Below are 72089 nucleotides of genomic sequence, written 5' to 3'. Positions count from 1 at the left end.
TTACTCTCTACCTCCCCCTACAGGCTGGTATTATAATATGTTACTCTCTACCTCCCCCTACAGGCTGGTATTATGATATGTTACTCTCTACCTCTCCCTACAGGCTGGTATTATAATATATTACTCTCTACCTCCCCCTACAGGGTGGTAATATAATATGTTACTCTCTACCTCCCCCTACAGGCTGGTATTATAATAGGTTACTCTCTACCTCCCCCTACAGACTGGTATTATAATATGTTACTCTCTACCTCCCCCTACAGGCTGCTATTATAATATGTTACTCTCTACCTCCCCCTACAGGCTGGTATTATGATATGTTACTCTCTACCTCTCCCTACAGGCTGGTATTATAATATATTACTCTCTACCTCCCCCTACAGGCTGGTAATATAATATGTTACTCTCTACCTCCCCCTACAGGCTGGTATTATAATAGGTTACTCTCTACCTCCCCCTACAGGCTGGTATTATAATGTGACTCTTTACCTCCCCCTACAGGCTGGTATTATAATGTGACTCTCTACCTCCCCCTACACGCTGGTATTATAATGTGACTCTCTACCTACCCCTACAGGCTGGTATCATAATATGTTACTCTCTACCTCCCCCTACAGGCTGGTAGGGCCTGTAAAAGGCCAATCAAAAAGAAGGCCATAAAGAAAACGATGATTTTTAAGTCCACGGAAATAATGAATTAACCTGAAGGTTAAGGATGATTTAATTTTAATATAGTACAAGAATAGTGTAACTATCTGTAAAATATAACCAATTTATTTAATAAAATTATGTATTGGGTTATAGCCTATTTGTCTCAATATTTGTCACATTCAGCCCTGGACTTCACTGACTGTAGGGGTCACATTAATCACATTAGAATCACAGATTAGAGATTTTATGTATTTCCCCTATTTTCTGTATTTTTCACTATTTAAAATATAGTATTTCTTAATTTTTAATAATTATAGCTTGTAGATTGGCTTTTTTCACCATTTGAAATTGTTTTAAAATAAAAGGAACAGTTTTCCCAACCGACAGAGAGTCAGAGACAATATTTAGCCTATATGGTTCTGTATTAGTGTATGAGTCAGTTTTAGCAGATTTCATTCTAATTGGCTACTGTAGACTGCCTATCAATGTCATGGGCCTGGGTAGGGCCACCTGGCCTGGTGGAGATCTGCCCTGTTGCGCAGCAGCACAGCAAGTGAAGGCTCAAACTGTGTGTGTGTCTGTGTGTGTGTGTGTGTGTGTGTGTGTGTGTGTGTGTGTGTGTGTGTGTGTGTGTGTGTGTGTGTGTGTGTGTGTGTGTGTGCCCATATCTAGGCCATAAATTCAATGTTGCAGGGGACTGGGAAGAGCAGGTCAGAGAGCTGACTACCGACTATTCTGTCAGACTCGACCTCATTGATACATCTCCTCTACCCATCCTAATGAAATTACAGGCCATCACAGAACTGGCACTCGTCAAGATTCAACATCTGTTTGCAAATGTCCATATACCACAGAACACTCTGGCGGAGATGAACAACAAAACGGTGAGCCTGGTGAGGAAGTGGCTGTGTTTAAATACCCACTCAACTCGCGACATCATCTTCCAGCCCCGCGGGGAAGGTGGACTGGGTGTCCCGAATATCGAGTGGATCTACACTGCCACCAGAACCCAACATCTCCTCAACATGCTCAACAGCGATGACACAACTGTAAGAGAGATGGCCCGACAGTCTCTCCTCACGCACCTGAAGCGACGCAAAATACCACCCGCGGAGGAGAATGACGCGCAATTTCTCGGCTTCAAAATAAAGGAGAATGGAAAATTGGACATCAGAACCCCGGGGTTCGGTGTGCGTTCTGACTGGATGGACCTAAATGACTTGTGCCAGCGCTCTGGACTACAGCTGAAGTGGGCGGCGCACGACGGCTCCGCTGTTGCGCTCAATAACATCACAGACCCGCTCATCAATGCGCGCGCGACCTACGCGTTGGACGACGGCGCGCAACAGGAGCTGTCCGTCAAAACTGCGAGGGCCTCAATATTGACAATGAAGAGAACTCAGAGTGCCCAGCATTGGACTAGTTTAAGCCTGCAAGGAAAACTGGCTCATCTACCCTCTGCAAATCACTCTCTGTCACACTCCATCCTCTCAAACACCACCATTGGAGAGGACATTCTCATATTTACCATCAAGGCCCGCCTACAAGTTCTGCCTACAAAATACAACTTGGCAACCTGGTATCCATCCCAACATGAACCACACTGCATTCACCATCCACATCCTACCCCAAGCAATAAAGAGACAATGGCCCACATCCTCAATGGCTGCAGCTTTTACAAAGGACTGTATATTGCCAGGCACGACCGGCTGGTGGATCTAATTTCCAGAGAAATCAGAGAAGTACAGGACATAACATCTAAAATGTATTTGCACAGCACTGCTCACACAGACTGGTTTGAACATAATTCCACTGATGATAATATTTTCTGCAATATTCCAAATGCTCCAGATATTATTTTCATTAATGAAACAAGTAAATCAGTTGTCATCTTTGAAATAGGCTGTTCTTTTGATCTGTATATGGACATTTGCTTCACATCCAAACTCATGAAATATCAGCCTTTGGTAGAGTGCATCAAGTCACTTGGATATAACTGCCAGTTCATTGTGCTTGTGTTCGGAAGTCGGGGGCATGTCCACAGACTCGCGCTACGTGGACTGCAACTTGGAGGACTGCAGAAGGTCGCTGCAAAAAGACTGGCCAAGTACTGCTCAGTCTCTGCAGTGATCGGCAGCCTCTCTATCTGGAAGAGGTGGTGCTTTGTCTATCCTTGAGTGGACTAACATTTTTTAATATATATTGTTGCCTGGTGTTAAATTATAATCACTGCTCTGCATGCATATTATCCCACTGTGTTTTAAATATATTGCATACAGTGTCTGGTCATGCCTTCGTTTGAAACCCTCTTCAAAAAATGTTTGGATCTTGTATGCTACTGTATTTATGTAGATCCAAATAAAAGTATTCAAATGTGTGTGTGTGTGTGTGTGTGTGTAGCACAATATTTACTTCTGATCAGTCAAACATTCACTTGAAACTGTTGCCTGATGACAGCTGAGGGGGAAGCGTCCGTCGTTTCTATTCCACATTGTAACCAGTGACATCCGTTATATAGCATACATTTGTTGTTAGCACTTAGCATTCATTATGCTCTGTAGCAACAACAAGTACTGCCAAACAGTGCTCAACTACAACTACTGCTATCTTTATCAACCAAAACGGTCACGGGGGCTCTGATTTTGCCCAATGTCCACTTAAATGAGCTTCTGAGCTTACACAGACACCTGGAGCAAATTAATTAACGAGCGACACTGCAGCGCTGACGCTGACGGCCGGGCAACGAGACAAGCTCGTCAACTCCAGCTGTGTGTGCGTCTCTCACCCGCTCTCAACACAATGGGAGAGATGGAGGAGCGTACTGATAATATATCTTTATGGAAAATTCAACACTAGAATACGCACAAATGTTTATGGCTTTCATTTTCCCATGAGCCTTAAAAACATAACCTTAAAATGTAATACCTACGGTCAAATTTAAGACAAATTAAGACCTTAAATTCCCGATATTTTTTTTAAGACAATTTAAGACTTTTTAATGACCCGCGGGAACCCTGTCATCAGTATATGCACACGTTGCACCGCCATCCCACCGATATGCCCATATATGGTGCTCTCTAGTGATGGTAGTCTGACACTGAAGCTCAAACCCAGAACTACATTTACATAGAACCACTGCTCCGTAGCTTTTGAGCGGACAAAATCATGTGACATACTGTATGACGTCTAAAGCAGCAACTGCTTCATTCCCTGGACTAATAACCTGAAAGTATCAATACTAGGCTACAACACTGATGATATATCCCAGGTGCATCCATGTGAGTGTTCTTTATAGTTAGTGACTCTATTTATAGTGGCTCATAGGAATTAGACTACGTGACAACCAGGAATAGTTTGGTGACCACCGGAGACAGCCGGAATGTAGACGTTATACCGGGAGCAGTTTGGGTTAGCACCCCAGGCTGTGTCTTCCGTGAGGAAGAAGCCCAACAAACCCACGGTGAGGCCTTTAGGAGGGCCATTCCAGCAAACCGCAAGTGGAGCTAATACCATTAGACGGCCCAATCCAGTGGTATCGGCCCAAGGAACCATCACGCCAGAAGGAAATGTTTGGATCCGGGCGGTGCAGCGGATCTGGTGCAGCGGATCTGGTGCAGCGCTCAGGTCATGGACCGGTTGAGACGAAGGAGGAGCCCGGCCAGGAGGCCACCCACAGAGCCTAGTCCCTCCACGTGCCAGAGCCTCCCCGTGTTCAGGCAGAGTAGTTCCGGAGAAGCGGACTGAGTGGCCCTGTCTTTCCCTATAGGACTGACCGTGGGTAGCTACCTGGGATGTAAGTTGAGGCTTGATCAACCCCGGCTGGGTCACCTGGGTGAGGGTGTATGTTGCGAGACCCGAAACACCCTATGACCCCAGGCTATAACACTGATGATACATCCCAGGTGCATCCATGTGATGTATTCTTTATATATATCAATACTGCAATATAGAAATACTCTGTTAGTCCAGAATTCTAAATTTACTTGATTAAAAGAATAAAAGTGTTGGCATCAAAATGTACTTAAAGTAACAAAAGTAAAGGCACTAAAATGTTTGATAATAGCCGATCTACAAGCTCACAACGCGTTGTGAGCTTGTAGATCGGCTATTTTCAAATAGCCTACGTATAAAATAGGGCTAAAGTAGTTAATGTATGTTTCATAATATCATAATTTATATCTGAAAAGTAACTAGTATATAACTAGTAATAAGTTTTCAAATAATTGTAGTGGAGAAAAAGTACAGTATTTGCCTCTGAGATGTAGTGAAGTATAAGTAAAAGTATTGGGAATTGGAAATACTCAAGTAAAGTACAAATACCTCAATTTTACTTAAGTACAGTACTTAAGTAAATGTACTTAGTTACTTTCCACCACTGCATGTCTCGCTGCTTCATTCCATGAATGAATCACGATTCAGTAAATAGATATTTGATATACATTTTATCAGACAAGCCCCCTTTCTATAAAAACCATGTTAGATTAATCTGAAACACCCGTCCTTGGTTCTGGTGACTGATATTGTCCTTCTATTACGTGAGGAGACCGTGTTTTTTTCAATTACTTTTTTCATTCATTTTAAATATTTTTTTGAGGTTAAAAAAAACCCTAACGTCCAGTCTATCCCAAATTTGTATATATATATATATATATTGATTTATTGGATCGGATCAGTACGTAGTTTGACATTTTGAAGGTTGAAAACGCATGAAGTGCTCCTTTAAGCAGTTTGACCAGAGCCCTGTTAGTCAGCATGACCTGCTTCCACCTTTCACAGCGAGGACGTATAGGGTTGGATTTTGAGAGGCATACAGTACCCAATCTGGGAACCCAGAACCAAATAAGAATGAAAAACAGCGCCCTCTGCTGTTTGTACTATCTTACTTGGCTCTGGGACAATGGCGACGTAGCACCCGTGCGCAAAGGAAACCGGGGTTTTGGTCTGCCTTCAGCTTTCACTTCCGGTGGTGCCACTATGTTTTCATTCCCACTAACAATATTTCTACACGGAACACTAACACCACTTCTCCCAGAGAACATGGATCGTTTTGGTTATAAGTCCACTTGTTTCTATGATGAAAGAGTAAGTTAAAATGTGAATATCTTTCCGTGGTTTTGTCTGCTCCGCGGACGCTATTGTTAAATTAGTTTGGGTTTGTTTCGAGGGGGAAAGATCGACGGACACGTGAATCCCGCCCACTACATTTGATTGGGTAAAGCGCGGCCTGCTTCCTGATCTGAAGGCACGCCCACTTGTAGCCCAGTGCGTACATGTTATGACGAGCCTTCACGACAGATTCCAACGCAGATTATACAGTACCTGACCCATTGGAGTCAGCTTCTTTTTTTTCACAGTACCTTTACCAGGCACAGTACATATATTACTTTTTTTTGGCACAATTAATATTTTTTTGACAACCTCCACTACTGTATGGCCTGGAAAATGGGTCTCTTTGCCCAGTAGACGGCTGGTTTATTTAGTTGTCTTTTTTCTAATTAATCAAACTTACTTCCATAGATTATTTTTTTACATCCTCCCAATTTAGTAGGAGACTAGAGGTGAGAAAAAATAGTAAGATGTAGGGCATGTTCACGTTCAACAAAACAAAACAAAAATAAGGGCAACAACTCTTAATAATCAATTATTGAGTGAGTGTATACAAGCATTCTGTTTTTGTTTTTTAAACCTTGAAAACCGTAAAGTCCATGATGACTTCATTTTAGGCTCATTTTAGTCAACCTCCTCAATGGTTGGTCCTTGGGCGCTCTCTTGTGCCTCGTCTCTGCAGCCACCTGCTGGCATTCCATCAGCTGGCATTCCTGAAGGCATTCCTCCTGCGTATGTCTTGCTGATAACAGGCTCACACACTTTCTCCAGCTCTCTGAGCCGATGCTCGTACTCCTCTTTATCAGCTAACTGGTTGTTCTCCATCCAGGCGATGGCCTGATCACACTGCTCAACCACCTGTTTCTGCTCCTCTTCACTGATCTTTCCCTTCATGTCGTCACCCTGCACGCTGCTCTTCATTTTGTAGGCGTACGATTCCAGCGAGTTCTTGGCGGTGACCTTGTCCCTCTGAAGGTCGTCTTCATCTTTGTATTTGTCGGCGTCCTGCACCATCCTCTCGATCTCTTCTTTGCTGAGCCGGCCCTTATCGTTGGTGATGGTGATCTTGTTCTCTTTGCCGGAGCTTTTATCCGCCGCAGACACGTTCAAGATGCCGTTAGCATCGATGTCAAAGGTGACCTCGATCTGAGGAACCCCTCTGGGAGCGGGTGGGATTCCTGCCAGATCAAACTTGCCCAACATATTGTTGTCCTTGGTCATGGCTCTCTCTCCTTCATACACCTGGATGAGGACCCCAGGCTGGTTGTCACAGTTAGTGCTGAAGGTCTGGGTTTGTTTAGTGGGGATGGTGGTGTTCCGTTTAATGAGAGCTGTCATAACTCCTCCAACTGTCTCAATGCCCAGGGACAGAGGTGCCACATCCAGCAGCAACAGATCCTTAACGTTTTCTGATGTATCGCCTGACAGAATAGCAGCTTGTACCGCAGCTCCATAGGCCACCGCCTCATCCGGGTTGATGCTCTTGTTCAGCTCCCTGCCGTTGAAGAAATCCTGCAGGAGTTTCTGTATTCTGGGGATTCTGGTGGAGCCTCCAACCAGGACAATGTCATGAATGTGTCCCTTGTCCATTTTGGCATCTCTAAGGGATTTTTCCACAGGGTCTAATGTGCCCCTGAAGAGGTCAGCGCACAGCTCTTCAAAGCGAGCTCTGGTGATGGAAGTGTAGAAGTCAATGCCCTCAGAAAGAGAGTCAATCTCAATGCTAGCCTGAGAGCTGGAGGACAGAGTTCTCTTAGCCCTCTCACAAGCTGTGCGCAGCCTCCTCAAAGCCCTCTTGTTTTGGCTGATGTCCTTCTTGTGTTTCCTCTTGAACTCCTCCATAAAGTGGTTGACCACACGGTTGTCAAAGTCCTCTCCGCCCAGGTGAGTGTCCCCAGCTGTAGACTTGACTTCAAAGATGCCGTCCTCGATCGTCAGAATGGATACATCGAAGGTGCCCCCGCCCAGGTCAAAGATTAGGACGTTGCGTTCTCCTGACTTGACTTTGTCAAGTCCGTATGCGATGGCAGCTGCAGTCGGCTCATTGATTATTCTCAGTATATTCAGGCCTGCAATGATGCCAGCATCCTTTGTAGCCTGCCTCTGTGAGTCGTTGAAGTATGCTGGGACTGTGACGACGGCATTGTTTACCTTGTGGCCCAGGTAAGCCTCTGCGATCTCTTTCATCTTCACCAGGACCATGGAGGAGATCTCCTCTGGGTTGAAGGATTTGTTCTCCCCCTTGTATTCCACCTGGATTTTGGGCTTTCCTCCGTCACTCGTCACCTTAAAGGGCCAGTGCTTCATGTCTGATTGCACCACTGCATCGTCAAACTTTCTGCCAATCAGTCGTTTGGCATCAAACACAGTATTGATCGGGTTCATAGCCACCTGGTTCTTGGCTGCGTCTCCAACGAGTCTCTCTGTGTCGGTGAAAGCCACATAGCTGGGGGTGGTCCTGTTTCCCTGGTCGTTGGCAATGATTTCTACTTTGCCATGCTGGAAAACACCCACACAGGAGTAGGTGGTTCCCAGGTCAATGCCAATAGCCACACCTTTTGTTGCAGACATCTTGGTCAATTTTACTTGCAAAAATACTTGCTTACTCTGTGAACCTTGAAATAAATTAAAACTCAAAGAATAGAATAAGCTATGACTTCTACTTCTTATCTCCTCTTGTTAAATCAACCAAACAAGCTCTGTGCGAATGTTAACGCCTTGAAGCTGAACAAGACTTTTATATTGGCAGTGTGACATCAGTTCTGACCTGTCATTGTGGCTGGGAAAGTTTGTCAATGTTTCCAAATGTAGAAATATTGGAGCGGGACCCACGATCAGTGCAGTTGGAGGCCTTTCTGTGACGTCAGTCATCTATGACATCAGTATTATGACCTCAGTACTCCATATTTGGGCAAAACAAATCCATATTTGGGTGCGGGGGCACCCTAGTGCCGAGGGGCCTACTGGGAATGAACGCCTCTCAATACAAATGATACAGAAGACTGATTGTAAAAGCTGTCAGTGTCACTCACCTTTGGCCACAAGGGTTGAGTGTGGTAAGTGCTGGGAGCTGATGGTAGGTGTTTCACTCTACCTTAGCAATCCATCTCCACAAGGAAATTAGATTAGGTTGTTATTATTTGGGGTATTTTCTGACAGACAAGTTTGTAAGTTTTTGTTCAATAACATTAATCATGCTGTAATGCATTTCATGATATGTATTTTTATATATTTTTTGGCTGGACCCCAGGAAGAATAGTCTCCACTACGGTGTAGACTAATGGGGATCCTTAATAAACAATAAACAATCTCCAAGGAGTCTAGCGCATTGAAACATAGGTCACAAATGCTACAAATGTCTGTTCGTTGCAGAAACATGATTTCTTTACCAAATATGCTCTTATTTGTGCAAATTCTCTTCCGTGTCATGTGACAATAACCGTACAAAGAGGGTTTTCATACTCCATACCGTTTTCCTGTAATTAGATTCACCAAATTGTGGGCGGCCAGTGTAGGACCCATTATATTATTCATAGCTGATTAGGGGGCCTTTAAAAGATGGACTACAGCCTTTAATATTACATGTATTAAAACAAAACATTGCTGTACGTATGTCTACCAGCTTTCACAAGCAGTGCTTAACTTCTTAATTTGTCATCGACCTCGCAGAAATCAAATGTGATAGGCTCTGAGGCCAAACAACACTGCTGAAAATCATACATATTTACACCGGTTGATTTTTGGGGACGGATGTGGAACAGGTGTACATTTTTACCTGTACTGGGCTTCACCCGCACGCATGTAATGGGCATGTGCCCGATTCCTATTTCCCCTCTATCCTCTCATCTATTGCTGCTATTTGTTATCATCACAGCCACAGGCTGCTATTTTAAAGCACTGGATGAATAATACAGGTCTCATTAGCATGCAGAGTGTTAATAGATCTCATCATAGCAGCTAGCCTAGAGTCATTGTCATCTGGTTAACAACCATGACCCAGTCCACTTACACCACCCCTGATTCTCCCTCTGCCTGTTTGTCGTGAGTGGGTTGACACTGGAGAGGGAGAAGTGTGCAGGTTGCTCATTAAGGTCTTGTTAGTGGGCTGAGTGTGTGAGAAACTGATGGTAGACTACAGTACTAGGACCCATCCAGGTACTCTACCAGCAGCAGTTTGCCTAATCAGGGTGTAGCACACAAGTAATCTAATTTGATGTAACAAACATAAAAATAGTCACGAAGCAACCTGGTGTTAAAACAGATATAACTGTCAACAAGGTTTGCTGTCTATCCCAATAATTAGCCTAGCTCTTGCCAATACTGAGATTCGGATGCTTGTGTTTTATGAAGCTGTTTTTTGTTCACATAAGTGAATAAATGCACTTTTTGACAACTAACAGTGATGAATGTGTTAATCACTCAGTTACAACAGTTACCATTTATTTCATAATCAGCTTGGTAATCATAGTCATTGTGCATTGTCTGAGCCTTGGTTAGACACCATCCTCTCCAAAGAACTGGCCATTTGTGCCACTGCTAAAAACACCCAATATACTTAATTTTGCACACTTTTGCACAGCTACTATATGTCATGTAGACACGTAAATATGATTGGTTATCCAGATGGAAGTAGCCTGTGAAACAAATGTGACACAAGTTTCTTCCATCTGGCGGAGTCAGGTTATCTTTTATGCCCATGTATGGAGAACCCTGTCATCAGTATATGCACATATATGGGCATGCCCCCTTTTGTGACCATATATGGAGCTGACTGATTTGTTTGCTGATGACGACACATTGAGGTTAGACAACACACTCCATATTTGGACATACTGGCATTGGGAAGCCGCACCTCCGCCCAAGTGCAGCTTACTATGAAACCCTGCTCGGCTTGTGTGTGTGTGTCTCTGTCCGTGTGTGTGTCTGTGTGCAGCCGCGCCCCCATGTGACTCACGCTCTCATTGGCTCGCGCCCCCATGTGACTCGAAACTCCGTGCTGAAATGCCAGCAGCTGCACTGCCTGTGTGCTGTGGTTAGATTAGGTTAAATATAGCAGCCACAGTCAATCTGCGTTCGCTTCCAGCGTTCGCGCGTCTTACTTGTATGGTTATGGCTTAGTCATGGTGACATGAGCGTGACATCAGAGGTCCGTCCGCAGGCCGGCCGGCCAGTCCTCCCTTAAGACAATTTTATACAGGAGAGAGAGAGAGAGAGAGAGAGAGAGAGAGAGAGAGAGAAAGAAACGTATAACTAAATCATTAATTTATCAATGTAGGCATTTAATGTCAAGAATAGCCATAAAATGTGTGATAGACCATTTTACTCCACAACTTCCACCCCTCCAACCTGACACACACACACACACACACACACACACACACACACACACACACACACACACACACACACACACACACACACACACACACACACACACACACACACACACACACACACACACACACACACAGTGTGTGCACTTGGCTAGTTACTTTTTTGACCGAGCTGGACATTGTATAGAACAGGCTGGTTACTTTTTTGACCCAGCTGGACATTGTATATGTCACAGGGAAAATGGCATTCCAGGGAAATTGACAGGGGAGCGCTTGTTTTATAGGCACGGGGCGGTGCTGCGAGGCGGGGCTTTGATGCGAGGACGACGACCACAACAACAACATACTAACCAGGAAGCTACGCTAGGGGAACGCTGAAAATAAAATGGATAATATGAGAGAAATACTCAAGTAAAGTACGAATACCTCAAAATTGTACTTGAGTAAATCTACTTGGTTACTTTGCACCACTAGTACAAGCCTCAGTGGCGCACTTCGATAATCATTGGACTCCCCACCCACTACCACTGGGAGCCGGGGTTTGACTCCAGCTTGGGACATTACTTTTTCAAACAACCGCGGACTACTTTTTTTTCGCTGATAAAGTATAGTTTTGGACCATGACGGAAGGCGCTCCGACTTAGCAGACCTTGAGGCCGAGGAGTCGCGCCCGAGCGCCTCCAGGCGCGAGTGCCCGCGACGACCGGGCGATGGTCTGCTAGTCGACTTAAGCGCCGTCCGAGTTATGTACCGATAGGCACAGAATCGTAAATGATGTTGTGTGGGGACTGCGTTTGCCCCAAGTGCCACTCACTGCACTAACATAGCCCGCCAGGCCCGCCCCCTAGAGTGTGTGTGTGTGTGTGTGTGTGTGTGTGTGTGTGTGTGTGTGTATGTGTGTGTGTACACGCGCGCGTGTGCGCATGCGTGTGTGCGTGCTGGTTTGTGCATGCGTGCGTGTGTGGTGTGGGGCTCATGTCTGGCTTGCATTGCCCTCTAGCGTTGATTCTACAGAATTGCATGAGGGGCATGAAAACAAGCGTACCCCTTTCAATTTCCCTGGAATGCCATTTTCCCTGTAACATATATACTAATAGAACAGGCAGATATTATTCTATTGTTGGCCATTGGGTGTTGAGAGATGGCACTAGATATAGTTATTTGGCTGAGGGGAACCTCTTTAGTCTTTCGGTGTGTGTGTAAAGCGATGAACTCCTACCCAAGTGGATCGACCTACTGTAGGTTTATGGGTTATCAAGCTCCAGTGCTGTTTTTTTTGGTCTTTTTTTTGTGCCAAAATATAAGAGCAAAAAAAGGAAGAGAAAAAAATAATTTTGAGGGAAGGGTAGAATTATGGTTGAAGCTCGGATGGGGATGGCAGGGCTCACGGATAGAATGGAGCATCTCTTGTGCCGCCTTATTGTAGGGATGTTGCTAAAGACTTGAGTCTGCTTGGAGGCACCGCTGTCGTTGTGGTGTCATTCAGGAGGTGCATTGTGCGCCAGTCATATTTCTGGGTTTTCCTTGGCAGGGTGAGGGTAGCAGCCTCCATCGGAGGCTCCAAATCAAACTGTGACCTTCTGATTGCCAGATGCCCTCTCTACCCACTCAGCTCTATCTACCCATATGAGGCTGGCGCAACAAAATGTGCAAAGCAATAATGCAGATGATTTTGCCTGTCAAGTCCACTATAAAAGCCAGTGATAGTACCTGTACGGATAGCCTACCAAATCTACCATTACTGCCAGCAGCAATCTAGCTACTACGTCCACCACCGCTGCCATTACTGACCCTGAGTCGATTGAAGTGTGTGTGTGTTTAATTTAATTTAGAAAGTGTGACCCTTTTTGCCGATCAGGTGCACTGGATTATACCAAGAAAGTGGGGGATAGGTGGGCATGTCTAGATGGTCATGTCATGGAGTAAGGGAAATTCAAGTTAAGGGTTAGGGTTAGGGTTAGGGGAAGTTTGAATGAAACCCAAGAGAATCTATCCTAAAAGAGTTGTAAGTTGTAATTGTTACTCACACATTGCTCATAAATTCCTTCTTTTTTTTTTAAGGGATCGTGCACATTAATAAACATGAGAACTTAGATGCATCATGTAAATGTGGCAGATTTAGCCATACAGGCTCATTTTCTTCTGTAGTCCCTCATCAGGTTGATGGTTTAAGAGGCATAAAAGAGCATACAGACACAGCACCTAACATACATACGTATACTGTACATACAGACAAATGAGTAAAACTATGCAAAAATTAACTAGACGCATTACCGCATTACGAGCAATCCAATATTCCAAGTATAGGGAAGATCACACAGCACGAAACATAAATAGCGGAGTTAACTGACAGTTCTATGAAACATAACACATCACAACGAACACTATCATAATAATAATGACATTACAATTTTCTCAGTGAAGTAAATAAACACCTCTCATGTTATTGAGATACATCTGAAGAGGATAGTCCCTTCGTTTCATGAGTGATCATGCTTTTTTCATTAACATTTTTAAATGATCTCTTTGAGCTGGTTTGCATTTCACTGTCTTCATCAAGCTGTGATTGAAGTTCATCCATGAAATAATTACCGTTATCATCCATACTGTTGAAACATTCTAATTCATTCATTCCAATAAATATTTTAATTGCATTTTTGAGATTGGTTAATTGACTTTTGGGAATTGTATACTGTTTTCTCTTTCTGATCTAGTAGTGTGTTACACTTCCATTTTGTTTGTATGACGGGAAAGGTGACACATTTATTTGTTTGATTGTTCTAATATGAATATTTAACTTAATATGTTATGTATTCTTGATGGATTAATTTTATTTCAGTTTGCTGTTCTGTTGGGCATGCACCCATGGACTCATTCCCTGTGTTTGTTTAATGTGCAGCCAGTGAGGTAATTATTTAATTTGAAGTGTATCGTGCGTACACACACACACACGCGCGAACACACACACACGCGAACCCACACACACACACACACACACACACACACACACACACACACAAATACACACGCACACATCTGAGTCTTCCCCTCATGTGTGTGAGCATTCCTTTTTACTATCAGACTTAAAACAAACCGAAGCATTTGAATACTGGTTTTGGCCTTGATTACCATGGCAACGATCAATGTTTTAATTGGGTCAGCCGCCCTACAACGCCAAAGTCTTTTCCCTGGTTAAGTGCTGCAGGGTTTGAAAACATCATAACATAATAAGAGGCAAATATAGGCTCACTTACTAACTTCTGTCAAGTATTTTCCATACCAGTTTAACTGTCCATTTTATTTTTTGTGTCACTTTTGTGCTGTCTCGATAGATGTTTGAGCTCTACTGAGTGCTTTCTATTTAGGGACGTATCTCTCTGCTAGCACTGAGATCCAACAAAAAGATCAGTACAATTACCTAGTGAAAGGAAGTGTAGAAATGTGTCTTCTCTACTCTAGCATGTGTAATTTTTGCAAACACGCATTTTATATCTTCTGTCATTCCTGCAATCACCAGATGTGAGGCCTCCCCAGGGCTGCATACTATATTTCAGTGGCCTATATGCATGTATAATCAACTAACGACTCAATGTGCATATCATCTGCCACACTGTTTTACTTTTATAAGATTCTTGAGGCAGCATCTCTGAACGTTGATGTTTATTGCAGCTAACATGACTGATTGTTCCTGAAACACCATAGAAGCATGCTTAGAAAGTCTAAGCATTCTAACTAAAACCAAATGCCTTTAATCAGCAGCGCCATTACTGAATACTTAGGCAATATACTGCTCTCCAAACCTCCCTAATTTGTCATCCATTATAGTACAATCCTCAAACCCCAAATAAAATCAGTAAGTAGTTATCCATTACATGATCAATCTGGAAAGTGCAAGGATCTGACAGCATGCCCGTGTGGACCAGGTGGTGTACAGTTGCAAACGCCTAGCAAGCCAGTGTCACTGACAGAAAGCATCAGCGCTACAATGAGGATATGTGAGAGAAGGTGGATATGAGCTAAAGAAGATGAATGGGAGGAGCGGAGTAGAGATAAAAACATTGGACCTGCTGTGGCTAATGGAGTGTAATGCTCATGACTGAATCCAGTTGACATATTTGGCAGACTCTAAGGATCAAATGGACTGCATCTCCCAGTAGGAAGCACTTGCCATAGACATGACTATATATATTTATATATATAATATCTATTCAGAAGGTTTAAGTACAGTATATCATTTCTATAAAAAAAAAAAATCACACCCAGTGTGAAATGAGCGGTGTTATTTAAAAACAACAGTGGTCATCACAGTGATGGAAGCTCACTTTAAAAAAAAAGTATTTTTTTTTAAGTGCATGGTGCTATTTATAGGTTATTAATTTCATCATGCGTCTCGCTAGCCAATCACAGTACTGAGCAAAGGGTGTGAATAGAGTCAGCCAATCACAGTACAGCGAAAGACACATTTCACGACGGTCCCAAACCCACTTATAGGAGCGGCTACACCGCTCAAATATTAATACATGGTAGACATGCTTCTTCACTATGGAAACTTTACTGCTTCATTCACATTCACAGCACATGTGTGAAATCTCATTTGCCTAAGGATCACTAACATGTTTATTTTAAGTATCCACTGTCTAACCATTCCTGAACATGTACACAAACATATTGTGTTAAAGGAGTAGTTCACCCAAAACAATTACTTATTTTCTATCAATTACACACCCCATGAAGCATTGAATTCATGGATATTTTTTTGTTTTTGTCGCATTCCTAAGCCAATAATTTGATGACAGACGGAGTAGTCTCTGGTATAGGAGATTCAAATGCATGTCAATTGATACATAATGTAGTTAGTATATCTATTAAATAATGAAGACATTTTGATTTTTCAATTACCAAAAAACGTATTTTCTTTTTGAGGTCTCATTGAGTGCTTAGTAATCACTCTCAAAATGTCAAGTTCCAAAATAATTCATCACTCTGGCCGGTAGATCCATATGCACACAGACTTCTATTTTCTTGACTTCTGGTGCACTCTATTGGCCGTAAAAAAAATAGCACTAGGTGGAAAAAAGGATTAATGACCGTATGGCCATTGACATCTAATTTGGCAGAAGTACACAGCTGAAATCATATAAGATAGAGCTGTTGTTTACTGTGCTTATTCATAGAGCCATAAGAGAAATGGGCTAACAGATGTGGCTATCAGTTATAGGGTAGTGAATGTGCATTTTCTCCTGTTTTTAGGCCAATTTTCTATAACGTTTAATTAGTCTGTTAAATCATAATAGAACGCACAGATGGATTTGTCATCACATTCCTACCGCATGCAGGAGAGAGAACCTCTCACCAAGCAATGGAGAGCTGCTGGACAAGGTAATTAATCAAAAAGCATCATATGTAAAAAAAAAAGGGGGGGGAAAGGGAGGGGGGGGAATTAACACAGTGGTATAGCCACTATAGTATCTGTAAAGATTTAGAAAAAAGGGTAGCTGAATAAATTGCCAATTAACAAATATTATAGCCACATTATTCAAAAAGCTACATTACTTGTCTTGAAGATTGCATTTGTTTAAAATGTTCAGCACCTTGTATTATTACTTAATTATTATTTAGTTCCATTTTTCCAAAAAGGAAAAAAAAAGGAAAGACTCTCAAACATTCCCCTCCTGTGCAAATACAGGTTAACGATTGATTGTACTTTCAGAGCTAAAACAGTAGCAAGTTATTAGAAAAGACAAATGACACTAATAATTTAAGACATTATACAGACGTAATACATTTTATTTGTATTTTTTTCCAGGTCGTAGACATAGACAAAGATTATTATTAATAATAATCTTTTTTGCAACCCTGGTTGATTTAACTCCTTATATAATGTCAGATGTAATGCAACCAGACTGAAGATTGATTTCAGGAGAAGAGATAATAGATAATAGCTATAAAATTGTGTCATATTACAGGATGTAGCCTATGGTGTCAAGAGTTTAATCTCAACAGAATAATGTGCTCCTCAAGTGACAGGTTATCTCTGTCCTAGGCACAGCGTCTCTGTCATCACAGGGCTTACAAATGAACCATCGATGTATCTACCTGGGGGAGGGGGGTATGGTTACAGCAAAGCGATACTAACGCTTGGTTGTACAGAATGTCAGTGTCACACAAACCATGACTGCTCAGGGCTATCTGTTCCAAAGTCTGTGTTTTAAAGCAGCTTTCCCTATCTTAACCACATGAACCCTAGCGTCCCTATTCTGGACATGTCATAGTAGGCAAACAATCAGCAAAAGTAGGCAAACATTCTGTCAAAATAATCAATGTGCTATCTTCGCTGAAGAGATTTGGTGTAGAGGGAGGGGCCTTGTATAGACAATGACAGATTAATGCAAGGGCAAAGTGGACACATGCCAAGGGCCCTGGAGGAAACGGGGGCCCTTGTCCTTAACTCTTTCAGTGCCAAGAGTATTTTCATAAAGTACTCCCCCAGTGCCAGCAATTTGCGTTTTTTTTTATTTTTTAATTTTGTAATTTTTCATTCAAATAAATGATCTGATTGGGTTTTTAAACCCATAATACAGTTCTACCAGTAGAGAGCAACAAATCGACACATTGATGACCTCGCTGGCTCACTCGCCCCCTCCCAAACAGGCTCACGTCATATCCGGTCATAACCGGATGTTGACATTTTTGACAATCGTTGATCGGGCTAAATTACGATGTGATACACGACTACGATGACTGATCGTCACCCAGACCAAAGAGAGTAGACGTGGACCTCTCCGTTTGTTTTATATACCGTGTGAAAAACCGTGACTTTCCCTATTCTGGCCAAAAATGATCGCGGGAAAAAAATTAGAACCGGAAACGGAATCTGCGTCATGAAACCGGAACCCAATGAGTCTGAAGGAGTCAGGAAGCGAAAGTGATCATGAAAAATAAACAGTATAGCGCGACCACAGTCAAAAGTAAAAACTCGGGATTTCTCGTGCTGGCACGGAGGGTACTCGGGAAAAACTCGGGATATCTCGGGGCGTGGCACTGAGAGAGTTAAGATATATTGTTGTAATATATTGTTGAGTAAAAGAAATACATTGTAATAATTATCACAATAAATGTAATTTTGAAAATGTAGTATGATTCTGAAATTGTTTCAATGTTTTGTAAATGAACTCATTAAATCACATAATGAAATACGACATACCTGGGCGTAGGCAGGTGACATCAATTTCCCCACCGTTAACATGGAGAAACGTACGCTAAGCGGGTCGGCAAACTGTAAACTGATTAATTGATTCACATACTGTAAGATTCATTAGACCTGATGGAATGAACATACTCAATTGTGGAGCACACTCAACATTACAATGCTTTGGGACGGTATCTGACGCTTCTGTCATTAACTGAGGAGAATGGTCCTTTTCACAAAATGTTTGGGATAAATAAATTAAGAGAATGACACAGAGACACTTGAACATGCTGTGTTACTCATGGCCATTGAATCCAAACTTGTTTGGGAGTTGGACTTTGATGACTTATACCTGCCCTACTGTAGGACTGTCTATTTGATATGAAAACCTTTGGATTCTCACTGCAGCATTACTTAAATTAAGATGCTTGTTTGATTTCTAAATATGTAATTTAGAGAACGAATTAGACTATATTTATTTAGTTTCCCATGCAGGCCAGTATGTGGGTTTATGCTCCTCAAAGGACATATTATGTTTTAGGTGTTTTAGGTGTTACAGTCAGCAAATTGGGTGTCCATGGCAAGTGCCATGCAGGGCCCGTGGTCATGTTAAACCGTCCATGAGTATAAACCCCTGCAGGGACTCCAGTCAATGAAGTACTCTATATAGGGTTTAAGTGGTGAATGCAGCTTTTCTTATCTAAACTGAAGGAAACATTGCAAAACAGACAGCTCTGATGGTTGAAACTGTTCTGTCAACAGTTTAACAGCCAGTTGTTCTTTTGGACTTTGTTTCGCAATGGTTATCATTATGAAGTGTGTCCTCTATCATCAACGTCAATCAATTTAAGCAAGAATTTACAGTATTATGTGCTGGTGTGACTTTTGTGGCCAAGCCAAGACTGCAGCAGAGTGCATATTCCTTCTACATTCAAAGTTGTACTGATGGCATCAACAAATATGTCTGCATATGTATTTGCAAAACAAATGGTGGGTGGGGGGGGGTTGAAGCCACGGTAATGGGAATAAAACAAAAAACAACTCTGAATTTTTGTTTTTATCTCAAGTGGATAAGTGATGACAGTGGCTAAAGCTCTTGCCACAAAATGAAAGGAGAGTGTAAACCCAGCAACCACATCCAGAGAGGTTATTTACATGAATGTCAGGACAGTTGTCGTCGTCTTGCTGTGAAGGGATCTAAGACAGAAAGGGAGAGTTAGTATCTGCTGTATAGCTCATCAGAGGTACAAGTCTCTCTCTCTCCCTCTCTCTCTCTCTCTCTCTCTCTCTCTCCTTCTCTCTCTCTCTCGATTCCTCTATCAGCCAAACTCTTTGGCTTTCAGTGAATGAAGAGGACCCACTGGTGCTGTTTTATAGGGTAGTGTGTTACCATGGCATCAAATGCCTGCCACATGCTGGAGGCTGCCTTGGAGCAAATGGATGACATTATTGCTGGTAAGAGTTTCTGTTTCATTATCAAAACCTCAATGGAGCGCCCGGTTTGTAATTGTTGGCCTCCATCAAAGCAGCAGTGCTCACAGGATTTGGGTCAGGAGAGCTTGGATTTATAGTAGACTGTCCAAGAATGCAGTTCAGGTGATTTAGCCTGTAACAGACAGATTGATCACCTTGGATAACTGCCTTAGATGTCCATCTAGAACTACAGTACACAGTGCAGTTTGTGTTTCAGTTTTCTTTCTGTCAGAGAAGAGACTGGACTTTTATTTGAACTGAATGAGTGAAACTATGAGAGCGGATTGACAGGCGCTTTGAACTTCTATGTTGTTTGTCTCTTCCACGCATGGCTTTCTACTTTTGCACTTTGTTTGCTGTTTTTCTCTCTAATTGTCCTGCTGTGTATACGTTCTCCTTTTCTCTACAGTCCCCCCCCCCCCTCCCTGTTTTCTAGCAGAGGTGATACATTTGAGACAGTGCTGTTTGTTGCAACCACAGCAGTCATGCTGAGGTTTGTGTATGGGGTCAAAAAACAAGGTTATATTAATAGAGTTAACATTACAGTCAGCACACTGCTTTCTAGGGACTAGACTAAACAACATCACATAATGCCTGTGAACATATTATAGATAAGTCTAACAAGATAACAGCACACGTTTCGATGCCGAAAGTAAAGCAGAATAATGTTGTTATAGTTGTTGTTGTTGTTGTTGTTGAACCTTTGATGGCTCTTCAATGAGCATATTTGTACAAAAGCACTGTACAACCAGCACACTTATAGTAACCGAGCAATTTCAACTCTGACTTGTGTTTATAGGCACAATAGTACGTTATATACAGTACACATGTAAATGTTACAGTGAAATACTGCCCTCCAGAGGCTTTTTCAGGGACTTTCTATATACAATCGTCATCAAGCACATACAGTACACTAGGGGAATAACATGCAGTCCTCAAGATAGTGTATGTCTGTTTAACCTGTTTTCTGACTTTTGCCGAATGTATAAAGGATGTGAAACGTTGTAGTGTTCCTCTATTCTTCCAGGCACATATCAGCTAAAACAAACTACAGTTTCTGTTTCATTATTGAACTGATTGTTGTTCAGCAGTAAAAAAAATTTTTAAAACATCTCTTTAATTCAGGCACCAAAGCTGCTGCAGCCGAAGGGTTCCGCTTTCCGCTTATAGGGCTGAGTGGCTCAAGTCACCCATCCCCAGAGATTACCCCAAGGCTCACCCTTCCCCTGCACCTTGACCCTGCCTTCAAGGTTCTGCAGCTGACCGAGGACCTCAGGGAAGTGCTGGAGGGTCAGAGTAATGCATATGAGCAGGAGTCTCTGAGGCAACAGGTCTCCAATAACACTGCACAGACCCTGCTGCTGTGGCTGGAAACCGGCAAGGTGAGCGCACTCTGTTCTGCTTCATTGTGAATGGATTGATTAAACACACTGACCAGGCCACCCATACAGAAGAATAAAGTGCATGGTTTATAGCAACAGCACAGACCTAATAATAACTAGCAAGCAGATGGTGTACTGTAAGTCTCTGTGTGGGCAAAATGTTCTAAGACATATAGCAGGGTTCTATAGGGACCATGATGATGTACAGTATAAGTTGTATGCTGAGTTGCTGCCCATATGGGTAATAAAAGAGTTGGTAGTCTTTGTTTATGGTCAAGTCTGTCCAGAGGGCTTTTTCCTCTGTACTAAAGAGCATGGAGTACGAGGCGGGATCTATGGCAAACGGCAGCCGTAATGAGTTCCAGAGCTCCTGTTAAGAGTACAAGTAGTCGTACCCCCTCTTTTCCTTTTCACATTCCGCCTTATTTTCTTTACCCTAAAACAGATCCCCCTGGAGCGCCACTCCATCCACTTTCTTCAAAGGAAACACTAAACAAAACAAAACAGCTCGTTTGTCTGAGCAACCTTCTTCCTCCTCTAATCTTACTTTCATCTCTTTCCTTTACTTCAGAATTCATCCACTCTTTTAGCTTCAGCTTTATACGCCGCTTCCTATTCAGGCTCCTCCACTGTTTTTCCTCCCCCTCTGCTAGCCTTTCTTTTACTCTGGCCCCGTCCTGCTCTCTACCACATCTGACAAGCATGTGGTGCAGAAAGTCCTCTCTCTTATGTGCCCCTTTAGAAAGCCCCCCCCCCCCCCAACAAAAAAAAGCTACATGAGAGGTACTTCAGAGACAGAGGAAAAGGAGAGCGAGACAGACACACACAGATTTTTTTAAAGGGAGAAAGATAGAAGATAGACTGTAGAAATGGATGACAGATGACATGCAGCACAAAATAGAAAAGTGACCAATTACGGGGACCAAAAAAGGGAGAGAGAGAGAATCAACGTGAGAAGGAGAAGAAAGGGAGAGAGTGGAGCCAGCTGGCATGGTTTGAGTTGTACGGCTCAACTCTAGTCTGATATTAAAGGCTGCCTCTCAGCTTGCCCAGACTCCAAACCACACAGACCAAGGTCCTCTCTGCTCCCTCTCTCTCACTACTGAAAGAAGGAGAGACAGTGAAGGGAGACGAGTTGAATTCTGGAAGATTAACAGTCTTCCTCCTTTAGAAGCATCATTCAGCTCGAGAGCTCCCACAGTGAAACTCCGTCGGTCTCTGTTTTCTCTCCGTGGTGCCTAATGCCACAGATACTGTCTTCTTGTATCTGAGAAAAAAAGTGTTTATAGAGCTACAATGGGCTTGCAACATGGAGTACGATATTGATTTCTATAAACACTTTTCCTGGCTTAGAAAGGTAAGAGGCTACCCACTTGCATGTCTCCAGTTGGTATCTTGCATGCCACAACTGCACAGAACAGGGTGTTGGTTGTTGATGCCTTTTTGTCTGCTATTGTGTTTACCTGTTGTCTGTCATCACAGCAGTTGTGGGAGGAACACATGTTTTGTTTGTGAGGATGAGAGGTGTGTTGCACAAGAATGTTCTTGCATCACACACGCACACAGGATGCATCACGCACAGACTGCACCTAAAAGTTGTTATTGGACTGTAAAATATATATTTTAAGGGATGTTGTTTAAAGCAAGTTGAGGAGTTCAACAAAGATTTGTATTCACTTTGAAGTAAAGTCACCAATACCATCTGGCCTTAATCTCTTATCTGGTTACACATGTGGCAATTATTTTCTTAGTTTGGACATCAAGAATGCTCTTATACTGGATTGTCCATCCTTGAAATTATTATCTTATGGTTTTACTTGCTGGAATCTAATAGAGTTTTACTGTACGTTTTCTAAATGTACTAAGAATGTTGTATTGAAGACCGATTTATATTGTTATACTGTATGTGACAATAGGTCATTGCTGTTTTTTTTCCCTATGACTGCAGGAAAAAAGCTACAGACAGAACAACAACAAATATGTACTTACATTGGAGCCATGCAGTTTTAATATGGCAGTTGTGACATAAAGCATTTTTGTGGTTGAGGCGCCAACTTACCTGCACATGTTGAAAAGTCAGATTCATGATAGGCCAGGGCCGCTGGGAAGGTCATAAGGTTACAGTACTTAAGAGATACATACTGTAAAAGGAGCTGCCTGTGAGCTGAGATCACTTCCTGCAACATGAAGTTACATAAGTATGGGATGCTATTGCTGGAGCAGGGGTTTTCAACTGGTGGTCTGTGGACCACTGGTGGTCCGTGAAGGTATTGCATGTGGTCCCTGACCAGACATTCAGTATTGTAGGAAAGTCAAAAAAGATTACCGGTATATATATTATTTTATTTTATTTTTAAGAAACTTAGACCACAACTGTTGGTATTTGTGTGATATGAGGACAGTGGCATTAAAGACGCTTTAAAAGACGATGAGGAGGCTTGTGCTTCAATTCTTAAGGTATTTCGAGCTTTGAGCTTTCGAGCTACAGAAGAAGATCAACTCATTAATATCCACATTCTGAAGAGGGGCACAAGTATGAAACAGGCCCTTGTGAAGTTTTGGATGATGTGGTCCCCAGTTTGATTCTTAGTCAGGATGGTGGTCCCTGGTTCACGAAAACCCTGGACCAATCGGACTGGACAGATTATGTAATTTAGCCATTAAGGAGACATTTTTAGTTTGGTCCTGGCTGCCTCCATCTGGATCTCATTCTTAGCCTGAGCTGGATCCACAAAGTGACTGGTCTTTTAGAATGGCCCTTTGTATGTATAGCCTATATTCATTTATCATCATGTACACACTATACTGAATCCCAAAGGCCGTTTTTTTTTATGAATTGAAACACGTTGATGTTGATTTGACATGAATGCCCATGACTTTCAGGCATGCAGTGCATTATTATTTTTTTCCATTTGTGTTGTTTTTAGTTCAAGGGTCATGAAGCATTTTACACACCTAGTAGATGGCAGGTGGGTCCGTTTTTGATTAATTACTGTGAAGTACATATATTCATATAGTGTAGTACATAAATTACAAGCAATGAATTATACATTTTTTAAGGGTTGATGTAGAGTGGCCTTGACTCTCTGTTAAAGGCATAATGGCATTTTAAAATGACTGTAAACCACTTTCGCTGCCTGGCTCAATATCATGGATGCTGGGCATCGTGAAGTTTCCATAACTGTGGTTGAACTCCTGGAGTTCGGAGCAATTTGAGATGATCTGGTCACACACTTATTTTCCTTGGGCCTTGACGACTGTGAAATACCCCTGATTTTAGAGGAAGGCAGACCCAGTTTTCCCTTTCTCACAAACAAGTCAGAGCACAAATATATTGTGAATTTAAAGTAGGATTAGTCCCAGTAAACCTCTTACGAATTCCACATACACTGGTTGCTGGTACAATAGGTTATTTGAGACTAATTTAGTGTGTGTGTGTGTGTGTGTGTGTGTGTGTGTGTGTGTGTGTGTGTGTGTGTGTGTGTGTGTGTGTGTGTGTGTGTGTGTGTGTACAGTATGCGCATACATGCATGCACACATACTATATGCATGCATGTGTGTATTCACGTGTGTACTGAGACTGTAACCTCATAGGCGAAAGCCGTTCAATGCAAATTTGACCCACTGGGCAACTGCTCTGCATCCACAGTGTACTAAATGAACCTAACAGTAGCTAACCGTTACACTCTATAGGTACATGTGCATTCACCTGGGACCAACGAGACCTACCTGGAACGGTTATCACGTTTAGAGGGAGACAAAGAGTCACTCGTTCTTCAGGTAAGATCAGTTGCTCGTGTGGATGATAAAGATGTGACTTATTTTTCTATTATTGATTTAAATGGAGATGACAATGGGGCTGTGAACTGTACACCTTTGTCCCTGTTTTTGACTAAGATTTATGCGAGCTTTAGACAGGCTGTTGTAATGGCGATACCTCTAACCTAAAGAACGACTCTGCATCCATTCAGCTAAAGCTGAATTCTTTGCATCGGATATTAGGCGGCTCGAATAAAAGAGGACATATGACACCTCACTGGCCCCCCAGATGTCCCCGCTGATTATAAACACTGCCTGTCTCACATAGCAGTTAGAGAAAGAGATGGAGTGTGTGTGTGTGTGTGTGTGTGTGTGTGTGTGTGTGTGTGTGTGTGTGTGTGTGTGTGTGTGTGTGTGTGTGTGTGTGTGTGTGTGTGTGTGTGTGTGCAATGAGGTGTGCTTTGTAATGATTTTGGTTTTATTTGCCCATACAGGTGAGTCAACAGTGATTAGGCTGCTTTTACACTGCTTCAGTACTAAACTGTTTGATTTACATTGGTGTGTGTACATGTGTATCAATTTCCGTGCGTGTGTGTGTGTGTGTCTGTGTGTGCAGTACAAATGTGCAGCTCTCACAATCGCTTAACAAGAGCTTACCTCATACAGGTCCAGGCTAGTAGGCTACACGAGACGGTAGCACCTTGGTGTGTGTGAATGTGAGAGCAGGTGTTTTGTTTGCTTTCAGTGCCGGTCTCACCTACACACCAGCATTCCTACACTAAATCCCATCCAGTTGGCTGCTGGGGCCCTGCCCTTTTCATGTGATTGGCTGTTACGTGGGCCGTATTAACTGTGGATTTACATCTAACCTGTGCACAGCACACTTGGCTTTTAGCGTCCTAAGTACTGCACGTTCCCGCTTAAGGACAAAGGATCATTCATTACTCCTCAAAGGGAAATGCTTGTGCTGTTTAATCTGGCAATGCGGAGGATATATCAGCAAAGGTGCGGGCCAGCGGTGAAATGACTGGTAAAGAAAATAGCTCTTAATGATTTCAAGAGGGTTTGTTTGGGGTTGGTGCCAGTAAGCAGTGGGAACTGGGAAGATGAGAATGAAGATCAGGAGATATAAATAATGAGTTTAGGTTCTTTAATTTGCATGCTGCTACAGTAAATTTACTTCTGCCTTATATTAAATCTCTCTCTCCCCTCCCACACACACACACACACACACATTAGGTGGGCGTTCTGACGGACCAGGTGGAGGCGCAAGGGGTGAAGATTAGTGATCTGGAGAGTTGTCTGGAGGAGCACCAGCTCAAACTCAACTCCACAGAGGAGATGCTACAGCAGGTACGCCTTACAAGCCTCAAAGGACACAGGCGAGTGCCTAACACACACTGAGGTACACTGGTGGCAGTCCAGGGGCTTTTGCTTTTTACAAGTATTGTTGTTCTATTAAATAGAATAGCTCATCAATCTTTTATATACGTATGACACCGCTGTCTAAGGGAAAGCTCTGCTCATAGACTGCAGCTCAGGAGGAGTCTAGCTCCCCAGGAGGAAATTCCTTGCTGGGATTCCATCGTGACTGGCTTTATATCACTGTGACAACCAGCATATTTAGGACGCTGGGTTCCTTTCCAGGGTGGAGTCTCAGACTGAGAGTGCACGCCAGGTCTGCTCTGGGCCACTGCTGTCTGCTGTGGTCTATCTGTCTGTCTGGGCAGGTGAGCCTGGGATCGCGGCCACGCCCTTAACCTCTAACTACCCGGGTAGGGTCAGACATACACACAGAGAGAGAGAGAGAGAGAGAGAGAGAGAGAGAGAGAGAGAGAGAGAGAGAGAGAGAGAGAGAGAGAAAACAGAGGAAAAGAAACAGAAGATACAAAAAAAGGAACCAAGGAAGAGAGGGAGGGCAGTGAAAGGAGGAGAGAAGGGATTTGAGAAAGAGAGGAAACAGGGGAGGTGAGCTGTACATCTTTCAGTTCCGTGTGGCAGAGTTCAAACTCCACAGCGGACACTTTGCAGAAATTTGGAAAGGACCCCGAGTGAAATGGACCCGTGATTACAAAACAGAGCATTCAAACCTGTTGCCAACGGCTCCAGGAATTAATCGGACTCACTTTTCCTTCAAGAGAAGCAAGCTGTTGTGGTAGGACAGATTAGACTACAAATACCTTTTAATCCTATCCTTGTCCTATTTCCATTCCATAAATACTGTATTTCAGCTGCTGTGAATATACTTTTCTGCCTGGACTGGCCTTAAAAAAATCCTTTTAACCATCCGAGTGGTTGTGAGCTCATGATCACTAGTAAATGTAGAGTGTCTAATTCTACAGCATGTGCAGTTGCCGTGCTGAAGGGCAGTCAGGCTTGGAGACGTGGTCATTATGAGGCTTTGGACCCATGCCGTAAATCTCTTCCTAGTGACAAAGCTCTAATATTTTCCATGTGCGCTCTAGAAGAAGCCCAGAAAGTTTCCTTTTAAAAAAGACTCCAAAACAACTTCAGATTTAAATGGACGTATATGCAAGTGAACTGTTTTTGATGCTACGGATGCCACGCGTTCCCGGGTCTCAAGTGTTTTAGCACCTGCCAGACATCAGCCAAATTAGTAATGCATGCAGTCCATGCACAGTCTGGCTGGACTCTCTAGACTGACAAGCATTCTCTGCGAAGAGGGGAAATATCTGCTAACTGTTGGTGGACCACAAGCTTTGCAGCTGATCTGATGGATAGTAATATACATCAATAGGAAAATGCACCTGTCAAGGCTGTTGTAGCCGACTGTTCTTAGTATGTGTGTTGAATGCAGGTTTTTGGTCTCTCTCTCTCTCTCTCTCTCTCTCTCTCTCTCTCTCTCTCTCAGGCATTATAAATAGTGATCATGGGCTGTGTATATTTAGCCACTCAAACAGCGTCTGAAACCAGTGGGTTTGTCTGAGGGGGCTGTCATTAGAGAACTGGTAGCTAGCAGTGTGTACTGGACTTTGTCCTGTATTGTGTGTTGTGTATATAATTGCATTCTGTGTGTGTGTGTGTGTGTGTGTGTGTGTGTGTGTGTGTGTGTGTGTGTGTGTGTGTGTGTGTGTGTGTGTGTGTCTGTGTGTGTGTGTTTTCTTACATGAATATCTATTTGTGGTGTGTCACGTTGTTTGTATATACTGTTGACAACAGGAGTTCCTAAACAGAACGTCACTTGAGAGTCAGAAGCTGGGTCTGATGGGGGAGGTGTCCTACCTAAAACTGAAAGTGGCAGACATGGAGGAGAAACAGGGCCATGGGACCGATAGGCAGCACAAAGCTGAGGTAAGGATCCCCATAGAAAATAATACAATGACATAATATGTGCTAAGAGCCCATTGAATAGTCTTTGTAAAAGATTTGCAGTATGGACAATTGATTGTGTTCTCCAGAGTTTAGAGCAAATACCTTGTGAATAATAGTCACAACAGAGGGTTTGATTTAGAAGCCAACACAGGTGCGGTTGAAGCAGGCAAGGTTTATGACATTGTTTGAGTGGAGCGCTCTCATCACCGAAAGAGCTGAAGTCTGAAGTGTTCTTATTTAGTTGCATTGAAGAGTGAGAGGTTTGTGACGGAGGTTACAAGGGTGAATTTAACACTGCACTCTTTAATGTGAGAGCGTCTCTGTCACATGATTGCACTGTGCTTCTTAAAAGACTAAATTCTTTAATGAAGGAATGTGTTCAGCCTTGACTCTGTGAGGTTGTTTTGCTTTGCTTCAGCTGCTCTCTGATAGCTGTCTTTAATGAGCTGTGCTTTTACCAGGAAGGATGAGAGTGCGTTCTCATGTTGTGGTGAACCCAACCTTGGAGTACGCTGCTGAATTTAGGACATAATCCGTAAACACACACTGTGGAAGTACAGAGGGAAACATTTACCATGCCCTCCACTCCATTCTTCCTGGACTACAGGAAACTAGTCTCCAAGGAGTTTTTTTTGTACTTTTTTTTTTGTCTTTTCGACCTGAGCCGTGTATTTGCTTAAGGCCAATGTGTCAAGTTACCATGCTTCCAGTGGGATACAGTGACCACATGAAATGGGCAGAGGGAAAGGCAGCACTGCCACCAGACAGGATACATGTAATGTATGTAGTTACTGTCAAAATATTGCTGGTCAAAGGGCCTTTGTGTCCTCAGGCCGGGTACTGGCAGTGCAGAGCTGGTGTGATGGATGACAGGCTAAATGTGAGATTGTGTAGGCCTCAGCCCAGGGCTTACAGTTTCCCTCTCACCCCTTCGTGATGGTCAAAGAATGACTGGGCCATTATATGAAAACTGGAGGTGAGAGGTTCGGGCAGTGTTTTTAGGGGTTTGCAAGTGAAGGACCCCTACCTACAAATGGGAAATTTAATTCAAAATTTAATTCAATACGGTAACATAACATTTGACTTTTCCCCTACCTTTGAAAACCTTACTGTAGACTTTCTGTTCGTCTCTTAAGACTATCCGCTTTGCTGACAAAAGAGTGCATTTTCAACCGAAAAAAAGGTGACAGCAATTGTTATTGAGTGACATGTTGCATGACACTTTGTCACCGATGGATAAATCGGGGTTTAGCTCTAAGAATGAAGATGTAGCAGGAATCAACATAGTGTTTCAACAACTTTTCAGCTTTCACCATGTGCACAAACTCTGCTTTCGCTATGACAGCTGCTTGGACTTAAAAAGAATGACAGAAATCTACTTAGAATATTATACTGGCATGCCACGTGTTGCTTCTGACACACACATTCTCTCTCTATCTCTCTCTCTCTCTCTCTGACACACACTGTTGGTGCCACTAAGCCAGTATCAGTTAAATTTAGCAGTGGAGGCAGTCTGTATCATCTGTCATATCCGCTCATTCCCAGCCCTCTACTGGACACCATGTGAGACTTCCTCTGGTCACAGTCCATACATAACTCCACTGCTGTTTACACTTTTTCTATGGGGACACAAACATCACTTGCCTCTAAAAGATGGCAGATCTATTCTTCTCTGTAGCTGCTTAGCGGTGCCAACTGCAATTGCAGCATTGATATATTTGCCATGTGTGAGTTCATAGAATACCGCCATGTTTCAAGGCGTGTATATATAAAGTGTGTGGTTTGGTGAAGTGAAAATGGGGTCCAGGGCCATTCTAGTGAGTAATTTACCCAGTCCAAATGATGTTTAGCTGGCCCCGAGTATACGGTATCTGTGCATAAGATCAGCCAGAGATCTGTTTCTCTCATACTGGCTCCACTTCAGTCTTGTGTATTCATAGTGCGAAATCTGTCCACTGTTGCATGATTTAAAATGTCCAGACAATATCCAGACATGAGCTCAGAGGTAGAGAATATACGAGGGGCCATCACTAACAATAATATACAGTTCCCTCTGGAGAGAAACACTCACAAACACTCACAGAAATGCTTGTATCCTTTCTCTTTTTAAACCTCTCGCTCTCTCGTTTTCCTTTCTCCTTCACTGCATCTGTCAGAGTGTAGTGAATTTCATTAGCCAGCTCCAGGAGCAGATGTGTAGGTTTCAGGAGGAAATCAATAACAAGATCCAGGAGAAAAAGACCTTGGAGAACCAGGCTGACAGCAGCCTACACGAGGCCTGCCACGCTGGGTCCACCGAGGGCCCGAGTTCAAACCCGGGGCTCGACTGCGATGGTACCCCCGAGGAGATGTGCGACAGCAGGCTGAATGAGGCTCCAGGCGAGTCTGATGGGAGCCAGAGCCTGGAAGAGAGTAGCTCAGATGCAGAGGATCAGTGCCACTGTGGAGCAGAAAGTGTAGGCTGGCCGTGTCTGCATGACCTCTGAGTTACAGCATGGTTCCTCCTTGTTTCACCGCTTGTATTCCCAAGAGACACATGTACTTACAAAACCCCTTCACCCTCAGAAAGGGTCATTGTGACCACATACCCTAACAAAAGCCTGCAGAAACACAAACAAGGTTGTCTGAGAGAGAGAGAAAGACTGTAAATGATCATTTTGATCCATAATGCTGTGGTTTGGTAGGTATCACCTCTTAGAAATGGTTGTGGTGTGATATGAATGTGCTCATTCAACTAACACACGTATACTGATTTGCAATGCAAAGAACAGAATATACCTGATGTTACTGTGAGTGTCAACATTTACTAAAATAATTGCATTCAAATGAACAAGGTTTCACACACACATTCTACTTCCAGGGCTTATTCAAGGAGCTCAGAATTCTGAAGGACAAAGTGGAACACCTTGAGGATCAGAAGCTGCAGTACGAGAGGAAACTCAAGGCAACAAAGGTAAAATAAAATCTGTGTTGGCGTAGCGTCTAGACTTTAAAGCACACACTCTAAATGCCCAGATTCCACTGCAAACTGTCCAATCATGCACAACTTTCCTATGCACTGTCCAATCCCATGACCCTGCCAGTTCAGATGAGTCATTCTTGCTCCGACATACAGTTCACAAGAACACCTCTATTTTCGTAAGAAATCTGATAATAATTTTCTCGATAGAAATAGATATAACGAGCACCTTTTCGGTCATGGCTGTCCTTTTTAACCTGCTCCATGTATCCCTTGGCATGGGCCCTTGGCATTTCCTCCTAGACTTTCGCTCTTTTTCTTAATTTCTCTCCTTCAACCTTTCCCCTCTTTAGCCTTCTGTTCATACCGTTTTGTCTCTCTCAATTATGCCCTCATGCTTAATTTATACTCCATTGTATAACAGTGCACGTAAATAGCACATGCGACGTGTTGTAAAGCTTTTAGATTGGCTCTTTTACAGCACGCCACACCGCTGTGTGCCAAAGTATAAATCAGGCTTCATCTTTCCTTTACAGTCTATCTGTCTTTCTCTTTGTCTTTCTTTCCCTGTATCTGTCTATTTCTGTGTCTCTCCATGTGTGCAGTGGTGTAAAGTAACTAAGTACATTTACTCAAGTCCTGTACTTCAGTACAATTTGAGGTGTTTTTTACTTTACTGAAGTATTTCCAATTTTCTGTACTTACTTATTTTTGGGCGGTGAAACCGCCCCTATAAGTGAGGTTTGGAAATTTGTACAATTATCTTGGGCAGTGAAACCGCCCCTATAAGTGAGGTTTGGAAATGTGTACAATTATCCTGCGCTGTGATTGGCCAATCACAATCTATTCAGGACTGTGATTGGCCAGTGTCACATGACACATGTGCATAGCCCTATATAAGAAACCATAACTTTAAAAAAACCCATAAATTGGTTTTTTTAAAGTTATGGTTTCGTCCATCATAAAGAGTGTTTCAATAAATGTATTTATCTTTTGTAAATGATTGGTTGACTCCATTCAGTATTGTGATTAGCTAGCAAGACACCGCCCACTTCACACAGGGTGTGATTTTTTGTAAATATTGGACTTTTACTCCACTACAATTATTTGAAAACTTTAGTTACTAGTTACTTTGCAGATATAAATTATTATATTATAAAACATGAATTAACCACTTTAGCCCTATTTTATACCTAGGCTATTTATAGCCGATCTACAAGCTCACAACGTGTCGCAATGCTTGTAGATCTGCTATTTTCAAACATTTTGTACTTTTACTTTTGGTACTTTAAGTATATTTTGATGCCAATAACACTGTTGTACATTTACTCAAGTAACATTTTGAACACAGGCCTTTTACTTGTAACAAAGTATTTTTATGTTGTGGTATTGCTACTTTTACTTAAGTAAAATATCCGAGTACTTCTTCCACCACTCCATGTGTGCCATGGTCCAGCTCTCTGGCCTGAGGTTGACTGTAGAGCAGATTGTGAAAGAGAGACGGCAGTGAGTGGGAGGCCAGGCCCACTGTCAGAACCAACAGGTGCTAATGTTGTAGAGTGCCAACTCTTCATTCAAACCCCTGGACGTTTCATTTTAACAGCCTCATCTCTACATGTGCTCTCTTTCCATTCCATCTGCTTACAGCCAACTGCATACCTGGGTCTGGTTAACCCTCCTTTACACCATGTTGAGTATTAGGAACACACTGCAATGGATTTCTTAAAAAGAAATTGCCAGAATTATGTATAAATCTCATGACAGACCCTGTCACATCTATTGTTTATAGCTTTGGTGCGTGCGTGCGTGCATGCGTGCGTGTGTGCGTGCGTGCGTGCGTGCGTGCGTGCGTGCGTCCGTCTCTCAGTCATAATAGTGTATATATATATATATATATATAGTATTATAACATGCCAAAATTGTTTAACGAAAATTATAAACAGAGGTTAGGGTTAAGTGCAAAGCAGCCATAGACAATACACTGGCAAATAGATCAGCTTCAATTTCACTTTATTGCCATCTGCTTTTTTGCACGATATACTTCAGCTACTTTATACATTTTAACCTCAGGCAGAGCTGGTCTAATAAATGGCCCTCTAAAATTCAGATAAATCCAATACTATGTTGTGGTTGTTTTATGTATATGTGCCTTGTAAAGTATGCCACTAATTGTGGAAAATAAAGAATTGAAATGTGTGCTTTCAACTAACGGCATGTGTTTACGTCTCAATTACTGTACCATGCGTGTAAGCTTATGCAAGTGCTTTGTGAAAGAGCATGGCAGTGTGTGTGAATGTGCCTGTATCCACAGTGCAGTATTTCTATGTGTACTATATATGAGCATTTGGGCATGAATGTATGTCTGAGTACTGTGTAACTGCTGTCATCGTTTATAAGTTATATAATACTTTGTTTTATTTCTCTAAAGTCCAAGTTCATAATTAAGAAGTTATTCAAGTCACATTTGTGTACATTTTCATGTCTTTTGAGTCAAGTTGCAGTAATGCTTTTATTTTGAAGTATCAAAGTCACGTTCTGTGTCTCGTTGGTCTGCTCTCATGTGAATGGGGTTCACAGGACTTTGTCATTAAGCAACTAGCAGCAAGCAGCAGGGTGCAGAAGCTCCGTGTCATGTTGGTCACAAGAGACTGTCTAAACTTAAAGTTATAAGAAAGCCAAGGTTACTGTCTGAAGTTATAAGAAGGGTCATAAGGACCTGAAGACTGAAGAGTACTCCCTTTATGTGTAGCATGCAGCCAACGAGGTATTTGTTTGTTTGTTTGTACTGTCTGTATTTTACTCTGGTAAATGTGTATTTTACATGCTGTGCATGAGGTCTCCTATGTTAATGTAACATGCTTATTTTATGTTTATTGTTTAGTTTTCACGGTGGATTTGGAGGATTGAAGTCACCTTCAAATAAATCAGTAGCAAGGAAACCACTTGTGTCTGTCTGTGCTTGGAGGGAGTTACAGTGAAAACTCGCACTGTTCATCGACGCAGTGGACAGCGTTAATTGACGGTCGTTAAGAACAAAGGACCAGGCGCAACTGAGTGGAGCTTTCGTCATCAAGGACTGACAGCGCAGCTGCACGGAGTTTTCGTCATCAAGGACTGGTAGATGAGCCCAAAACGAAGTGCCCCCCCCCCACCCTCTCTTGCCCCTCTCACACACACACAGAAGATACAAAGGTAATCACAACGTTTTCAAGACAAAGCCATAAAGAACTGGACACTAACAACAGTGCTCTAAGAAGAGGGTTTTGAAGACACTGTGGAGTGTGTGGTAAAAAGTTTTGGACTTATCTGCTCATTCAATTTAATTGAAGCTTGTCATTTATACAAGACACAGTTAAAGTGCTAAGTTAAAAAAGGACACTATATTTTTCTGATTTCATTTTGATATATATTGCCAAGTTAAAAAGGGGACAATACATTCTCATTTTTTCTCTTTTGATGTTTTCAAGCTAAAAGTGTTATTTCATTTTGCAAAAAATAAGTGAAGGTATTTGCCATTTGATATTGAAGTTTTCTAATTGCCATTGATATTTAAGTTTGATATCTACATTTTTGAAGTGGTTTAAATTGAGTGTTTGAAAGGTAATATTTAAAGGTTGAATTTAAGATCTTTTGGGATTTATTTAAAACGATATTTACATATTACATTCAAGTGATATTTACATAGTATACGTTCATCTAAAAGTTGACCTAGAGAATTCATTTACTGTCAATATTTTCTGTTGACCTTTTTTGGACAATTTAAAAAGGTATTTACAAAGTGGGTTAAAAGAAGTGATTAAAAATGTCACAGTCTGGTGAGCCTACAGTACAGGTAAGGGACAGTAATAGGGATAGTAAGGATTCCCAAACCCAACCTGAAGAAGGTCAAGTGACTGGTGCTGAAGAGGAAAAACAGCAAGCGGACAAAATTAAAGTTTTTCAACAAAGGTTCACCTACAGTTACGCCAAATGGAGATCGCAGGCTAAAACTGCTAAGAAGCCATTATCGCTAACAGGGCCTTTGCCTGATACAGTTATTAACGATATCATTCAAGAAGTTAAGAGGCTTTCTGCAGATGTTACATGTGCTTATGATGACCTACGCCAAGTCTCAACACCAGAGCAAGACATACGACAAAAGGTAGATCTGTGTGTAGAGATTTCTACTTTCATCCTCTCCAGAGCTACAAGTCGACTGGATGGAAAGATTCCAGAAAAAGAGCCAGAATGGCCAGAAGCAGGCTCTCTCTTTAACACAAGCTGTGAAACAAGCTCTTTCGCTTCTATCTTGAAAGGCCGCTCAGAGCATTCCTCAAGGTCTTCTGTAAAACGACAAGACGCTGCCGCTGACACTGCTGCAAACCAAGCTGTTCTAAAAGTGATAGAAGAACAAGAAAGAGAACAATTGGAAGTAGAACTCCTTGAGGCAAAAGCTAAGAAGAAGTTAGCTGATCAAGAGGTAGCAGTCAGAAAGCGTCGCCTACAGCAAGAAGCAGACGAGCTAGAGCAAGAGGCAGCAGTCAGAAGGCGTCGCTTACAGCAAGAAACAGATGAGCTAGAGCACCGCTTACAACAAGAAGCAGACATGGTGAAACGAAGAATACAGAGAGAAGAAGAGGAAGCCAAGATGAAAGCTCAATTAGAAGAAGAGCATGTAGCTCTACAAAGGACTCTTGATGAGAAACGGAGAAAGATAAAGAAATTGGAGACAGTGAAAAGTCTTAATGCAGCACAAGCGAGAATGCTGGTATATGATCAAGGGAGCATCAAAGAAGAGCGGAAAGACATACTACTAGAACATGAGATCGTAGCAGATAACCAAGTACCTGCTCCTACAAGTCCTCTGTCCAAGAATATGTCTTCCGTACCACAAGTTGTGACTACCTCCAATGACAGTACAGCAGAACTTGTTAAGATGCTGGCAGGTGCCCTAAGTGCCAACAGAATCCCAATTCCTGAACCTCCAATATTCAGTGGGGATCCATTAAAGTATAATGACTGGAAATTGTCCTTTGAAACACTGATAGACCAGAAGAACATACAAGAGAAAGAGAAGATTTACTACCTACGAAGATACATAGGTGGTCAAGCTAAGAAGGCACTTGATGGTTACTTCCTGCTCGGAACCGAATCTGCCTATGTTGCAGCATGGGAGATTCTGGAGGAGAGATACGGAAACCCATTTACCATTGCAAAGGCATACAGAGACAAGCTCCAAGCATGGCCTAAGATGGGGTCTAAGGACAGCTTTGAGCTCAGAGAGTTTGCTGATTTTCTTCGCAGTTGTGAGGCTGCCATGGTCCACATCAAGACATTGGAGATCCTAAATGACTGTAATGAGAACAGGAACATTCTTTCTAAGCTACCAGATTGGCTCACGTCGAGATGGAATCGAAAGGTTATTGAAACAGAAGAAGAGAGTAACCAATTCCCTTCCTTTAGCCAGTTTGTCAGGTTTCTAACAAGAGAAGCAAAAATTGCCTGCAACCCTGTTACTTCACTGCAGTCATTGAAACAATGTGAAGCTGACAACCCAAAGTCCCAAAGACAACAAAGTTTTGGAGCAAAGTCACTGAACACAAGTTCCAATGAAGAGACACTGACCACAAGCTCCAATGAAAAGACTGTCATAAAATGCATTCTCTGCGAGAAGACAGGGCATGAGTTGCACAAATGCTGGAAGTTCATGGAGAAAGCCGTGTCAGACAGAGTCAAATTTGTTAAAGCTGAAAGACTATGCTTTGGTTGTCTCAAGTCTGGTCACCAATCAAAAAGTTGCAACATTAGGAGTGTCTGCGACACGTGCAAAAGGAAGCATCCTACTTGTCTGCATGAAGAGCGAGCCAAAGATGACCAAAGCACACCACAAACTAAGCCAAGCACAAGTCAAGAAAATCAAAATGATCAATCATCACAGTACCAAGAAGTTATTTCAAACAGAGTAATACTTCACGAAGCTAACATACAAACAGCTGCAATAATTCCAGTCTGGCTTTCGTCCACGACTCAACCAGCAAAGGAAATACTTGTATATGCGCTGTTGGATTCTCAAAGCGACACAACCTTTGTGCTAAACAACGTAGCAGAAGCGTTGGAAGCAGATAAAGAACAAGTCAAGCTCAAGCTCTCTACTATGACAGCAAGGTCTACGGTAGTAAGCTCCCAAAGAGTAAGCAATCTAAAAGTCAGAGGCTTTTACTCTAGTAAAAGAATCTCCTTACCACCAGTCTACACTCGTGGGTTTATTCCAGCCAACAGAACTCACATACCAACAGGTGAAACGGCAAAAGCTTGGCCCCATCTAGAGCATCTCCAAGATAAGATACCACATTTGAAGGACTGTGAAGTAGGTCTGCTCATTGGGTACAACTGCTCACAAGCCCTACTTCCAAGGGAAGTTGTGTCTGGTAATGACAACCAGCCTTATGCGCAGCGTACAGACCTTGGATGGAGTATTGTTGGACATGGGAATCCCTGTGTAGACAACGGCGATGCTATCGGAATCAGCCATCGCATCATAGTGAAACAAGTAAAGGATAGAGCTGGAGAAGATGATCCAGTGCCCCAAGAAGATCTCAAGATACCTGGCGGGGAACGCAAGGTGAGAGAAATCAGGATAAAAGAAGATAAAGGTGTGAAACAAAGAACCAATGAAAGTGCAAGTTTAAAGGAAAGGAAAGAAGCAGACCTTGCTAACATAAAGAAAGCAGTTACCAAAACCAAAGACAGTAAGCTGTGCAAGTTGAATCCATTCATGGATGAAGAAAGAACACACACAAAGCATCCGGCAGTATTGAAGAACAGTCACAAGGAACCAAGACGAAAGTGTCGCAAGAAAAGAAGGAACTTGAAGGTCAATGACATCGTCCTTCTAGAAGATGATCTGGCACCACCCAACCAACGGAAGCTGGCCAGTATCACTGAAGGCTATCTAGGGTCAGATGATAGGGTAAGAAAACCAAAATTGATGGTTAGTGACATCACATTTGATCAAAAAGGGAAAACCCACAACTACAAAGTTGTACCTTGAAAAACCTGGATAAAAAATTGTTATTCTGCTTGAAGCAGAGGAAGATGGTTAATGTTGTGCCTGAAATTTCATGGTAAATGTTTAATAACAGAAAAGGTTTATTTTGAGGTAAAAAGTGTTAAAAGAAATCCCACGTCAAGGTTTGTGTGATTTGGTGGGAGTGTAACTGCTGTCATCGTTTATAAGTTATATAATACTTTGTTTTATTTCTCTAAAGTCCAAGTTCATAATTAAGAAGTTATTCAAGTCACATTTGTGTACATTTTCATGTCTTTTGAGTCAAGTTGCAGTAATGCTTTTATTTTGAAGTATCAAAGTCACGTTCTGTGTCTCGTTGGTCTGCTCTCATGTGAATGGGGTTCACAGGACTTTGTCATTAAGCAACTAGCAGCAAGCAGCAGGGTGCAGAAGCTCCGTGTCATGTTGGTCACAAGAGACTGTCTAAACTTAAAGTTATAAGAAAGCCAAGGTTACTGTCTGAAGTTATAAGAAGGGTCATAAGGACCTGAAGACTGAAGAGTACTCCCTTTATGTGTAGCATGCAGCCAACGAGGTATTTGTTTGTTTGTTTGTACTGTCTGTATTTTACTCTGGTAAATGTGTATTTTACATGCTGTGCATGAGGTCTCCTATGTTAATGTAACATGCTTATTTTATGTTTATTGTTTAGTTTTCACGGTGGATTTGGAGGATTGAAGTCACCTTCAAATAAATCAGTAGCAAGGAAACCACTTGTGTCTGTCTGTGCTTGGAGGGAGTTACATACTGTATACAGACACACTGTATGCATATAGTGTTTGATCTATGTGGGGGATGGGGGGAAATCCAGGCCTCTGCTTTTGATATCCCCCCTCTGGTCGTTTTATTTGTCACTGGTGTGGATACGTTTTATCCCTGCTTCTGGTCAGACTGAATGAAATACATGTATTTCTTATATGTTTTATATTTATGTTGGATGACATCACAATTTAACGATCCTACTAGAGTATAAATGTGAAAATTCTGTCTATCCGTCTGTGCATGTATGTCTGTAGTTCACATATCTCGATAACCGTCCCGGCCCTTCCGCTTTTTACAAATCGAACCCTGTATGCATGCATGTAGCCTGGAAACCAGGCGAATCTGCCAGAGCTATAAAAAAAATATTAGTCTGGCCATGCCAGGCTAGCATGCATGTGCATGTTTGTCTCAGTGTTTTCCTAGCTTTTACAATGTTTCACCCTGTTTCACCCACAGGCAGAAATCACCAGCCTCCAACAACTTCTGCTCAGCAAGAACGCCGAGATAGAGAACCTCCACACCCAGCTGTTGGCCCGGCCCTCTCTGTCCACCGAGAGCTCAGAGAGAGGTAAGCAACAGGCCAAAGTCCCTGCCTGTCCCCCCCACAACTCTGTGTGAGTGCTGCCTAGCCTGATAGGTGACACAGTGTATGAGTCACATTTGCATTCATTAACTTATACTCTTATATTACTTGTAAGTTAACTATGAGAGTCAACTGAGTGTACAAATGTAAACAAATGGAGCCTTATGGGTTACATACTGTAGGTACAATCTCGGAGTTAAATTAAAGCTGCAATCTGTAAGAGTTATGTCCTACCTGGGATTCAAAGCTGGGTCTCCTGCGTGGGAGACCACATTTCTACAGCTCTGCCAAGATGGAATTTCCGCTTGGCCAGTGGGGATATTGCTCCTAGTCAGAAAGTAGTATGCTACTCATCCAGTAGGTGACTAGGTGTCCTAACCGACACCAGTGTCTAAATTCCTCAAAGGAAGAGTAGGGAGACCACCTCCAAGCACTGCAGATGTGCTTAACCCATTAACCCATTAAGACCTGAGGCCAATTCTACAAATGCCTTCTTAATCAGTGAAAATGTTTTGTGCCAGACCCCTCGCAGCGCGGCACGAAGTGACGCACTGTGAGCTTGTACGTCTGCTATTTCTTTATAGCCAACGCAAAAATCTAAAATGACACAGCTTTCCCGGTTTCAATGGGTTAACATACTCTACCATACAGATTACATTTTATTCATTAAAATAAGTTCTGGATTGCAGCTTTAACACCGAGGGATTTTACAGCATAGTAACAGTTGTGAGAAATGTTGATGAGCTGCCTCTTAACAGGAGTGTCTAATGGTAGGTCTTTCTGTGTCTACCTTGCACCTCACCCATAGAGATGTACAAGAGGAGGCTAAACACCAAACTCATCTTAATGACTTATTGGCTCCTTTGCGTTCTTCTTTGATCTTCCATCATTACCCTTTCATATCCCCTTTCTGTTTCCATTTAGGTTCTTGTCTACTCCAATGGGTAGCTTTGAAAATCCTTTGGCTTCTTAAATTAATTTAAGAAGCCGTTTCGCTTTGTACTCTTTACCTAACCTCTTTCATCATCCCTTATAATTCTTGAATACCATATTTCATTTCACCCCCCCCCCCCAATTCAACTCATACATAGATACACATGGGACACTATAGTATGATACTTGCAGCAGCTATTTCACTCTGTGACAGTTGACTGTACCAATTTGTCTTTATGCTACAGTAGCTGGAAATGCCTTTAATTCTTAGCATGTTGCTTTTGACTGCAGAGAGAAACAGACATGTCAACATTACTGTTGCAACCCAGCCTAGGGGAACCATAGTGTACCATGATTAAGAGGGACCTCTTCCCAGGTCCCAAGCCACAAAGTTGTTTTCAGCCTTTTTCCAGGGTTTTACTAAAATCCTGTAGCTTCAGGGTGGGCTAGTAGCCAAAACAAGAAACAAAAGAAAACAAACATGAACAACCTATCTTAACTAATCAAATCAAAAGGAACCACAAGACAAATCATTACTTAACACCTAATGAAAAACCAGAAGAAAAAGGTAAAGGCTACCCACCCCTACCAAGCCCCGGCAGTCAAACAACAGAGTGACAAGGTAGCTGGTATCCTGGCTATGGAGAGATGGAAGCTGGCCTTTTAAACTCCCCGCTAGAAGGCTGGAACCAATCAGCTCCCTGGAACAACTCACTCATTAAATCAGCCAAACCTGCAGCCCATCAAACACAGATACCAAAAGACACCAATAGACATCCACAAACAACATCAGGGTAGTATGTTGAGAGACAGGCTATATTTGGTGCACAAATCTAATCCAAAAATGTAGTTTTGATGAGAATGTTGGCGTTAAAAATTATCCAGCCCCACTAGATATTTTCCCCCTTATTCACATATCTCTGTGTTCCATGTGTATCTATCGGTACACAACTATAACTAAATCTGACATGACCAAATATAGCAGCTATGTTTATACAGACAGATGATCAGTATGGGCTTTCTCTTTATAGACCAGGAACTCCAGAGGCTTAGGACTGGTATGGAGTCACTTTTAGCAGCCAATGATGAGAAGGTAAGAGACCTCTAGAAGGCTGGCAACTATCCTCTGAGTCTCCCTCAGTTCAACACAGCTGTATGTGGTTATATGGATTAAAGTGTGTGTTCTCATCTGTTTACAGTGTAATTTCGCGTACATTAAGTATCTTGCCAGCCCGTACACAGTGCTGTTATCGTTATTACTGTTTGGTAAGGTAACTGTTGGATGTTTCCATGTTTCTGGGGCCCCACCCTCACAACATTTATAGTACAGAAGGGCTTTTGTGTTCGTGCAGCCTCATGCAAGGAGACTTTAAAGAGTCACAGACGTTTACGCGCACACACACACACACACACACACACACACACACACACACACACACACACACACACACACACACACACACACACACACACACACACACACACACACACACACACACACAATTTCAGGCAAAGCCACACTTCACTTATAGCCCTCCATCTGCCAAACCTAATTTTGGAGTTAGCTACATTAAGGGAAACATGGCAAAGCCAGGCATAGACACCACTTCAAAAAAAAACACACGCTCCAGTGAACCGTTACCACATCTCAGATTTCCAGCTGGGCCAGCGTCAATCCCCTCCCTGTTCAATACTTTGATGTAAAGGCCATATGGAGGAAGAGGGATGTTGATGTAATAAATTGGTCAGTAATAGAGTGGAGCAGATATAGTCCATATGCATGTTTTCCTAACCTTAGATAAATATAATAATTGGATGTTTTGTTGCTCTGTGTCACATGCAGGACCGACGTATCGAGGAGCTCTCTCTGCTGCTGAGCCAAAGCAGACAATTCAGAGAGGTTACAGCCACAAGAACAGCAGGTAAAATGACTTTACGCTATTTTAACCGTTTCCTGTTTGGCTTAGCACAGCAATTGGATTGGTCGATATGAAAAACTACAAGGCTTCCTTGAATAGAAAAGTGGTAACACAATGCTTTGACTTTGTGTGTTACTCTAGCTCCACCTGCTGTTCATTCATTGTCCAATGGCAGAACCCCATCAAGCAGTAGTGAAGAAGAAGAGCAGGGATTGGCGATGAAGAATGCAGACTCTGCCAGTGCCAAGTCTGAGGATGTAAAGTCTGAGGTGGGTGAAGTTCCGGTTGGTAATTATACTGTAATACTGTCTTTGGATGTGTTAGAGCAGTGGCTCTCAAACATTTTCAAGTCAAGGACCCACAAATTGATATGTATTTGGCCGTGGACCCCCAACTGAAAAGGTTTTGTGCCAGGGACCCCCAGAAGAGAAGATTTAGGTAAAAAAAATAAGCTAAAATGGCAGATGTACAAGCTCGCAGCGTGGCACGAAGTGACGCGCTGCAAGCATGTAGATCTGCTATTTTTGTATAGCCAACATATAATGGATAAAGTCAAGTGGTTAAAATTATTGTTATGCTATTATCTGGGGACCCCCTGGAACCCCACAAGGACCCCTGGACCTCTATTTGTACACACTCAGAGTTATGGGAGTCCATGGCGTAATACATACCTAGCTGGGGGTCCTTTGAATTTAAAAAATCACACCCTGTGTGAAGTGGGCGGTGTCTTGCTAGCTAATCACAATACTGAATGGAGTCAACCAATCATGTACAAAAAATAAATACATTTATTGAAACACTCTTTATGATGGAAGAAACCATAACTTAAAAAAAACAAAAACATGGTTTTTTTTAAGTTATGGTTTCTTATATAGGGCTATGCACATGTGTCATGTGACACTGGCCAATCACAGTCCTGAATAGACTGTGATTGGCCAATCACGGTGCAGTTATTTTAGTACATTTTTGGCCAATCACAGCTTTTCACCGCCCCAAAAAAAGTTTGAGAATCACTGTGTTAAGAGTAAGAAACATGCATTTTGACAACTACAGTAAGTTAATCTCGTGCCTCTCATCTATTCCAGGTGTCCACAAGTAGCTCTTCCTCGTGTCATACGAGTACATCTCGTTCATTTACCCAGAAGGACACTGACTGCAGGTATTGTATTACCTTACAGAAGACCCAATCTACCAGCAGTACTGTCACCAAACGATTAACACTGATCATTGTGCTTTTATCTCCTCAGGACAGAGCCACAGATTGATTCAAGTAGTATGAATGACCTACCAAACGGATCTGCACCAAAGGTGATTGTTTTAGAATAGCCAGATTTTACGAATAGCAAAAAAAAAGTGTTATTTTACCCCCCCCCCCCCCCCATTAAAAAAGAAAATAAGAATATTTTATGGTAATTGATGTTAAATATACCATTTGCAAACTAGTGTACATTTATTTTAGTTTAGTAATGTGTGACGGACTCACATTTTCCACTTAAAAAGTATTTATACAGGGATTTTCTTTTTCTTCATTTTTTTTTAAATGGAGTTCATTTGCCATCGTCTGTGCTGTTTTTCCAGAGTAGTCAGGCCGATGCCAGAAGTCAGACTCTGCCTGTGGGCTCCTCTCTGGAGGAACATAACGGAGACAGAGAGAGCACCAGTGATACTCAGAGTCACAGGTCTCCTGATGAGAGTGAAGATGGAGACTCCATTCAAAGTAAACCTGGAGATGAACTCAAGCTATCTGGTACACACACTCAGATGATTACACTGCAATGACTGCATAACCCCCAGTGTTGCTTTTACTCTGAGAGCCTAACACTTTTACACTTTGTATTACAGTCTCTGTTGTGTCGTTTGGGTCTGGGGTTCCCCAGCTAAATTAGGAACAGTTTAACCACTTACTTTTTCAAAAATAGTGAAAATAGCAGATCTACAGCATACTGTAAGCTCACAATGCATCGTATGTGACACGTTGTGAGCTTGTAGATCTGCTAGTTTAGATACGTTTTGCCAATGATAGGAGGCTTAATAGGGATGCCAGGTTGAAGTGGTAAGGATGCCAGGTTGAAATTGTTAATTGCATTATCATTTCACCAGCTGGAAGGTAATCCAATGACAGAATGGTCTTTATGAGACATATACAGACGGTTGTAGAATTCTTTACTAAATCGTATCTAACAACTAAGATTTTCTATTATGGGCGTCCCTGGCAACAAAGCTTATTTTTAACCTCATTCAGTGGTTATCCATATGTGAGCCACATGTGAAGCAAACCACTCCCTTAGTCCCTTTTGACCAAAAGACCAGTAGCCCTTTTGATCACAGCTAATACTGGAGGCCACTGCCTGCCCTTACAGAGCAGAGGGTTGTGTGGATATTCCTGCTTTACACACAGAACACACCCTCTCCCTTCTTCTGATTGACCACACTCACCCCAGCCCAGCTCCACCCTGTCCCATCCTCATTGACCACTTTGAACATAAGCCTCTCCCTTTTCCCTTTCTAATGGGTTGTGCTGCAAAGCCTGTGCCAGTAAGATGCAGCTGTGAGTCCATCTGGTTCACAGGCTTTAAGGTCTAACTGGTTGAATTCAGATGTACTGTATGCAAGTTGGCGAATATGCAGTAATTCTTCCCATGCTGTGAAAAGGTGGACCCCAGCAGTGCTGGATGCAGTTGCTTTGGAGTCTGTTCCGAATGAGAAAAAAACTGCATTTTCACTTTATGCTTAGTCATCAAGATTGTTTTATAATGACTGAATATTGGTATGATGAATTTAGAACTTTAGAAATTTGAATTTAAAATTAATAATGATAATGAAATTATGCCAGTGCTTTTCCAAAAGTGAATGTAAAATCTCTTTCTAATCTCTTCATAGGGAAGACAGAAAAAGTTGAGGACAACACTTCAAGTGATCATTCCCCTGTACAGTCAGGGGCGAGTCCACCGCCTGGCCACCGGGCTGTGGGTTCACCAGAATACATGAAGAATAATAGGAGCATCAAGAAGCTCTGGGGAAAGTTAGTGGAATATGTTTGTCTGTGGCTTTGTTGACACCAATCAAGCTTATTTCACCAATACATTTTTGGTGTGTTTAAGTCTGGGCACCTCTGAAAAATATATTTCCAAACTCCTTCAGACTTCGAAGAACCCAATCAGGGGGGCTCCAAGGCATTGACCCAGATCCTGGCCAGTTCAGGAGAGGGGGACTGCGTGCTACAGCAGGGCCCAGACTTACACGGACCCCTGAGTCTGGTAGCTCTGTACGGTAAGGCTGGTGAATAATGCCTGACCACCTGTATTACTGACCCCTGGTGGTTCAGAATGGTATTGTACTACTGATGGAAAAACTATCTATTAAATGATTTTAAAAATAAACTTAATACACAAGCAGATGGAGTCGTTCTCCCATGTCCACCTAAGGACCACATTGGAATTAAGTCTTTATTTTGTTAAATTATATTATGTCTGAAATATCTAAGTTTTTGATGTATACAGCTCTTTGAGTATTCATTTAATTTGGGTCAGTTAATGTATGTCTCCTTTCCTGTTAGTGATATGAACACTCCATTTAGCCACTGGACCAAGGAGCAAGTGTGTGGCTGGCTAGAGGACTATGGGCTGGGCCAATATGTTAGCCTCAGCAGACAGTGGGTCGACAATGGACAGACACTATTGTCTGCCACACCCCAGGACTTCGAGAAGGTCAGAAAATAAAAATGGGATAAATAGGCTTAAATAACTAAAATGAGCTTTATTCTTTACTTGCAGTACACTGGTATATGTTCAGCTGACAAACCTCATGTTTACTGCGTCACATAAAGCATTTTCTCTCCGTAGGAAATGGGAATGAAGCACCCACTGCACAGGAAGAAGCTGCAGTTGGCTCTGAAGGCATTCACCACTAAAGTTACAGAGAAGTCGTCTGAATTGGACCACATATGGGTCACCCGTGAGTCTATTGCTATCAAATGTGGCCCTTTGCTTACCATGCGTACGTGCTAGCACTGTAAATGAGGATACTATATGATTTCCATCCTCTCCAGGCTGGCTGGATGACATTGGTTTGCCTCAGTATAAAGACCAGTTCCATGAGGGCAGAGTGGATGGTCGGATGATACAGTACCTGACTGTGGTAAGATTTAACACACAAATAAATATGTACCATTCAGTGTTAATGTTGGCAGCTAATTTAGATTTAGTCTACTCTTTTGGACAAAAATGCTTACTAGTTTGTCACATTTTAGTCATTTCTATCCATTCTATCCTATCCTTGTTTTAGTCCAGTTTCAGTCATTAGTTTTTGTAAAATAATTAAAATTAAGAATGTATTTAAACCAATTTAATTAGGCAAATACAGGTAGGTATTGGATTTAAGATATGACTGTGCTAACAGTATTATCAAAAAATATGTCACATTTTGAAGATTCAAATTTGGGGGTAACACAATACAACTAAGCCTATTATATATGCACATCATCATGTGTTACAACATTTTCGTAAAATACTGAATGTTCAGAAAATAGATTGTCCTACTAACAAACAATCAAAACAACAACATCTTAACAGCTTATTATCCACATGACTGGTACCCTATATTTTTAGCCTTGTGGTCTCTCTAAGCAAGGCTAAAATTATGATGTACTTGCTGTACTCATTGTTTCAATGCAACAGAGACACAGGCAAGGATTTCCTTGTGACATCACCAGATATGGAAGACAGACACATACCGCACACTGCAAACAACCCAATAACACAGTCCGTACGTCAACAGCTAAATGTTGCATTTGTTTCACTCAATATATAAGAGAGAGAGAGAGAGAGAGAGAGAGAGAGAGAGAGAGAGAGAGAGAGAGAGAGAGAGAGAGAGAGAATCAGCCCCCCTGTCACAGATCACAATCTTCAATAGAGCATCGCAGTTCCCGCCCACTTCCTGGTTTTTCCTGGTGCCGGAAGGAAAAACTCAATGCATTTATATCTATTAATTTAAGCCTCGAATCAAGCCATCATGACATGACATGAATCATGACCATAAAACGTTTTTTTCTGTGATTTTTTTTTATTTTATATTTAATTATATGATATACTATATTTAATAAATACCCTTTGTTTTGCCGTTTAAAAAAAAAAAAATCACAGAATCAAATGTTTTATGGTCATGATTCATGTCATGTCATGATGGCTTGATTCGAGGCTTAAATTAATAGATATAAATATTTTTGGAAATGTCAATGGGAAAAATGCATTGAGTTTTTCCTTCCGGCACCAGGAAAAACCAGGAAGTGGGCGGGAACTGCGATGCTCTATATCAGCCACAACACAGCAGACATACAGTACTGCAGATCCCCATCAGTCAGTCTTCTATTCCAGATGAACATTTGGAATTGATGGCTGTTATGTCAAAGCCCAAAACCTCTAGCTTGAACTTAAAAGGAAATAGCAAACTCACACATAGGATAATTGAAGTGACCAAGAGCCACATACACATACACAACATACAAACTGTAGATTCACATCAGCATTCAATTCCAGAGCCAGAAATGGTCACTGAAAATGTTGGGCAGTTGGGTCCCAAAATTACAGCAATAGTGTTAGCTTGAATCACATTAGTATACACACAGCATACAACATAAGCAGCAGCAGCAGCAAAACAAAACAAAAGGTTCCTACTTTGAGCTGTCTTCTACTTGACTTCATCAGTCATGTAAGTGATGGCCAGGGTCAAACTTTGGAAACCATGAATAGAGAGATAGAGCCGCCCTCTGTCTACTCTAGTTCATCCCCGGATGAGCCCTCCAGCGGCGTCTCCACTCAGTCACGTCGATCCTCCATACACGTATGGTCCTACTCGTGTACCTGTGTACATGGCTTCTAGGGTCCGGAGTAGGTTGGGAGAAACACCTGAGCCCTCCTTTTGATCATCATTTGGAGACCTTAAAAATGTCATCCATACTTTAATTTCATCAAACAAATAAATAGTATACTGTAATAGTAAGCCTGTTTCTCTTCCGTACACATAGCTATTGATTGATTTTGTCCTCACTATCCGGTGGCATTTTTTAACATGCACACATTATAAAAGGGATACCCCTAAAAATCTGACTAGGTATGCCATCCCTTGAAATAAATTGAGAGATTAAATAGAAATCTAAATGTGCTACAGTATTCAGGTTGTCACACTTGCTCCAATATATAACCTTCAGTTAAGTATGAAGTTTCATTCAAGGATATTTGGTGCTGTGACACCCCAACAAAACATTATTTATTCAGGCAATAAAAGTAGGCTACAGTATATAGGACCCATGCACACAGCACCTAACCTGACGCTTCCAGATCCAAGAAGCTTGCTCACACATTTGTTTCACAGCTTATTGAGAAACGTAGTTACTCAATACCGCCCCCATCTGGCAGAGTCAGGTTACACAGCACCATTATGGTCTGTTAATTTCAAAGTTAGTTTCAAATCTCGCGCGCACACGCACACACACACACACACACAAACACACACACACACACACACACACGTTAACTCACCTGGGAGAATAAAGACCGTTTGTAAAGAAGGCAACCAACACATGCAGTTTGTCACAACAAGTCAGTCTTTCAACTGTCACAGAAGTGTGACTCAGCAATTTGATCTCCCTGACAACTCTACTCAACTTCCATGAGGTGGAATTACATTTCAAGTTGTTAATTTGACTATTTTACTTCCCAACATTAAACGGAGATTGTAGGCTAATGCGCTTGGTAATGGAGACGTCTGTTTACAGCAGGTGTGGAGGAAGGGGGCGGGGCAACCATAGGATTTTAAAGAGCCCGCGACGCGTGAAGCCTTCTTAGGGAGTGTCTAACAATAACCTGCATTCAAGTGACCTACTTTCTAGTAACAAAATGTAATAACTCATCACACTATAGGCAAGGCAATGGAACAGTAGGTCTGCTATTAGCTTACATTATATATATACACATTTATGTATGTATGTATGTTATGTATGTTATGTATGGTATGTATGGTATGTATGGTATGTATGGTATGTATGGTATGTATGTATGTATGTATGTATGTATGTATGTATGTATGTATGTATGTATGTATGTATGTATGTATGTATGTATGTATGTATGTATGTATGTATGTATGTATGTATGTATGTATGTATGTATGTATGTATGTATGTATGTATGTATGTATGTATGTATGTATGTATGTATGTATGTATGTATGTATGTATGTATGTATGTATGTATGTATGTATGTATGTATGTATGTATGTATGTATGTATGTATGTATGTATGTATGTATGTATGTATGTATGTATGTATGTATGTATGTATGTATGTATGTATGTATGTATGTATGTATGTATGTATGTATGTATGTATGTATGTATGTATGTATGTATGTATGTATGTATGTATGTATGTATGTATGTATGTATGTATGTATGTATGTATGTATGTATGTATGTATGTATGTATGTATGTATGTATGTATGTATGTATGTATGTATGTATGTATGTATGTATGTATGTATGTATGTATGTATGTATGTATGTATGTATGATTATTAAAAAGATGATTAGATTATTAGAATACCACACTCCTCCCACCCCCTAGTGGAGTAGGCCTGACACAAGTAAAGTGTAATGCATTGTTTTAAATTATTCACAAACGTGCCTTGTTCTTTTTAGTACATTTGTTTCAATTTGAGGAGAGTTAAACTTTACACTCATTCAGCATGTCAAATAATTTGTGAACTAAGATAAACAACTCTAATTCACTCATTCATGCAACTCATTCACTTCTCTAATCAGTACAGGTCAGAGGTGATTTATTTAGCTTGCATTGTATTTCAAGTTAGCACCATCTTACTCGATAAAATAACTTTAGCTTGTGTGCTGACTTTTGAATGAAATTCAGAATGACTTGTCTTAGTTCTACTGGATCTCTTCTCCACTATACGTACCTAACATTTTAGTCTAGTTTGTATTTGTTGACGAACTTTTCAATATATTTAGTCATGTATTTCTTAGTCATCAAAGCGTGATTTTTTATTTAGTTTTAACTAAGACGGACATTTTTCGTCTTAGTTTTAGTTGACGAGATTTACACTTGTACCATTGCGGTGTAGGCCTACAAATGCAATTTTTGGGTAGCAAACACTTTGATTTGAAGCACTTACTAGAAAATATGTATCCCCCCTCCCTGTTCTTCCAGAATGACCTCTTGAGTCTGAAGGTGACCAGTCAGCTCCACCACCTCAGTGTTAAATGTGCAATCCATGTGCTCCACGCCAACAAGTTCCAGCCCCACTGCCTTCGACGCAGGCCAGGGGAGGAGGTAAGGTGGGAATGTGCAGTAGGAGGAGGGGAGGAGGTAAGGTGGGATGGTGCAGTAGGAGGAGGGGAGGAGGTAAGGTGGGTGGGATGGCGCAGTATAGGAGGAGAAGAGTAGCGTTTGGATTGTGTCAGAGTGAGTTGAAAGTGAAAATGATGGTTAAGTAAAAGGATTTGTGAAGAGCCAAGTGAGGGAACAAAAAATGCAATGCACTGGTACTGTAATTATCTTGCTGGCATTTTGTTTTCCAGAAGCAGCCCTCTCCCTCTGAGGTTGTGCAGTGGTCTAACCATCGTGTGATGGAGTGGCTACGAGCTGTAGATCTAGCTGAATATGCTCCTAATCTAAGGGGCAGTGGAGTCCATGGAGGGCTGATTGTGAGTGAAACCGGTACTCACAAGTCATCCTAAAAGCATTTTTGCTCCAGACACATAATACTTCCCCAGTGTTGTTTATTTATGAATGTAATATTTATCTGATACGGACAGATACACATACTGTAATATATCTTATAAATATTCTGTTCCAATATATCTTAACATGTGTAGCTAAAGTGATTGCAATGCTGTCACTGCACTGTACTATGTGTCTCTGAATGCTCCTTATCTGTCCCTCCATACACAGATTCTGGAGCCTCGTTTCAGCTCAGAAACCTTGGCCCTACTGTTGAGCATCCCCCCTCCGAAGACCCTGCTCCGACGTCACCTCGCCACTGCCTTCGCTACCCTGGTGGGGCATCAGGCTACGCAGGAGAAACGAGAGTACGCCAATGCCACTGGCCATGTCCCCCTCACCACCACAGCCAAAGTCAGGGTAAGCTAGAATGAGAAATAACTGCTGTGCTTACAATATGGAATTACAATCATTCATTAAGGGGCTTTAACCCCTTGAACCCCAGCATGCCTATTCTTGGGGGAACCTTTGCCAACAATAGCAGATCTACAAGCTCACAACGCGCCGCAACGCGATGCATTGTGTAGATCTGCTATTTTTGGCGTAGACTGAAAAAGGCTAGAGGAGAGGAAGAATACAAGGTTTAAGTGGTTAAATCCTTTTGTGTTTGCAGCCAAAGAAGCTGGGCTTCACCCAATTCAGTCACCTGAGGAAGAGGAAACCTGACGACTCTGCTGACTATATCTGCCCCATAGACAGTGGGGGTCTTGCAATGAATGGGATCTCCCATCGACCTTATGCAGGGCTCAGGGGCCTCAGCCCCATCCTGGACAGGCAGCATGAGAAGAGGGAGCAGGTGGGGATAACAAGCTCAAGCTGATACCGCGCCCTCCAAACCAATGACTGTTAAGCTAAAAGCTTTTAACTCCACCCTCTCTGCCACTGCAAAAACACTTCCCTCACCCTGAATCAAGGTGATTCTGTGATTCAGTGGGAATTGTCGTGCTGATATTCCAGGATGAGCTACAATGATAATTAGCAGGGGATGCTAATTTGCTTAATTGCAGGATATACTAAAGCCGGGATTCATCTAAACATGGTGAATGGTGACTGTGTGTGATATAAGCTATGAAAGCTTCTCTCTGCATTCCTTCAAATGTGGGATTTCCCAAGCTTCCACTTTTGCTTTAATTTAATGCATTTCGCTGACCATATTGTATCTTACCTTCTCTAGATTTAATTTGGATTGCTTGTTCTTATGTACCACTTGATTTATAGCATAGTGTAATAATAATTACCAGCTACTTTAAGCTTGTTTGTGGCATATCATTTTCATGGCTGTCAGAAATGAAATCATGAAAACTGTCAGAGAAATTCTCTATTGAGAATTTAGCTCAGCACCTTCACATGCTGTAAGACTATTGGTCTTCTGTCAATGTATTAATTTTCATGCTTCCAGTATTGAAAATAAAGCCTAATGTCACTGTTGCATCATATGCTTGTAAATGTTTGGCCTCATGCCAAATTTAAGTTAATTTAGTTTTACTTTAATTTGATTACTTTACATTTTCATTTAGGGAAAATAATGCTCTAATTATATCAACTGCTACCATTAAAAGAAACTGCTGTTGCTGATCCTTTGCTGCTGGGTAGAATAATTATGATGAAGCTACAGGTTATGGAGACGATAACCCAACATTGGTCTGTAACTGTATGTCACAAGAGCTCTGGATAGCTTGATTATACATTTTGATAGTTTTGCCTGTAATGTTCAAGTCCTGGTGATTTTCCATTAGGAACCCACTGAAGATATCTCCCTTTCAGACTTTGAAGATAAGATGGTGAGTTTCTGAGCAGTAATGATTTGGAAATGAACTTTACGTAATTACGATGTGGTAGATCTCACATTGGAGATGCTTCAGGTCCATGAAAGTGTTCTTTTGTGACTGAAAGAACTTGACATTTGCAATTTTCATTACAGTGTAAAGAGACAATTCTGTGAACAGCAGGAACTTTGCATGTCTGATGACATCCCTTCCTGGAGATGACCTTGAGGATCTTGACAACAGTGGGAGAACATAATTGTCTTTATCTATTTTTGAAAGGATTTGTTTTATGCCTGATGCAAGACTGCCCACTACTGGTACAGATTGGAAATGCAAGAACTCTTGCATCCATCTCATGTATATAGATTAATTAATCTTAACAGAGACAACACTAAAGTTGCTGACCAACATTATGAACAAAGAAGCTTATTCTGTTCTATGATTTTGAGGACCCCATATCTAATTAAGACGTCATATATTTTGGTGATGGTTATGCTTTCCTCTATCTGAATATCATTTGTTTGACGAAAATAAAAATAAGGTTTAAGATATCACACAAAATAAATAAAATGATAAAATTCTAGTAATTTTCGGAACATTTAAGAACTTTACTTTATTTGTTTATTTGTAAGAGACAATGCACATTAATGTCCCCTACATGAACGTGAAATTAATAATCTACACATGATTTCATGTAAAGATATCGAGTTAATTTCCATCCGTAGTATGACCACAGCAACCTATTCTGGGGTGAACATTTGGCAAAGATAACTGATTTACGAGCTCACAACTTATTGCAACTCAACGTATTGTGAGCTCGTAAATATTTAGTATTGAGGTAAAAAAAATATATACAAAAAAAAGGAGGGGGCCTAGTATAGACCCCCGGGGGAATTCTGCTCAACTAAGTAAGGGTTAAAGCAGCACTATGTAGTTTGGGGTATCAGTGGCCACTTTGGACACAAAAAACATGGCAGCCAATGTCTTTGAATTCATAACCCAAGAGTCTCTGCAGGCATGTTTGGCGAGGACGCGCTGTGATTGGTCAGTCTTCACTTTAACTGGCAGTTCTGCCTTGGTGCCTTGGCAAATGCCAGGATGAAACTCATTGTCTCCCCTATACATAGTAATACAGTCAAGCCCCTAGCAGGGCCCCCCTGAGTCCATACATTTATGGAAGGATGATTGTCATTGCTTTAACATGTAACTTTGTTATTTTGTGGGACATAATGTGCAAAACAGTTACATATAGTGCTGCTATGTTAAGTGGTTAAATGGTATCAAGCTATATAAACTATATATATATATATATATATATATATATATGTGTGTGTGTGTGTGTGTGTGTGTGTGTGTGTGTGTGTGTGTGTGTGTGTGTGTGTGTGTGTGTGTGTGTGTGTGTGTGTGTGTGTATACAGTATATATGTATATGTATATATATATATACATATTTTGGAAATCTGGACGTTTTCTGAATTTTGGGGGAGATTTACGTAAATGTATGTACATTATAATGACATGTCCAAAGTAGGTATGCCAGGGTTAATGTGGTTAATAGGAGAGCCTGAGGGTAAATTTAAAGCAGGGGAAAGTGATGGTGATATGCCATCTATTAGCACATTAGCTCAGTGGCCAAGTGAAATGTAGCAGACATGATTGCCTTGAGTGGGGCTAAGTTTGCCTGCTTCCTGTTATTTACATGCTTTGGATTCATTACAGTCTAAGATACATATCGTTGCTGTCGGGGCAGAAACCTCATAACTCCATATTTCAACTTAAATGCATTGCATTGTGATGCATTGTGAGCTTTTAGAAATTCAATTAAATTAAGTGAAAGCGGTTAGTCTGTCTGTGGGTTTTATAATTATTGAACCAATGAAAAGTATTGACAAGAGCTTGAGAATAAATAATAACTATCCCACTGGAACACGTCTTTTCTTTTTTTTTTACATTTTCTGAAAAGTAACAGTTTCAGACATACAAGGTTTCCACCCGACAGCAACAATATCTCTATTTCATATTCCTCATTTTCTACCGTCTTGCTCAGGCTCCTACTCAGCTACTCACTTCATTTATACGCCATTTAATGTATCATTGACCACTGCAATTGTTATGTACTGCACTGCAGAATGGCACTTTGGCAAGTGAAAGTGACAGCAATTTGGCAGGAATACCTCATTCTACATTATGAAAATCTTGACTCACATTATGAAATAAGGTATCTCAAGCATGTTATCTGTGACAGAAGGGCTGTCTGTGGGTGTTTGTCATTGCATTTCAGATCCAGTGATTCTCCTAATAGGATTCTGCTGGCGTGTCCAGTTGTCTGGCAGACAGGGCAGCAGTCAGTGCCCCGCTGAACCCTCCCCCGGCAGCACACAGCCTCAATTAGACCAAACACAATAATTAGGAAATCTTTTACCTCTGCATATCATTAGTTCCCTAACGAAGGACATCCTGATCAATGATTTGAAATGACAAGTTCATAAATAAATTAGTCCTGCCGATAAGTGTGTAACACCAATGATTGCAGGATCTGGGGTTGGTTGGGGGGTGGGGGTTATGGGGGGGGGTTGGGTTGTGGGTGGGTGGGTGTTAATGGGTGAACAGAGACTGTGCCAAGCTGGTTACAACTTAAAAGAGGCGTATTTCCTTTTTGCCTTTGCCAGAATTTGGAATGACCAGTTGGTGTATATGACGTGTACAGGACACATTCACATAATGAAATAAACATTTAATCATATTTTTGAGTTTTTGTAAAGTCTATCTATGCTAATTTAAAACCAGCAGATGTCAGTGTTGCCTGTGGATGTACAGTAGCCTTGCTTTGTGTGAGGGTCTACCACCAACTCTAAACCTATAGCCTATACTGACTCAGTGGAAAACATTTATTTTACTAGGTCTACAGTTATGTTTAAAGGGATACTTCACTCTCGGGCCGGGGACACATTTAAAAAAAATATTAAAAATAAATGAAAAAAGTTATGGAAAATTCATGGCCCCCTCACACATTAGTAGGACACTGCGTGTCGTGAGGGGGCCATGCATTTTCCATAACTTTTTTCATTTATTTTTAATATTTTTTTTAAATGTGTCCCCGGCCCGAGAGTGAAGTATCCCTTTAACCTTGAGTTAATGTTTTAATATCTTTTGTCGCTTGTTATTGTTCGCTTTCCATAATTAATTTCCATAGTCCATAATGGAGATGCTGACATTTTATTGAGTATTATTACTATTATTATTATAAATTCTCATCCCATTGTTAGACATCTGTCAAACAGACACAGCAGTGGCAATAACCCTGTTTTTCTCTGTCACCAGTCAGTATCTCATGTCGTCACCTTACTGCTTGCTTAGCAAGCAGTAAGAGTTTGTTTACAAGTGTACTCAACAAAACATCTGTAAATACCACACACATGAGGTTGATGGCTGTTAGAACACAAGATTGTTCTGTCATGATACTGAATGTTGAAAACATTGATTTACGTGAACATTTTAAATGTGGTATACAGGTGGCAACCATCTCCACAGAGAAAACGACATTTGCCTTTCTTTCTCAGCCATGTTGCTTTTGTGTGTGTGTGTGTGTGTGTGTGTGTGTGTGTGTGTGTGTGTGTGTGTGTGTGTGTGTGTGTGTGTGTGTGTGTGTGTGTGTGTGTGTGTGTGTGTGTGTGTGTGTGTGTGTGTGTGTGCTTACATATGAGCACGTGTCTGTGTTGAGAAAGGACGACTTTGTTTGTAATGGTGCATCTTAGCTAATTCCAGTAATGTGATCTAGCCCCCATTGGCTGACAGTTTAATAGCTATTATTTGTGTCACCCATTCTCATAAAGCATTCACTGTAAATTGCTGTGTGCAGGAGACTTGGGTATGACTGACACCTAGCCTTGCAATATGATATCTATTGTTTTAATTAAGTGAAAGCGATTGTGACATTTATTGGATTCCAAGTTACTTGTTAATGGCAGCAAGAAAAAAAGCCTAAGTAAATTATCATGGCTTATATTACATAAATAATTTGCAAACCCTTTGCTAATGATTACACATTATTCTCCCACTGTGGCTGTCGATTCAGTTGAAATATATCACAAATAAAAACATTGGATCGGTAATGCAATGTAAAAATGATCTGTCCCTCTTGGCAATGTTCTTGTGCTTCTCCCCCCCCCCCCCCCCCCTCTCTCATCTACATTAACTCTAACTCGCTCTTTATTTTTCTCTGAGTGTCTCTCTCTCTCTGTCTCTCTCTCTCTCTCTCTCTCTCTCTCTCTCTCTCTCTCTCTCTCTCTCTCTCTCTCTCTCTCTCTCTCTCTCTCTCTCTCTCAGACTGTTATCTGCTCTTTTTTTCACTCTTGGAAGTGTGAAATTCTCTAATTTTGTATGACCATAGGTTTTTCTGTGTCAAAGGCTTGCACTCCACCCAGTCAGTTTGGTCTATGTGCTCTGTGGGATGTCTTTAGTGAAGCGTAATCTTGTTTTTATATGTCACTGATTGTTCCTGTCATTAACTTGCCACCAGCTTGCCAGTTTGGATAACATATTCCCTGTTATAGGGCGGTGCCTGTGCTATGCCTACTGCCCAACCAGCTGAAGAGGTCGTATCTGTCTCCAGCACACCAGTTTGTCCTGACAGGCCTGCCACAACGATGATGCAGTTGCCCAGATGCAGCAGAGCGGCTCACGGCCCAACACTGACATGTCATCAAAAGGAGCAACCAGCCGTCTGTGTGGGCCTCCTTCTCTGCCATCAAACTCTAGAGCCTTCCTCCTCCAAATGCTCGGCATCAACCGGGCAGGGTACTGTATCTCTCTATGCTCACTGCTTCCCACGTTACAAACTCAACCTGCCCATGCTTAGTTTTATTTCCCAAATGTACCTCTACATTTGGTACAGACAAACGTTTACGTATCAGAGAGTGTTTCTGGACTTCCTGCATGTGGTCAATCCTCGATAGACACTGCAGTAATGGCAGTGCAAACACGGATAATGGGATATGATTTGGAGTATAAAGTAAGGGAGCTCAGTTATGATCAGCCCCCCTGGCGCCCAGAGCCCTTTTCATGGCTAGCCAAGACAACTCCCTGTCATGTGTGCTTAGAGGTTGAAAAAGGACTGTCTTTTTCTCTGCCTTGAATAATGTGTCTGAGCCTCTGTGAGACAGGAGAGAGATCAGTCACTACGAGATAAGACAATTATAGAGACATTTAAGGAGTCCTTCAACCCACAAGAGATAGAGCATCATGTCACCACTCTGGTCATTTAGCCAGCACTGCACATGGGCCATCTTTAGGAATAGGATAAGATAGATACGCCCTAACGTAACAACCTAACCGCCACAGCATACGTGCAGCATCATCAAATGTTGATAGATGCACTCTCAAGGAATGGCTTATGACCCTGCTCTGTTTCCTATACTTGAGATTTTGACATTACAAAATATAACTATTGCCGATAATGCACACATGGTTTGATAAACAAGGTATGCTTTATCTTACTGTACATGCCATGACTTGAAGCACTCATTATCAAGTACATTCCCCCAAAAGCCTATACTGGCAGCGCTGCGAACTGCAAGGGTTTCATCACCTCTGGTCTCTTCATCCCTATCATAAACATAACACAGCTGTGGACCCAGAACCATAAAGAGCCTTTATATGGCGGTCCCACTGGAGTAAGGGAGGGCCCGCAAGCCATACACTGTGAGGGGCCCCTTCAGCACCTCGGGGGCCCCCTAACGTTGGGTACAAACAAGTATATTGGACAGATCTTGGTATTTCATTTGATATTTTGGTATTTCATTTGATCTTTTTAAAATAAAAAAACTGAAAGTCAGGAAGAGATGCTTCTTCATTGTGCTATTTACCTTAAAAATTCCCGATCGACTGTTTAAGTCTTGCATGTGTGACTGTACGTGCAAGCTACAGTATAGCGGTCACATAAACATTGGTAGCGGGATATAGCAAATGAGAAAGTGAATACAAACATTTTCTTTAAATCCTATTTTGTGTTAATGTGAAGCCAGAGCAAAGATGTCGTAGTAGACACAAGTTTCCTCATAAATACAAGAGCTGCAGGCTCTTACTACTGAAGGAGCAACAGCTCCAGAGTGTGTTTCCTATAATGTTGACATTGCACTCAGAATATCTCTCCCCCCATTTCAACTGGCAACGGGAATAACATTTTCCTGAATTGTCAGAAATCTCTTTCTCATCCTCAGTCAAGGCCTCCATTGGCATCTTAAGGTCATCTCAGTCCTCCATACATTTGCCGAGCTTTCCAGTACTTTCTGCTCCTGCATCTTTCCTTAGTCCACATACAGTAGGTACAGTAGGTGTGGGACGCTCCTTGTGAATGTGATCGATGTCTGTGTTGGCTCCCGTATCAAGTTTGCTGGCCGGGAGCTCTCAGCCAAAATGGACATTGATGCAGGAAAACAGACTTAACCGTCTAACTTTCATGTCCATTGAATATGACCTGTTACAGTAGTTGGATTTACTGACCTTATAAAAGACTTCACTTCGCCTTAGAAAAAAGCAGTGTTCATTTATATTTGTATAGCCTGAATGTATAGTCTACCTGACTGTGTTTGATGCCTGGCCTTCACTGAACGTTGCATAAGTTTAATGCAGTGCTAGCCCTAGAATGGCTGACATAAGGGATGGGCAGATCGATACTGCTGTATAAATACTTTGATACTCACAAGCTACTCATTGGTATCAATTCCTTTGAAAATATGAATATAAATAATTTGAATTATTACTACTATTTTAATTAAATCACATGAATACAAAACATGGGTGGCTGCATCGCTTCCAAACATTTTCAATACTTTTATATAATTTTCAAAGTGCAAAATTAACAGCCCTGTCACATGTGACATGAGAATTGAGCGCAACACCCAGCGAGTGCACCCAGCCAGCACCATTTGCAGTACTTCCGCATAGTGATTGCCAGAAAGCAGACATGGTGTGATTTTTTTCATCTGTTCTTAAAAATACAGCAAGATGCATTATTTGACAAGAATGTGCAATACGGCAGCAACACAAGTAACCTCTTCAAACTATTAAAAATAACAAGATGCCCATTGCCAATATCTGTACCATCTGTCCGACAAAAGACGTTCCAGGACAGTTTGCAGTTTGCATTTATGATTTGATGTTTGAGAGGATAATTTCTGTGCCCTACCTTTATAATACACAAGCTTTGATTTTGAATTTGAGAAAATAGGAAGTAGGTATTTCAATGTGTTCTGTGTACGGGTCCCTGGCACGGAAGAGTCTTTGTGAGAAGAGTAGTGGAGGCAGGCTGATGTGTTACCATGTTTATAGAATGAAATGTTTTTGTTTTTTGTTTATGTTTGAGCACCTGAGGCTGATAAGGTCACTAGCTCTTATGATGTGTTTCATGAACCATTATTTGAGAGTTGAGAGCATCATGCCATTCAGACTGGGACGCTATTGAGTGATTAGATGAAACACACCGCACCACAAAATAAATAGAATAATAAATAATAAATTAACTGTTTAACCAACCGTTTAACAAACCCGGTTAAACGGTCAATTGTAAACTTTTTTTTATTGTCTTGTGGCCCCCTTCCTAATTTAGTTGAACACCCCTGCTTTAATGCCTAGTTTATTGGGTTTGGTGAGTCACTGTCTGCGGTATGGGCGTTGTGTTTGAGAGAATGATTCTCAAGACAATCGGTAATGTTCCAACTGCGTATGGATAAAGTGTGTCTACAGTATGTGGTGCAGAGGGCTTGCACAAAGATAATTAGCCCTGGTCCCCGTGATGATTTAACCCAGCTCTAAATAGTAGGCTAATAGCAAAGCATTTGTCAATGTGCGTGTTTATTCACAAAGAGCAATTTCTGATAATTTGTGTGTAATAAACGCATTGCTGTCTATTGCTGCTGTGTGGCCATCCATGCATGCAGAGTGCCCACTGAATGCACGTTATGCACCATACTTTGTCTTTTGAGTGAACACCTTTTGGTGTTTGAATCTGTAGGCATGTTCATAATTGGTATGGGATGCAACCTAGGTCTGGTCTGTTTAACAAAGTAACACAAACCATAGCCTGTCCACTGTGCGTTGACATTTTTTATTGTTTCTCTGCAGAGAATGATTAAGCAAACACTGCAACCGTGATTTCCCTCCTTCTGTTTCTTTCTTGTCCCATGCTAAATATTTTTTGGATGAAGTGAAATGTATTGACATGAATGTAGATGGTCACATTCATGTATTTGCGTGGATGTTTACAATACCCTCCCACCCCCCAAAAATAGGGCGCCCCTGAAAGCCACGTTATTCAAACACATGTGCTAAGCTGGACCACAAGGAGATTCTGGGCCAATTTGGGGGCAAAAAGAAAGGGCGAGGGCATGGTTGGCACGATCAAAGCCGAGCATACATTGAAATGCAAAGGAAATATAAAAATGAGAAGAGGAGTGAATGGAAAGAGAAGTGTAGCCTATACTGTATCTACAGTAGTAACTAAAAATGTATTATGGTGACCTCTCGCTGTTTTATTTTTATTTTCTATGAACGCATGGCATGGATTAAAGAGGGTCATTAACGGCCAGTCAAACATATAATGGCGGCATAGGAGACTGTCTGTGTCTGTGTAGAAATTGCAGTTGTTTCCAGCCGCCAGACTGATCATAAAAGTGCTGAAACTCAAGAGAGTTCACATGTAGAAAGGAATCAAGCAGTTTGCTTAACCCCAGGCCACCGTCATGGGTGATGGAGAGTGACACACATCACCAGAGGCTTTCATGTCCGATGAGAACACCTGTCTACCTCTCTGGGTGAAATTGGACAGAGGAATGCCAGTTCTGATTACACTATACTGTATGTGCTGCGCTAAGTCATTAGGTGCAGTATGGGTGCAAGAAAACAGAATTTTATAATGTCATGGAAGATTTCTTTCTTTTTCTTGCTTTCTTTTTTGTTTGCAACCCTTAATTGTTATGTAGAGGTTCAAATAGCACTCATTACACTCACTAGTGAAAGTTGAGTTTAGTGAAGCCTGTCTACAGAAATCTGTACTCAGTAGCAATATCGTCTGGGAAAATACTTAAGCAACAATAAATCTTTATGACCCTGTATTTTATTAGATGGCACTGAGGTTCACTGATATTTGCTGCTGCTTTTCTGCATTATTCAACGCTCATTGATAAAGCATCTCAGTTCAGATGAAGTGATGAGCTGTGGTCTCAGATCAGTCGGGGTCAGTCACTCACACACACACACACACACACACACACACACACACACACACACACACACACACACACACACACACACACACACACACACACACACACACACACACACACACACACACACACACACACACACACACACACACACACTGTATTCATTATTGTTATTTTTGTTGATAATCAAGTTTCTCGACATTTGTTCACAGAAGCATAATTCATGCTTTAGGCGTCACATCAATTCCTCATGAAAGTTTGGGTTAGTCTCAGACCCTTCTTCATGAATATGCCATAATGAAGCTCCTTTTCGAGCACCATTTGAGTTACAAATTGCTGCCTTACTAATCTTCGAGGACACCCTGTTTACAAACTACACCAACATACAGCCAAGGGGCCGTTAGAGGCGGTGAGAGCACAGCATTGGGCAATATTATATAAAGAAATATGTGAGAGAGAAAACAAACCCAACAGCAAAGCTTGATGAAATTACAGACCAAAAAAAAGGTCTCTGATGAATTGGCACTTAATTACTGCTTGATTAGCATAATTATGCATGTTAATAGCATCTCAAATGAATTGCAGTTGTCAGGAGGGAGGAAGCATCTGTAGTGGTGGCAGCCTGATACATATTTTCTCCCATCCAACAGCGTTGTCTAACTCTTCCCCCTTAAGTGTTCACCATTAATCATCACACACTCCTTTTCCTTTGGAGTGAAATTCGACGTTTTGGGATAATTGGGCCATTATGGCGTGCTCGTCACATCTGTAATGGCGTGCTAACGAGCCCCCTGGTGTGCTGGCAGTCAGAGGGGATGACAACGCATGGGCACTGAGTGGTATGGGGTGTCCCAGTCAGGTTGTGACATGGTCATATCCTTTTAAGCCAGCTTCTTTGTCATTCCATGACGTGACATATTTCTTACCGCATCTGGGCATTGGCTGGCCTAAATCTAATCCTGTGGGAGTGGGGCTAACCCCCTCATTCATTTTGTCCTGTTGTATGTTGGCTGAGCACGCCAAAGAAACAATTCTACAATCCTAGATATGTATTGATTAGGGCATTGTTATACATATTGATTTAGAAATACTGTAAGTGCCACAGAGAAAGGGCTGAGAAAAAAATATATACATTTTGAAGCAGAGTTAGTTCACTGCATAGTTTGTATGTGAATTAGCATGGTGATCAATAACTGTTTTCCTTGGTGGTGGATTGGCTAACAGTGGGCCAACAGGAGACACAAAGGTTGATATCAGGGTCTGGGGACCAATCAATACGGAGCCTTGAACTCAAAAGCCCTTGCTAGTGTTTGGTAATGAGCAGCTGAGCAGTGGGCAAACAAGACACTTGAGGGTGAGGTTTAAACTAAGACAAAACAGAACACAAAACAGAGTTACAGAAAGATGAACAGACAGTCAGCCACAGAAAACCAAATAGATCACAGTAGATCCAGACAATGAAATGACAGGAGTGAATGTAGAGGGTGCAGTACCGTGTGACTCCAGAAAGAGGCTCTTTAGTCCTTTCAATTCTTTCTCCTACGCCACACTAGCTGTCAAATGGATCAGCCCACATGTGATTGTTAGTTCTTTTAAACTTTAAATTCAAATAAAGGGTCCCTGTGTGTGTGTGTGTGTGTGTGTGTGTGTGTGTGTGTGTGTGTGTGTGTGTGTGTGTGTGTGTGTGTGTGTGTGTGTGTGTGTGTGTGTGTATGTGTGTGTGTGTGTGTGTGTGTGTGTGTGTGTGTGTGTGTGTGTGTGTGTGTGTGTGTGTGTGTGTGTGTGTGTGTGTGTGTGTGTGTGCTTGTATATACTGTACAATACGTTTGTGCATACCGGTATGTGCATGTGTGCAGTCATACAGTTTTTACATAAGTGTGTATTACAGTATGGCTTATTCTCTTATGACCCCTGGGGGCTCTGTAGTATGGCCCATGGCAGTAGACCCATTGCTAAGATTGGTGCACTGTAGTGTGAAAGGAAATCTGAAACACTTTCAACCTGATGTCCCCATTTTGGGCGTTATCATTGGACGAAGTTTTTCAAACAAATTCCCACATTTTCAAAAAATATCTAAATCTTAAAAAATCTCAGAACCACTTCACTTGTAGCTATTTTCACTATCCGCCGTTTGACAAAGCATATAGGGCTTAAGTGGTTAAAAGGATAATGAGAGTATGAGTTTAGTGGCTATAGTGAATTTGGCATTGATGTTTTCTCTTACAGTATCAACCACTTAAACCCTTTATACATCATTGACCAGGGGGTCCCCAGGGGCCTATCCTTGGCCCTCTCCTTTCCCCCCCTCTATACCGAATGATTTCATCAAAAATACCTATATCTACAAGCTCACAGCGCAGTGCAAAGCATTGTGAGCTTGTAGATCTGCTATGTGTATATATATATATATAATTAATAATTAATAATTATGACATGGCCAGAATAGGGTTCATGTGGTTAAAAAGTGAAATAAGTATAATGCATGGGGGTGATTGGGGGGTTCTGATTGCTCACAGGTATGTTATGTGAAAGGCCAGGAACGGCAATGTTGTAATTTAAGCCTCTTCTCTAAGATAGATGATGAAGTCCACAAAACGTCAACAGAGTTAGCTATGTATTCATATATTTTACCCAGACTCTCCACTGCATACAAATCAGCCTGTTCCTATAATTACGGTTTGAAAGCTGGCTGAGATTTATGTGCAGACTTTCTTTCTTTTTTAATAAATGCTTGGTGAAGTGATTTAAAGACTCTTCTGTTCTACTTGCTTCATAAGATGAAAACAAGCATCCTCTTGCAGAAGAAATGACAACAAAACAGACAGACAGACTGATTTAGTTAAGCCTCGCTCTTTTATGTGTAATGTAAGAACCCTAACCGTTTGTTTCAATGAGCAGGACATTAAACGGCTGTCTCTTTCATTTTGTCTTTATACACAAGCAGCATTCATACACGCACACACGCACACGCACACGCAGTCGCACACGCAGTCGCACACGCACACGCACACGCACACACACACACACACACACACACACACACACACACACACACACACACACACACACACACACACACACACACACACACACAGACACACACTCTTGCATCATATAAATGTGCAAAATGGTACTTGAACAACACTGAACTGAATTTGAATAAATGTTTATCTTCAGAAAGATAAACGTGTATTAAGGAGGTCATCTTGTTATGGTGCCAGTGAGGCTACATCTACACTAGGACGTTTTTATTTGAAAGCACATAACGTATGCTAGCCCCAGGATGTAGCAGGTTCTTGCTACTGTATATAGACCAAGAGCCTATTCTGGCCCAGCTCTCTGGCCTGTGGATTTGAATCTTTCCACCAACAGGAATCAATCGTGTGATGGATTGCGTTGCTGTCCCTCCCTGTGTGTTGCACCAGAGTCTCAAAAGACGACACAACCACTTTCATGGCAAACATTTCCTTCCCCTGCCACTTGTCTGGGTGCTTGTTATTGGCAGACCCAGCAAGGAGTGGAGAGAGAGAGAGAGGGGAGCAAAGTGTCTCAAGGTTGCAGCCGGCAGCCTGGAGCACTTATGGATGGAGACAGAGGGCATGGTCCGATATGAGCCCTGACTTGTTCCTTCATTGGGAATTCTCCTCAGGACTATTGGACCATCTGTAATAACTGGTAATCACTCTTATTTGGAGCGGTGTGAAGGATAACATTATGCTGTATATTTCACTATAAGAATGTGACAACCACGGCTATGGGTTGAACATTGGTCAAATGACATGACAGAACAAACCTTTAGACAAAAACGCTACAGTAATTGTGGCCTCTCTTTCCAATACACCCATGCAATAAAACATACATTTTGGTCTTTGGTCTTTGGTATTTTTTGAGAAAGGGCTAGTCTTTAATCCTCAGGTACTGTAGGTATAAATTGTGCGTATAATCAGCCTAGCCATTGGCCTGTCTGGCAGGGAGTGCTGTATTGGATATTAACTCAGTGACGCCTGGCGGTCCCTCATTCCCATAGACAGCCTCTTAATGCCCTAATGGCTCATTTACATTATTGATGAGCCAACCCTGTGTCACCTCAAACATAGACTATTTAAAGGGAATAATTTTATGCAAACTACATATTGATGCCCTAATGATCAATTGGCCCTTGTTTTGTGTGTTAATATGCAACTGTTGCAGTGTGATATACATCTTCAATTAGTCCTGAGTTACTCTGACTGCTCAAACAAGTGGTGTGACTTCTGCAGAGCATTGTGGGAGTGCATATCATGACCTCTGGATGGGGAAAGTTGTGAGCGTTGTTGTCATATAACATGTAGTGACATTATTTGTCTATCTTAAATGAAAAAACGAAGAAAAACAAAACAACAACAACAAAAAAGTAAACATAGTATTGCACTGACATGAGCAATACCATCTGTTGAGACACACACACACACACACACACACACACACACACACACACACACACACACACACACACACACACACACACACACACACACACACACACACACACACACACACACACACACACACACACACACACACACACACACACCTTCTTCAGTCCTGTTGTTAAAGTCCTTACTATAGGTTTTTCAGTTTTTTTGCTGAAAACACAAGCCCCTCTTCTAAAATCCTATCATACAAATGCCCAAAGTTGAACATTGTTTTACTTTAGTCGACCAGACAAAAACACCTACAGTAACTTGGAAAGCTCAGTGCAGAATAGACGTTCAGGGCACACTCCCACCAAAACATGGTCGGCTGCTGTTAAACGCAGCTTGTGCGCGGCCACAGTTTTTTGCAGCCAGCGGATTCTAAAAAACGGGAGTGACGCACCTGTCACTCACTTTCAGGACCCTCCCCGTAGCCCGCACCGCCTTCTGCCTTGAGCACCATGGTGCTTCCTGAGTCTCGGGACGGTCTGCCTTCGACTCACCCGATTGGGCAGAGGGGGAAAATCAGCTCCTGCCTCCAGCAGTTATATGCTTCAAATGGACAAGTCGTGTAGAGCAGATAAACGCAAGGTCTGCGCGACATGCGGAAAGATCCGCTCTTGCGTGATTCCACGCATTTACATTGACAAAGCATTGGCAGATTCCGCCCCAGAGGTAAAATAAAAGTGTGGTGGGAGCGCGCACTCACGCCTCGTCATGCTGCTGTTTCTAGTATAGCGTAAATATTTGGCGCTCCCATTTAATACAAAATGTACGCTGCACTCAGAAAAAACACGCTTTGGAGGATACAGCCCTTAAAACCATAGGTTCAATAAAGTTGTGTATTTCACCTATTTGAGAGATTGTATTTTTAAAGCATTACATTTAAAAGCATTTTCTTATTTCAGAAAAAAAAAACTACTCCACAGTCATAAATCATATTGACCATGCTTTGTCTAATACACTTTTGTGATGGGACAGCTAGGTTTTGTGCCAGTGAATCAGTGGTGTAGTGGATGGTATACAAAGGTATTTTTTTCAGTGGGAATTGCACTGCACTTCACTGTGTGAAGCAATCAGTTTTGGTACTATTGTCACAAGAAAATTGGTAACACATAGTGTATTTATTCTGAATATTTGATACTGACATGTTTGATATTTGATACTGACATTCTCCAATGATTCTTCTTGTGTCTGCTTAATGGAAAAGCCAAGACCTGCAACTTCCTCACTCCACTGTAACACACATATAATATATATGAATAGTTAAATAATGGCCGATATCAGTCTGGCTCTAATCATGGCCTATATGTTGTGTCGAAACCTATTAGTTGTTAGTGAGTGACCAGTGGCCAAAGGAGCCAGTGGTGGTGTAATGTGGATGATATAATTGAGCCGGGAGCCCAGCATTCCAGTTATAGTCGCTGTGGTGTGTTGAGAGCATGTCACTTGGATATTGCCCATCTTCTTACAATAAATGCAAGGAATCTCTGTACGTACGTGCGTCTTTAATCCACGTATCTTGAGAACCATTCGACCAACGTCAAATACACCACACACATTGAGTAGGTCGTATAGGCTCTACTAGGTTATAGGTTCTATTGTGCAGAACCGCCTCAAAATGGTCTGGCCGTGGTCCAAATGAGCCAATTGATTGCCAGGGCAACCCCAGCCTAAAGCTTGATTTGGCAAATTCCCCACACCTGTCGAAATCCCCACACCTGTCATTTGATTAGTCAGTCTTTCAACAGAAGTTTACCACTGCACAAGGACTTTCCAGAACCGCCGATCCCCCGATATGCCCATATATGGGAATGCCCATATATGGCCATATACTGATAACTTCAGGATCTCCATATATTGGCATAAAAGGGACAAGGACAGACAGATATAGAGATCTCCATATATGGACATATAAGGGACACAGGCAGACAGACAGATATAGATATCCATATATGGGCACAAAAGGGACACAGACAGACAGACAGACGGTTACAACAGGTACTCTGACAACGGGTATAACAGGTTGGGGCATGCATTCCCTATTTGCATCGTTCCAAACTTGCATCGTTCCTGAGTAGGCCAGTGCCCAAATGGCACTGCTCTAGTTATTGTCTCCGCCAGGCCGAAGGCATGGCGAGAGAGTATGTGTTTTCCCCTCCGTCCGTCCGTGTGTCCGTGTGTCCGTGTGTGTCCGTGTGTCCATCCTGTCTGTGTGTTAGCAGCTAATCTCCGGCACCGTTCGCCCGGTCGCTCCGAAACTGTGCACACACACTCCCTGGATGCCAATTCAGAACCTCTGCCACAATTTTTTCACATGGCCCTGTTATAGCGCCACCAGGAGGCCGATTTGTGCAAAACCCATTTTTTTACATTACTCCTACAGATTTTATCCAAACGTCATGCAAATCGGTACACAGTATCTCTATAGTCATGTGATCAACACGGATCTGTCCGATTTCCCATATTATTCCATCCTCATTGCCTATGGTTGGCTTCCAAAGTTTGCAGGATTGGTCCTTTTTGAACAAAAAGCCTCAAACTATGCACGCAGCTTGCGATTTCCGTGAAATTTCACACGCACATTCCCACTAGGCCGAGGAAGAAATGCCACCCTTTTCACATTGGCCTATTATAGCGCCACCAGGAGGCCACAATAACGTACCTGACCTGGCGGAGACCTGTAGTTGTAAATGCACTGACCCTGACGTACTGTATAAATTGTTCCACATCAACAAATGAATTCCATCCTTTTCAAGTGGCAGATCAGATAAGACATATCTTTCAGCTGCTGAAAAATGTAAGGCTTTGTAGTTCAAGCTTGACCAAGGGCAAATGCTGAATGCAAAGTACCTGAGTTGGCTAGTGACCAATTGTTAAACGGTTAAAGCTTCAGATGGCTTCGGTGGCTTTAAACATTGTTGGATGAACTGAGAGAATGAGCGCACGCGCTGCACTGTGCAAGGCATGTATTGCGTTACACAGCTGAATGCAGTGACTATCAAAACCAGTCACATGGTTCTAATCTCAAATTGGCCAAAACCCCGGTCTCAAACATGAGACCTGGGTTTTAGAAGATGTCTTTGGTAATTCTAAAGAAATTCCTTTTGCCATGATTTCCCAAAACTCAAAATGGGACTTGGTTTCTGATTTCCCTGTCATATGCTACACTGTGGGTTGTCAAATTCTGTGGCATCAACCAGCCTGTGAAAAGAATAAACATTTCATATAAAACATCAGCCATCCTGTGTTACAATTGACTTACTGTATATAGGGTTCTACTTTGTATAATTAGACTCCGTCAAGAAAAATGGACGTTATTCTCCCAATAGAGTAATATTGAATTACTCAGTAGCCCGAAGAATGATGTATTTTCTCTGCACAAGCCAAGCATTACAATATGTTTCATCTGCCGCTGTTGATGCATTGAGCAGTTTTGAGTATAGGCTGTGTGTATACATTCTGAGTTCCACTGTAGTTCATCACTAATACTGCAATTTTACTGTGAAGGATTTGCACATTATTTCTTGGTATCAAAACACACGGAGCTTGATGGGATGTTAGTCTTGGACTCTTCATCTTGACTCTGTCTCTTGGTTTTGACTTAGTGGTCACCAAAACAACAATTGTGAAATGTGAAATGTGTTACACAATGCAATTTGTCTATTAGCAGGTAATAACCGTGTCTCCTTTGGTTTTGGAGCTGCATGAATAAATAAAAGTCAGAGGAATTATGATGACAAAAAAGGTGCCTTGGTACTCATAGTAATCCCTTTTACTCATAAAAGATGACTGCATCGCTCATTTTGTAGCTTCCTTATGGACATATTCTGTATCCCTTTGTTCTACCTAACTACTAAACTGAACAATAGGTGTAAAACGCCTACTGATATATTATGGATGTCATGTCTGACCTCAGGACAAGATGGCAATTTGTTCTAGTTACTCATTCTCTAACATATTTTACATATCCTTAAAAAGGTCAGAGAAAATAAATTTACTGATCTGACTGATGTTCAACCATTTCAGTTCCTCTGTAGGGACATCTCTTTTCACCAGCATGCAATAATCAATATTATGATCAATTCTATTTGTTGTTCACACAATGATGCAAATGGGGTCTGCCAGAGCTGTTATTGTGTCCCTGACAAATTGAGGACATGTTTTGCATTCAGGGAGAATGCCTGTCTGTTGTAGAATAGCGCACAGCACAGAGTGACACCGAGGATTTGTCTTTCTGATTGATTGGTGTCATGCTTAAGTGCTCAACAATTCTACTGAGACATTGCTGGGGGGAATGAGCCTAAATGTTGATTTTTAAGAAGCTTTCCTGGAACAATCAGCCTCTGGTAGATGTACTCCCTGTTACAATCTTTGCAACAAGGTAGGCGACCCTGTTAACTTGTGTCCCTTTAGCTACAACTGCTTTGCCAGGGAGTCCATGTCAGTGAGATTGATTATTATTCCCCGTATGGACTATGAGGAGACAATGGGGACACGTGTGTCTGTGCATCATCATTTATATCTATGACCTACAACGTATATGGATGTCACCACTTCCCATCCAATCAAAGATGGATGGCCGATATAAATCATGCAAGTGTCTGGCATGGAATGAATACACCTGCATGGCCCTCAGTTCCTCTACCTAATAATGCGTTATTTCTTTGTCCTATTTTATGTGTGCAGAATGTCCTGGTTTGTGTCTGGAATAGGTCTTTTATCCCCTATGCCCCCCAAGACATATACACATGCACAACATTGTTCAGCTTGTGGTTAATTCATTTCTCCCCTTGTGGTCAGCCCCAAGTGCCAGTGTTCGCCCCTTCACTTCTTAGATGAGGTGTCCATGGCTGTGCCTGACGCTTTAAATTAACAAGTCCATAAAACAGCTACACTTTGGGGATCTCAATCACAGAGTGAGGACCCATCACCACCCCTAAGGCCCCCTCGTAGCCCACTGAGCCCCTTTATAATGAATTAACACCCTCTCCACCAGGGCCCCCGGATCTTGACCAGATTGATGGCTGAGAATAAAATGTCCCTCCCCACTTTTGGCCCTGGCACATACTTCATCTGAATACCCATCGTTTATCAAGCACAATGCTACTATTTAGTATGCTGACTGCTGCCATTAGGATAACATATAATAATGTAAAAAGGTTTAGGAAAGGCTCTCTGGGTGTATAGGAGCCAGCTGTCACATGGTTTAGATTTACACCTGGTTGGAAGAGTTTTTCACAGGATGACACAGAACTGCCTTCAACCAGACAATCTGGAGATGTTACGGTATCTGTGCTTTGAGAAAACACATACCAGGCAAAGATATGATTGATTCCTGGGTAATTCTTATTTGGCAAAACATGTATATAAAATATTACATTAATATCTATTAATTAAAGGGATACTTCACTTTCGGCGGGG

The 72089-nt window shown here is 41.8% G+C and overlaps 2 protein-coding genes across 6 annotated transcripts; one reads left to right on the top strand and one right to left on the bottom strand.

Annotated features, from left to right (window-relative positions):
* Window positions 1-6381: 6381 nt before the first annotated feature.
* LOC308084860 (heat shock 70 kDa protein 1-like) lies at window positions 6382-8328 on the bottom strand (the record flags this gene model as incomplete). The annotated part of the gene is made up of 1 exon (XM_080427809.1): window positions 6382-8328. One exon carries the CDS (start codon window positions 8326-8328, stop codon window positions 6382-6384), a length of 1947 nt encoding a protein of 648 aa, XP_080283935.1.
* Window positions 8329-22060: 13732 nt separating this feature from the next.
* Window positions 22061-52800, top strand: ppfibp2a (PPFIA binding protein 2a). Of its 5 annotated transcripts, XM_080425322.1 has the most exons (22): window positions 22061-22491; window positions 24828-24914; window positions 26133-26246; window positions 28074-28205; window positions 30383-30682; window positions 31087-31179; window positions 39452-39563; window positions 41543-41604; window positions 42355-42433; window positions 42572-42699; window positions 43516-43589; window positions 43678-43738; window positions 44009-44177; window positions 45311-45452; window positions 45572-45700; window positions 45987-46137; window positions 46273-46384; window positions 46479-46567; window positions 50652-50774; window positions 51023-51148; window positions 51396-51584; window positions 51838-52800. In XM_080425322.1, the coding sequence occupies exons 1-22, from the start codon at window positions 22444-22446 to the stop codon at window positions 52042-52044; spliced, it is 2727 nt and encodes a 908-aa protein (XP_080281448.1). In that variant the 5' UTR covers window positions 22061-22443; the 3' UTR covers window positions 52045-52800. The 5 variants fall into 5 exon arrangements, with proteins under 5 accessions (XP_080281448.1, XP_080281452.1, XP_080281451.1 ...); XM_080425326.1 differs by lacking the exon at window positions 30383-30682 and having other exon boundaries at window positions 22063-22491; window positions 44009-44147; XM_080425325.1 differs by lacking the exon at window positions 30383-30682 and having other exon boundaries at window positions 22064-22491.
* The last annotated feature ends 19289 nt before the right edge of the window (window positions 52801-72089 follow it).

The sequence above is a fragment of the Gymnoscopelus braueri genome (genome assembly GCF_963280865.1).
Source record: "Gymnoscopelus braueri genome assembly, chromosome: 1".
In the NCBI taxonomy this organism is placed as follows: domain Eukaryota; kingdom Metazoa; phylum Chordata; class Actinopteri; order Myctophiformes; family Myctophidae; genus Gymnoscopelus; species Gymnoscopelus braueri.
Note: the sequence above shows the minus strand (reverse complement) of the source record. Positions and strands in the feature narration are given on the sequence as shown.

Excerpts from the sequence above, each read along its gene's own strand:
- ppfibp2a (XM_080425322.1), top strand. The coding sequence starts at position 22,444 with ATGGAGTACGATATTGATTTCTATAAACACTTTTCCTGGCTTAGAAAG. Across the intron at positions 43,590-43,677 it reads CAGAAGGACACTGACTGCAG|GACAGAGCCACAGATTGATT; the intron begins GTATTGTATTAC and ends TTATCTCCTCAG. Across the intron at positions 46,138-46,272 it reads CACCCCAGGACTTCGAGAAG|GAAATGGGAATGAAGCACCC; the intron begins GTCAGAAAATAA and ends TTCTCTCCGTAG.